The sequence below is a fragment of the Lynx canadensis genome, chromosome B2, assembly GCF_007474595.2.
Source record: "Lynx canadensis isolate LIC74 chromosome B2, mLynCan4.pri.v2, whole genome shotgun sequence".
Lineage (NCBI taxonomy): Eukaryota > Metazoa > Chordata > Mammalia > Carnivora > Felidae > Lynx > Lynx canadensis.
Window position 1 is genome coordinate 7249935 of NC_044307.1, and position 72089 is coordinate 7322023.

The window sequence follows — 72089 nt, forward strand, 5'->3', positions numbered from 1 at the left end:
ATTCCTTGTGCACACATGTAATTATACTACAGTTTAACTATCATAATAAAATAATTCTTTTACATACAACTCAAATCAAAGCACTCAGAGTGCCACAAGGGGCTGGGAATAACATTATATGTGAAGATCTCTCTTCATATGCATGTATAAAATTTTGTCAGCTCTATTAAGTAATCACCATTAGCCCCTTTTATTGTTCCATCAATTCATCCACTGCTAAATAATAATCCAAATTTTACAATAAAATTCTTTCCTACAGGGCTTACATCTCAAGGCAGGCCAAAAGCAGAGCGGTGGCCTACAAGAACGAACAAAACGTAGTACGTTTACCATGATGCACATCCATCTGTGTACAGAATTAATGAAGACATGCAAGGCTTAAAAGCAGATGGAACAGAAAGCGTGCTCGCTCACAGACGGATAGAGCACCTAGTCGGTTTCCCACGGCATCAAAGAAAGAGGGCTCCACCCCGTTTCCTTCTGTCTGCTGCGGAGTTTTCCACTTGCCTCCACGACCTCCTTTATTAACACGTCTCCCCGGAGATACTATAAAATTATAAAACAGATCCTGGGTTCCTGAACGAGACAAGGTGGCATACGTCTAAATTTGTGCCCATTCCCCGTCCTGGACACAACAAGAAGTCACTACAGGAGATTTCTAATCATTGGTAAGAACTGACGGGAACTGCTTTGGGACCTGAAAACTGGAGGAGGAACACAACCAGCACCCAACGCAGGGGGCGACCCAAGCTCGGCATTTCCGGAACCCCCGACCCGGCACCGGAAGGCAGCTGGGGAGGGCCACGCCCTCCCCGGGTGGAACCAGAATGAATACGAGGTGAGCCGGGCCCGAGCAGCAAGGTAGTTGGGTTGGAAGAAGCACTCTCCTTCTGGTGGAGATGCCGAGGCTGCCATGCGGGGCAAGCAAGAGACACCACACAAGCAGCCTGGTTCTGGAAGTCTCCTTGTCCCCACAGGCCTGTGACACCCCTCCAGAGGGCACCTGTAGTGGGATTCCAACACAAGAAGCAGCCCAGCCTGGGAAACACTCCAGGTCCTCCTCAGAGGAAAAGATCCCATCAGACAAGCACCTGGCCAGAGGAGGCTCTGCAAGCTTGAAACTCCCCTTCACGCTGGGGACACCAGGGGGATGGCAAGGACCATCAGGAGAGCTAACTACACACACAGTAGGGCATCGGAAGTCTGTCGCCGAGAGCCCAAAATTCCCGTCCTCTGCCCAGAGACAGGGGAGCATCTAGGGGGCACTTTAGGCGAGTCATGTGTTAGAAAGTTCTGGCTCGGGAAGCCTCGTTATTCCTATAGGCCCTGTGGCTGTGTTGTCGTACCTCAAGACAAGCAAAGATCCAGCCTGAAGGATCCCACTTTGCTTCCTCAGCCAGAACCATCAGGGGCCCCTCGGAACCCAAGAAGCATGAGATAAGTCAAAGAGATTAAAATAACATGGCGAAGACTTTGAAATTTAAGCCGTCAATGGAAACACAGCCACAAAGTAGACCTGGAACTGCAGGCTAAATAAAAACAGGTTGACTTTCCGCTAAAATAAACGATTTATATAGGATCCCAAAGTATTCTAACGAAAGAACAAGAATGTCCAAACAACAAATGAAAACGATTTGTCATGTCAAGAACCCAAATAAGTAAATAAATAAATAAATAAATAAACCCTTGCATGAGAAAAGACAACCAACCAATGCCGACACTGGAATTAATCAGATATAATTATCTGACAGAGGTTTTAAATCAACCATCATAAAAATACTTCAAGATAAATTACAAATTCTCTAGGAATATATGAAAAAAAAACATCAAAGTGGAAGTTATAAAAAAGAACCAAATGGAAATTATATAAATGAAAGCTACAAAAGCAAAGCAAAAAAAAAAAAAAAAAAAAACCTCACAGAGTAGAAATGACAGAAGATAAGAATCCGTGAACTTCAGGACAACTCGATGGAATTCATGCAATCTGAACAACAGAGAGAAAACAGACTGAGGGAAAAAAAAAAAAAACGAATAGAGCCCCGGGGACCTGTGGGATATCAATAAGAAATATACCGTTCATCTCAACATATTCAGAAAAAAAGAAACAGAATGGAGCAGAGAAACTAACCAAAGAAATAATGCTGAAAATGTCCTAAATGTGGAAGACAACAAAAATCTACACATTCATAACACTCAGCAACTCTGAAAAGGATAGACCCAAAGAAATCCACACCAAGACACATCATAATTAAATTTCAGGGAACGAAGGACAAAGAAAAAAGTCTAGAAAGTAACCAAGGAGAAATGATGCATTACCTATGGGGAAACACCAAGTGATAGGTCAGTGGATTTCGCTAATAAAACTATGAAAGATACAAGGAAATAAATCATACATGCAGAAAGAACCATCTATCACAAATTCTGTACTTGGTCAGCTATCATGCAGGAATGAACGGCAAACAAAAGCATGCTCAGATGAAGAAGAAAACTAAAAGAATTTGTCACTAGCACATGTACTTTTAAAGATTGGGTAAAGACATTCCACAAACAGAAAGAGAGCAATAAAAGAATCTTGGAGCATCAGAACAAAACAATGACCGAAGGAACTGAGGATGTACAACACATTGGCCTTGCCCTCGTGAGTTTTATAAATCATACTTATTGATTGAAACAAAAATTATAATACCATTTGATACTCACGAGAACGATATATAAAAGCGCGGAAGACTGGGGGCGACTGGGTGGCTCAGTCAGTTAAGTGTACAACTCCTGATTTCGGTTTGGGCCATGATCTCACAGTTTGCGGGATCAAGCCTTGCATCAGGCTCTGTGCTAAGAAGTGCAGAGTCTGCTTGGGATTCTCTCTCTCTCTCTCTCTCTCTCTGCCCCTCCCCCTCTCACTTGTGAGTACACGCTCTCTTTCTTAACATAAATAAACTAAAAAGAAACTTGGGAATATTGTAAATACTAATAGGCTGTAACGAGCTCATTCATTCATAGATGGAATAGATGATACATAGATCAACCCACAACATAAAGAGCCACTCAAAAGTACTAGAAATAAATTAACATGTAATCTTACAAAATGTTCAAATAACACAGAAAGTCAAGAAAAGGGAAAGAGAAATGAGAAGAAGAACTAAAGAAAGCAAATAATAAAATGGCAGACTTAAGAATTGACATATTATTAATTACCTGAAATATACATGGTCTACATACACCAATCAAAAGACAAGAGATTGGCAGAGTGAATTAAAAAACGTGAGACATTATATGTTGATTCAAAGAGAGTCGTTTCAAATGTAATACCATAAAGATGTTGAAAGTAAAAGGATGAAGAAAGATATAACATGCAACATTAATTTAAAAAAGAAGCAGGGGTGACTATATAAATGTCTGGTAAAAGAGACTTCAAACTAAAGAAAATTCCTGGAAACAAAGAAAAACATAAGGATGTTACATAAGGAAAGAGACCAATCCAGCAGGAAGACATAATAATCCCAAATATACCCACACCAAATAACACAGTCTAAAAGTACATGAAGCAGAAACTGATAAAGCAGAAGGAGAAATTAATAAATCCACAATTACAGTTAGGGACTTCAACAACTCCCTCTCAGAAACTGATAGAACTACAAGATGGAAAATCAGCAAGGCTACAGAAGATATGAACACCACAAAAAGGACCAGAATGACATATTTAGAACACTCAGTGATAACAAAATACGAATTTTTCTCAAGTGCCCCCTGGAACATTAAGACAGACCATATCTTGGTGTGCCTGGGTGGCTTAGTCGGTTAAGTGTCTGACTTCAGCTCGGGTCATGATCTTGAGATTCCTGAATTCAAGCCCCACGACGGGCTCTCTGCTGACAGCTCAGAGCCTGGAGCCTGCTTCGGATTCTGTGTCTCCCTCTCTCTCTGCCCCTCCCCTACTCACATTCATATTCACTCTCTCTCTCTCTCTCTCTCTCTCTCTCTCTCTCTCTCTCCACAATAAACATTACAAAAAAAAGATCATATCTTGAGTCATAAAACAAAGCTCAATATATTTAAAAGTATTGAAATCAGAGTGTATTCTCTAACTAAAATAAAAAAAAACCCAGAAATAACATAAAGACAAAAAAGAAAATCTCTAGGCATGTGTTAATTAAACAACACATTTCTAAATGATCCAGAAGTCAAACAGGAAATTTTAATAAAATTTTAAAAATAGAAAGAACTTAATATAAATGAAAGCACAGCATATCTAGGTATATGGAATGTATTTAAAACAGTGCTGGCAGTGAAATTTAGAGCACTGATGCTTATGTTAGAAATAAGGAGGGGACACTTGACTGGCTCAGTCACTAGAGCATTCAAGTCTTGAACTCAGGTTTGTGAATTTAAGCCCAATGTTGGGTGTAAAGATTATTTAAAAATTTTTTAAAAATCATAAAAAGAAACAAAGAAAAAAGGAATTATCTACCTTATACTAGAAAAAGAAGGATAAAGTAAACCTAAAACCAGCAATAGGAAGGAAATAATAAAAATAACAGTAAGAAGTAATGAAACCAAAAACAAGAAAACAGGAGAGGAAAAAAATATCAATGAAACAAAAAAGAGGTTCCTTGAAAAAAAAATCATAAAATACATAAATTTCTACCAATGCTGAAAAAAAAGAAACAAATCACCAATATTGGAGTGAAATAGATGTCACTACAGATATTACAGTTATTTTGAAAATTAACAAAAGAATACGACAAAACAATCTTACAATCATGAAGTTGAGAACATAGAAGAAATGATCAGTTTCTTAAAACACAAATTACCACAACTCAACCAAGAAGAATTAGATCATCTGAATAGTCATATAACGTTTAAGGACACGAAAATTGTAATGTGAAAGCCCTTGAACAAAAATAATGAAAATAAAAAAAATAAACCTCCTGAAAAAGAAATCTTCAACCCAGATTGTTTTAAAGAATTCTACCAAATAATTAGTCAATTTTGTACCACCTCTTTCAGAAAATACAAGAGGAAAAAACCTTCGCAACTCACTTGATGAGGCCAATATTGCCCTATACCAATGCCCTATACCAAAAACAAACAAAGGCAGTACAAAAAAAAAAAAAAGAAAGCAACAGATCAACATCGTTCATAAATTTATATTTAAAAATCCTCACGCTCACACACATAAATCAGCAAAATGAATCCAACAGTGTATAAAGACAGATCTTGAACTGTTTCTGGTCTCCTCCAAGGTCTGGTTGGCTCTTCAAATAGCAGGGATAAGGCAGTGATATGGTCAGTTTAGGTCCTAATTAGATGATCATCAATACAGCAATATGGTGACAAATAACCAAGTGTGTGTCAAACTATAAACTGACTCTTCCATTAAAGTTCATCTGGCCAATAGTCATTCTAAATGTCTATTAAAAACATATACGAGGTGCCTGGGTGGCTCAGTTGGTTCAGTTACTGACTTTTGATCTCGGCTCAGGTCAAGATCTCACGGTTTGTGAGATTGAGCCCTACATCGGGCTCAGGCTTGTGCTCTCCTCTTCTCTATCTCAGAAAAAAAAAATTCTCTCTCTCCCTACCTATCCTACAGTTATTTTTAAACAAAAGAATACTAAAAATAATTTTATAATCATGAAGCTGATAACATAGAAGAAATGATCAGTTACTTTAACAATTAAATAATTTAAAATAATTAAAATTAATTTAAATAATTAAAAATTTTAAGTAATGTAAACATTTTTTAGAAACACATACAACTACTTATTACAGGCGGAAGAAGATACTTCTACACTATCCAATAATGGATGTACTTGATACTCTCTCTTTGCCTCTCCTTTTTAAAAAATGCTTATTTATTTTGAGAGAGAGAGCATGAGCAGGGGAGGGGAAGAGAGAGAGGGAGAGAGAGAATCCCAAGAAGGCTCCACACTGTCAGTGTGGAGCCCGACTGCATGAACTATGAGGTCATGACCTGATCAAAATCCAGAATCAGAGGCTTAACTGACTGAGCCCCCACTCAGGCACCACTTTTGCCTCTCTAGACCATGCTTCATCCTTTGCTATCATGTTATGAACCTTTGGAGGCTGACCTGACCATACTGCATTCCTCTGATTCCCTTGGGTTCTTCTACTTGAGTTGGCCAATGATAGACACTAGCAAGACCTCAGTCAGTGGCAAAAGAGAGAAGCGGACCTCTCTCTGCCCCCCTTCCTGCTGGAAAGGGGCTAGGTTTCTTTGCTGAAGCCCAGAGGTCTAGTCAGAGGCCCCGCTACCTAAAGGACTCTCCACAGATTCCTAATTCCACTCTCTCCCTTTGTTCCCGCAGCCCTAAAAGTGCCAATGTCTCCCTGCTCCTGCCTGTCCTAAAGATTTTTGTCATTCCTTTCAGGTTAACCTTAACTCTGACTGCAACTTCCAACTAGTTCCTTAAACTCTAGCCAGCTCATTAAGTTCCCCTTACTGTCCTCATTTGAGTCTACAATCTTGTTTCCTGCTAATGATACAGATGACTACAGAGCCGCTAGATGACAACAGTCCCTCAAAGATCTATCACTAATGTGCCTAAGGTAGGAGGGTGACATCTTTTTTTTTCCCCTGACTCCAAGATCATAAATATAGAAACATCCACAGGTGCCACAAGAGCAGGTAAAAATAACTGTAAATGAAATCATCAACTATTGAATTCAGAAATCTGTTGCACTTCTATACACTAATAACGAAGTAGCAGAAAGAGAAATTAAGAAAAAAAATCTCTTTCACAACTGCATCAAAAAGAATAAAATACCTAGGAAGAAACTTAACCAAGGAGGGAAATGACCTGTACTCTGGAAACTATAAAACATTGATGAAAGAAAAGGAACATGACACAAACAAAGGAGAAGACATTCCATACTTATGAATTGGAAGAATCAATATTGTTCAAATATCCATACTGTGCAAAGGAGTCTACAGATGTAATGCAACGCCTATCAAAAGATACCAACACCATTTTTAACAGAACTAGAATAATCCTCAAATTTGTAGGGAACCACAAAGGATGACAAATACCCACAACAATCTTGAAAAAGAACAACGAAGCTGGAGGAATCACAATCCCAGACTTCAAGATATATTCCAAAGCTGGAGTAATCAAACAGTACGGTATTGGCACAAAAATAGACACATAGATCAATAGCACAGAGCAGAGAGCCCAAAAATAAACTCACACTTATGTGGCCAATTAGTCTACGACAAAGTAGTCAAGAACATACAATGAGGAAGAGGCAGTCTCTTCAATAAATGGTGCTGGGAAAATTGGACAGCTACATGCAAAAGAATGAAACTGGACTTTCTTATACCACACACAAAAATAAACTCGAAATGGATTAAAAACATAAAAATCCTGGAAGAAAACATAGGCAGTCATTTCTTTGACATTGGCTGCAGAAACATTCTTCTAGATATGTTTCCCAAGGCAAGGGAAACAAAAGCAAAATTAAACTATTGGGACCACACCGAAATAGAAAGCTTTTGCACAGAGAAGGAAACCATCAACAAAACAAAAAGGCAACTTACTGAGTGGGATAAGTGCAAAAAATGTATCCAATAAGGGATTAATATCCAAAATATATAAAGAACTTACACAACTCAACAACAGAACCCCCCACACAATCCCATTAGAAATGGGGAGAGGACCTGAGTAGACATTTTTCCAAAGAAGACATCCAGATGGCCAACAGACAGACACATGAACATGTGCTTAACATCACTCCTCAGCAGGGAAATGAAAATCAAAACCACAATGCTATCACCTTACCCTTGTCAGAATGGCTAGAATCAAAAAGACAAGAAATAACAAGTGTTGTCAAGGATGTAGAGAAAAAGGCAAACTTGTGTACTGTCGGTGGGCATGTAAATCAGTGCAGCCACTGCAGAAAACACTACATTTTTTAACTGAAAAAATTAAAAATAGAATTCGCATATGACTAATTCCACTACTAGATATTTACCCAAAGGAAAGTAAAACACTAATTAGAAAAGACATACACACTCCTGTTTATTGCAGAATTATTTACAACAGCCAAGATACGGAAGCAACGTACCTGTCCACCGATAGATGAATGGATTCATGTGTGGTTGTGTATGTGTGTGTATACACACACACATACACACACACACACACACACACACACACATAATGTGAAATTACTTACCATATCAAATGATGAGATCTTGCCATTTGCAACAACATGGATGAATTCAGCAGGTACAATACTAAGTGAAATCAGAGGAAAAGAGACAAATACCATATGACTACACTCATATGTTAGAACTTAACAAACACAAACAGAGAAAAAAGAAACAAAATGCAGACTCTTAAATATAGAGAACTGGTGGCTGCCAGAGGTGGGGGAGGGAAGGGGGGTGGGTGAAATAGGTGAGACTAAGAGAACACTCATGATGGGCACGGAGTAATAAACAGAATTGTTGAATCACTATGTTGTATATATACGTATATACGTATATATTGTATATATAAGATACAAAGAAGTCCTCACTATATGGTTATGTATAGCATTATGCATGGTGGGGTTATTAAATATTGAAAACATGCCAGATCTTTAATAGTAAATTCAACCAGTTTCCAATAAAAATAATGGCAGAACTTGAGAGGTCAGCAAATGGCTAAGACAAATCCTTAAATAATAATCAAAATGAAAAAGAAAACTATTCATGTACTTTTTCTTTACCTTTTATACAATTTTGTAGATATTTCAGCCAATAGCCTTGACATAAAAAAGGGGTTTGTATACTATTAATCGTCTGGCACGATTCACTGGATATATAGACAATGAAGGAATCTTGAAAATCAGCTAGACAATCCTCCCATTTTAGAGGTGCATAAATAAACCCAAGAATGATTATGACATTTATCTAAATTCATAAAATTAGATATCCAGAGTAGAAACAGACACTAAATTTTCTAATTCCGATCCAATGGGATTTCCCATAAACCATGATATCTCTTCAAAATTTGACCTTCTTTTTTTAATGTTTATTTTATTTATTTTTGAGAGACAGCATGAGTGGGAGAGGGCAGAGAGAGAGGGAGACTCGGAATACGAAGCAGGCTCTAGGCTCCGAGCTGTCAGCACAGTGCCCGACGCGGGGCTTGAACTCACGAGCCGTGAGGTCATGACCTGAGCCAAAGTCGGACGCTCAACCGACTGAGCCACCCAGGCGTCCCAAAACTTGACCTTTCAAGTAAACAGAGGTTTCAGCACGTACCTCTGTTCACTGTTGCAAATCTGTTTACACATGCTATAAACGTAAGCGGCACATGCTTTAGAGGTAACATTGTGATGAACGAGTAAATGTGATCCCCTCAGCAGCCTGGAAACAAGAATTCATCTGCACATATCGACAAAGGTCACATATTTGTCATGGCTACCTGGGGCCCGGCCGATAGCTTCTTTTGGAAATTACAAAAACAAAAACTGAATAATTCAGTTATTTTCAAAACGTTTCATTAATGTTGGTCAGAGCTTAAGTTACTTACGTTCCTTCACATTAATTATCAAATAAACTCTTCTACATGACCATTAAGTTTCCAGAGATCCCTAAATGTCTGTGTTTCTGACAAGCAGACTCTCCCTGGCTTATACAATTACCATCAGAGCTCCTCCAGACAGGCTCCTATATCATCCATGAACTCAGCCAAATATCACATACCATATGTCAATAATTCTGCTTATACGTCCTAAATGTATGTTTAAACAATTTTTATTTGGAGGCGAACGTGACTATCAGACAACATTTAGGAAATATCTCCCTTCCTTTGGGCTTTATGCCTCTGTTTATAGATGTCCCTCCATGATTGAACCTAGAGGGGGAAATGTACTTTTTATGGTAGTAATTTTTTTCTCTTTTCCCCCCATTTGTTCAGCTGAGAACAGGAAATGAAAAAACTTGAGCAATGGAATTGAACAAACTATAAACTACATCTGTTTCTGGAGGGCTGCAGGCCTACCCACCGTCCTCACAGTGCTGTGGGACAAATGCCCCGCTTACATCTGCTTTCTGCCTAGGCTGGGATTTCATGTAGTAGATTTCTCTAACATGACAGCCAAGTGCACAAAGACGATATAGAAAATAAAGCAGATGCCAACAGCGGGCCGAACCCAAGCTAATCGGATAATATTGCTATAATTTTTCAGCCTTTTTCTTTCTTTCTTCTTACAGGACTAAGCTTGCCCTGGTGATATCTCATAGATTTTCAAATCCCATATACCATCCCAAAGTGAGAAACCAGAACATTCCATGACCACGTGGGGCCCAGTCAGCTGCAGCTCTGACAGAATAGGGGGTGTTGTTAGGGAGCAAAGGGAGGCAACTCTGAGAAAATAAGTTATTGACACCGAAAAACAGGTACTTGAACGAAAGTCAAAAGATATCTTTCTGATGGGGTGGAATAGTGTTTGGCGACCTGAGAAATCACACATCCACATGGTGTACTCAGTTACCCACTTCGGGATTGTTGCAATAAGATAGAAAACCGAGAATAAGGGACATACGGCTTTCACTGGCGGAACAAAAAACGACGAAGACCTAGAAAGCAGACTGCCATGGGGAGGCAGGGGTACAGAAAGGGAGACAGCAGGCAGCAGAAGGGATACTTCACCTGCACCAGTTTCCTGTAATGGGCTGGATCTGGTTCCGAGCCCGGAGAAAAAGAAAAATGTCCCTCCTGCGTCTACTGCTTCTAAACCAAACGGGGCCAAAACTCAGGGGAGTGCCCGTTAAGTGCGGCCTTTCAGCTTTAAGAACAAAGAAAGAAACTTCTGTGAACTGGCATTTGAACTTAAACCCCACGCTAAACACCGCTTCTATGGCAAAGGAGTTCAAAATGGCTTACAAATGAACTTCTTGAACAAAACCTTTCCCAGGTAAGAGATTTCCTACAAAGTGGCAAAGAGGAAAACAACAAGAAAAAAAGAGATCATCCCAGGAACCAATTTTGCTATGCTTAGGAAAACCTAGAAAGTTGTAGAAAGAGACAGGTTAAAATTTAAAATTTCTTCAAGCCACCAAATCATACATTCCGTGTGAAATGATTTTGGTCCTAGATAGCGGTGGATTAGCAAAGTCTTTATGCCATGTATTAGTTTAAAGGCCCTCGCTCCGTTAATACCATGTGCGTAACTGCATTTGAATGTATGTAAGCTGTTCCTTTGTTTATAGGTAGGCAGTGAGGCCAGAGAACGGAGGTTTGAAAAAAATACTGTTTAAGTGAGTTAATCATTTAAAGTGTGATTAGCTCTTCCAATTTTAGTGATAACTTTCTTACTCATCAAAATGACAATCAAGTCACTGACCATCTGATTTCCCAATTTTAAATTACTTGGGGGACTGTCCTGAAATTACCTTGTTTTACTTCATTGTTTATTCAAGGGTTTATTATCTGCTTCCCCTGAGAAGAGTGTAAATTCCATGAGGGCAGGGACTCCACAAATTGTTTACCACTGTATCTCCAGTACCTAGAATAGTACAGGACACAGAGGGGTTGTTGAGGGAATGAATGAATCATATAATGAAATTTTTTCCTATACCCATCTTTTAAAAAAGTGTAAATGCTAAAGCTGCTAAAGGAATATTTGAAACGTTGGTTAATCCGTTAGGATAATCTCAAATTCTAATTACCTCCAAATATCTTTCCATTGTCAGTAAATCATTCGCTTGTAAATTTACTACCAATATGGTAACCATCTCAGTCTTCACAAAAGCATTCGGGCTCAATAATACTATTCTAAATATAATCCTAGAAGGTAAATATTAAGGAAAGCAATTCCAAGCCATTAGGTTAACTACAGGCCAACTCCATCCAACAGTAGAAAGTTCTTGGCTTGAGAATCAAGAAACAGAGATTCTAGTCTAAACATTTACTTACTACTTGTGGGAATTTGTGTAGGCCATTTGACCTCTCTGAGCTAAAGCCTCCTGTAAAATGTCAAGATTGGATGTAATTGCCAAGACCTTTGGTAGCTTCAAAAGCCTATCAGGGCAAGAAATTGAAATTGTTAGCAGAAGGAAAATTGTACGATGCATATATACGTACTAACAACAGAATACGCCCCAGTTTTTACCGAGGGCCAGACCTTCTTCCCAAGTACTTAACATCAGTTAACACACAAAATCTTCACAAAGAAGTCTTTGAGGTGGCTTTCCTCCTTTTCGTTTCAGAGAAAGGGAAATGGAGGCTGAGACACATCAGGGGACTTTCTCAAGGTTTGAACAGACAGACGTGCACGGCTCAAGACTCCAAGTGATCTGCCCTCTGCCGGCCTTCATCCTCCTGGCCCACCTCTTCTGGTGTCTCTGCACGCAAGCCCCCCTGGATTTCTCTCTGGACCCTGAGCGCACATACTCGTTCCTTTATACTACTCGTGCTCTTTCCTTGGAGGGTTCTTTCCATGGCTGGCTCCCTATCTTATGCGGGTCTCATATCAAAAACCATGGTCTTGCCCTGATCCCTCTAGCCAAAGTCATCATGACATGCACCAACTTCTTGTTCTTCCCCGGATCTATCACCATGTGAAACAATCTCATGTCATTGCTCAGTAGTTCATTCATTCATTATTTCCTCCTGTGACTAGAATGTAAGTTCCACAAAGGCAGGGATTTTAAACTGTCATCACTGTATCTCCAATAGCTGGAACAGTAGAGGGGACAAAGTATTTATTGACTACACGAAAAACAGATGAGAGCATCAACAATGACTTTCCTATATTCAACGTAACTACTCAAAAGTATGAACACAAAAGCTACGCCCTCGATACGCTGAATCCTCTGTTATGCCGTTTGAGTAAGATTCTCAGACAAGGGAGAATTGAGTTTACTGACAATATTTAGTACTCACATTTCTCAGAATTTCTGCTTTACTGTCAATTCCTATCAAAATAATTATGTAAACATTTTTTTTTTTCCGTTAAGCGAGTGCGTTCATTTCAGAGAGGAGTTCGGATCTTTTACTAAATCACCCAAGAAGCTGAGTGACAACACGACTCATCAAAAACATTAAGTTCGCAGAATCTAACGCTTGCAAGAACGCTTACATTTTGTATTAAAATGTATATGCTTAAAGAGCGGAGCACAGGTGATGGGCAGAGACAGATGGAACAGCAATCACGCTGCGTGTCCTCTCCGGAGAAGGTAGTAAAGCATTATTTTACCAGTACAGAAAAAGGTGACAGTAAGCGAGTCTTGAGTACAGTCTGATCTGGGGGGGTGACTGAAAGAACACAGGGAGCCCTAGACTGGAAGGGTATGGAAGAGTGGAAGGTCAGAGCTTTCGCCGTCCTCAAAATTCTCATGCTCGCTTCCATAAGTTACTTCAGGTAGCTTTAAAAATCCACACAATATACTAAGAAAAGATAAAAACAGGGTAAGAAATGTCATCAGGGGAAAACGACAATAGAAGAGACCCACTGAAGCCAGGGCTGAAGCGAGGACACAAGCTGCCGGTGGATACGGACTCTTGGATCCTTGCTGGATCACCTCCTGACCCAACCTCTTCTGGCATCCAGGGCGAGGAGAGCCTTGCGGGGCAGAGCCACCAAGTCTAGGGTTCCAGGGAAGCCCACTCAGGCGTATTAACCGTTGTGCGGATGGGGAATGGGGCCCACGACAGGCACTGCTTGGAAACCCAAGAGAATCTCCTCCCATGGGTCCTCATAAAGATGGCAGTAGGCGATGAAGCAAGCCCAACAGCATCCTACCCTAAGGGCAGCAATGTGTTTCCTCAGGCTGTTTTATATAGAATTACTCACTGTAGGCTGCGGCACTGCACTCAAGAAGCAATTCAATAAAAGCAGTTATTCGAGTGGCCGACGGCAGTAAGCAGTCAATTAATGCAGTTCCGGGCAGGACCACATATACTTTCCGTGGTGTGTGCACATGCACACACGTGTGTATAAGCACGCTTTCATTCAAGTGAGCTTTCCACAGCATTGGAGCCTCAGGGACCTCAAGGTGTACTCCTTACCACCTAGCTACCTGGAATGCAGCTACGCTGTGTCGTGCCTTCGTGCGGAGCAAGAGGCTATCCTGGGAGGGACTAACGTTTCTCAGTCACCAAGGGAAGAGGCAAGAAGTTCCTCGAGATGTAATTTTGGAAATACAGATCAAGGGACCAACAGGTCCCTGAAGTTCACCAGCAGAAGGTAGGCAGCTGAAAAAGATTAACCTGAAAATTATACATGCAGGCAAACCAATCATGCGTGCCTTTTGGCATTTTAAGTCTGGGGAAAGAACCTCTGAAATGGTTCATCTTGAAGAGCAGGTCGTTCTCTGTACAACAGAGGAGAACTGACTGAAAAATATATGCCTACAGAATTAAATAAGTTAACATACTGAATATGATCAAAAATTGTAAGGGACACCTGACTGGCTCAGGGAGTAGAGTGTATGACTCTTGACCTCAGGGCTGTTGAGTTTGAGCTCCAAGTTGGGTGTAGAGAGTACTTAAAACTAAAATCTTAAAGTATAAGCCAGTTGTATGTTACAGATAGTTTTCATAAAAAAAAAATAATAATAATGACTTTTGTTTCAGAGTTGTACCCCTGCCATGCACTTCAAAGAATTTAAGTGTACCTCTCTATTCTCTGCTTTAACACTCTAGAAAAACAGAATGTGTAGCTTAATATTTAATACTGATGTTTTATTTCTGTACTCAAATATCAGTTTACCTATCTTAATGCAAATATATTCTTTTTTTAAATGTTTTAAACATCTATTTATTTGTGAGAGACAGAGAGAGAGCAAGAACAGGGGAGGGGCAAAGAAAGAGAGAGGGAGACACGGAATCTGAAGCAGGCTCCAGGCTCTAAGCTATCAGCACAGAGCCCTAGGCGGGGTTCAAACTCACACACCATGAGATCATGACCTGAGCCGAAGTTGGAAGCTCAACCGACTGAGCCACCCAGGTGCCCCTAAATATATTAATTCAAATATTCAATATATAACTTTTTTCATAACAGACCCTCTGAACTCCTCTGTAGGAATCTCACAGAGAACACCATTCTTTACATCATTCGCTTCATGAGGAATCTTGCAAAACATCCCTGTCTAGGATTAGTACACAAAATATACAAATACAAATTAGTACACAGAATATACAAAAGGTACAAATTGTACCTCTTGAACAACTGGTTTATTTTTAAAAATTTTTTAACGTTTATTTATTTTTGAGAGACACAGAGAGACAGAGTGTGAGCAGGGGAGGGACAGAGAGAGAGGGAGACACAGAATCCGAAGAAAGCTCCAGGCTCCGAGCTGTCAGCACAGAGCCCGACGCGGGGCTCAAACTCACGAACTGTGCAATCATGACCTGAGCCAAAGGTGGACACTTAACTGACTGAGCCACCCAGGCACCCCTACAATTGGTCTATTTTTAAACACATAAACTCTGTGAACCATGGAATTGCCCAGGTTAAAATTCTTCAGTTAATTGGCAAAAAGCTTAGTGATGACTTTTTGGTGTATTTGTAGCAAGTGTATAATATACATTTAGTATTCTTGTCATTGTTTATCTTTTAAAGTTTAAGTTATTTTTTTAAATTTTATTTATTTTAGAAAGACCGTATGCACATGTGCATGCACACGTGAGGGGAGAGGGAGAGGGAGAGGGAGAGGGAGAGGGAGAGGGAGAGGGAGAGGGAGAGGGAGAGGGAGAGGGAGAGGGAGAGAGAATCCCAAGTAGGCTCCACACTCAGCCTGAAACCCCTGGAATCATGACCTGAGCAGATATCAAGAGTTAGAGGCTCAACCAACTAAGCTACCCAGGTGCCCCAAGTTTAAATTATTCATAATGTAATTTATTTTGAGTGATGTTTTGCTAGATTTTCTTGGTGTGTTTTAGGACTGCTTTATTTTTTTACTTTTTATTTTTTTAAAGCAGTTTCATTTTTTTTTAAGATTTTATTTCCATGCAATACCTACACCCGATGTGGGGCTCAAACTCACAACCCTGAGATTGAGAGTCTCACGGCCCACCAACTGAGCCAGCCAGGCGCCCCTCAAGTCTGCTTTAGATGTACAATAGAATTGACTTGCGAGTCTGTTTTCTCTTTACATATGGTATGGGATTAAGTAGTCTGCTTTATTTAAAAAATAAATAAAGATAACTAATCAGATAACTAATAATCTAATCAGTGGAAGACCTGGAGGACAAGGAAATATATATATTGTGTACTTATGTTTCTATTACTTTGAAATAGAATTGGAGAGTATAACTCTCAAATATCCTTAAAATTTTTAAAATAAAATTAAGTGGATTTCCGTTAAGGTGTTGGCTTTTTAGTATGTTGAGGGGAGAAGGGGTTGTTTGCTGTTTTTTCAAAAACTATCAGAGAAAGTCTAACTGTGAAATAAAATGAGATTCAAAATTTTAGTACACATTGAATGTAACTGAGCAGTCTATTCATTTGTTTAGAATTTGAATCTTTTGTGAAAGTATTTACTCTTAATATCTTAATGTTTTTGCCTTATATCATAAAGAAATCATTTTCTCCAATTATTATATCCCAAAATACCCCTCAAGAGATTTATCATAGTATTACTTTATGTTTTGGCAGCCTCTAGAACAGAGAATGAATTTAGCAGGGATATGAATATGGTGATATTTTTTAAGTCTTCTAATATTTGCTAACTCACAGTGCTCTGATTTACTCACCGTTTGAATCTAAGTATTTAAATAACCTTAATAGGAGCAAATTAAGTAAAAATATTCAAGGGACACCTGGGTGTCTCAGTAGGTTAAGTGTCCAACTTGGGCTCAGGTCATGATCTCATGGTTCCTGAGTTTGAGCCCCTCATCAATTTCTCTGCTGTCAGTGCAGAGCCCACGTTGGATCCTCTGTCCCCCACTCTCTCTCTCTCAAAAGTAAATAAACATAAAAAATATATATTCAAATAAATTTCTTAAACTCCCATCTCAAAATTTCTAATGTAGCAATTTTCTCAAAGTGTTTACTGTAACATCAATTTTCTATTACAATCTTTTTATTGAAAATATTCAATAACATTAATGATTTTGTCTCATTAGATGTACTCTAAGATATTTAAGATATCTTACTTCTTTTAAGATATTTCTTACTTCCACCAAAAGTTATTCTTTACTCCAATACGTTTTCCACCTATGTTGAAGGCCATATGTAGATATGCAGGTATTTCCAGTTCAGAAAATGACTTAAGGAAGAAGAAAATATTATTTGTGGAATTGTCCCTTCAAATTTACAGGACAAAAGAAACAGCCAAAGGCCCATGAGGCTCAGAGACAGAGTGGAGGGTCCATGCGGATTCACAGTTTTCTGTAATGAACACCATGTTGCTGAAATCTACTGAAGTATCCAGAGTCCGGACATCGTGCTCAACAATCATTACCCAAACAACGTGGACAAGAAGGAAACTGATAGAGAAGCAAAAGAAGCAAATGTGAACAAAAGGAAATTGAGGGAGATTAATCTGTTAAGCAAATATGCTCTAACTTCTCAGAAGTAACTGCAAAGCTTTTGTACACGATGTCTTCCAATGGCAGAGAGGTGGCCCAGAAATATTTTCTTCATTAGCCAAATCAAGCTTTAGGCAGCAAATGAGAGTATTCTTTGTACTTTTTATGGTGACAAGAACAGTCAGGATAGGAGTTTAAGATAATGTGACTAATTTCACAATCACATGGAAGAAACAATCTCATTGTCTTATAGTCACATTTCACTCAGGACACAAAAACCCAACTTGGGGCTGAGTTTCCATCTCTCACAGTTTCTTTGTGTTTCTGGTTGTTTGTTTCTTTGTTCTAAATTCTATCCACATATAAGAACAATATGGTTTAAAAAATCTAGAATTTATGGGGCAATCCTACATAATTAGAATGTATAGATTTTGTCTCTGTGGCTCCAGTAATCAGGAAAATGAACCTGTGGAAATGCATTCATCAGGCCTCAGCAAGTGAACTCATCAAGCAAACATATAAAGGAAGGGACACCAGAGCTCCTTAGGCAGCTTGGTTTGTCAGGCATCTGACTCTTGGCTTTGTCTCAGGTCATGATCTCGTGGTTCGTGGGTTCAAGCCTCACACTGGGCTCTGCACTGACAGTGAGGAGGCTGCTTGGGATTCTCTGCCCCTCTCTCTTCCCCCCCCCCCCCCCCCCCCAAACAAAGAAACACCAATAAATAAAGGGGGTTTCCTGGGTGGCTCAGTCGATTAAGTGTCCGACTTTGAATCAGGTCACGACCTCACGGTTTCTGAGTTCGAACCTGCATCGGGTTCTGTGCTGACAGCTCAGAGCCTGGAGCCTGCCTCGGATTCTGTGTCTTCCTCTCTCTCTGTCCCTCTGTTGTGCACGCTCTCTCTCTCTCTCTCTCCCTTAAAAATAATAAATGGTAAAAAAAAAAAAAAGTCCTATAAAAAAAATAAATGAAGGAAGGAGTGTTACCTGACATCCAGGCGCTCTGAGTATACAGCTTAAAACCACTTTATAAATACGGTAATCAATACCAGCAAAATTAGTAAGTGGTGATAAATTAATGGACTTGTCCAAGTGCAACTTTCACTATAAATAGTAATTGAATTTTTCCATCACCTGAGAAACCATGTACCTCTGCTTAGGACCTGAACTAATTACTTCAAAATAGTTGGATATGGTACATATTCGATTGACCTTTAGCAAAAAGCTACACACCAACATATGAACCAACTCTGAAATTAAGCATGAAGGATAAAAATGTATATTGAAAAGAATCTTCTTTCAAATGAGCACAAGAATAAAAACAAACTCCAGCTTCATTTTTGTTTCTACCAACTAAATCTCCATTGTTCCACTTATTTCTGGAGTTCCAAATTTACAACTAGATAGTTTTCTGATCTCACAAGACATCCTTAATATTTTTAGTTCTCTCTCATTTCCCTTGACTCTAGGAATCTCAAGAAGACAATTCTAGAGTTGGGGAAAAAATACTGGTTATCATAGTCTTGCCCACAGAGAAATGGTTGAGGCCTAGAAAACAGATATTCCCCTAAAAAGGACGAAAAGAGCAAATGTTCTAGAAACAGGCATTATAGAACACACACATTTAGAAGAGTGTAAAAGAAAAGTACCAAGATAAGGAGCAACCCAGATGAGAGAAGACAAATCAGAATCAATGCCATAAAAGCCAACTGTTTAGAGAAGCAGGGAATAGTCAAAAATATTGAAATCGACGGAGATGCTATGGAGAACGAACACTGAGCAAAGGCCGCTGCACATGGTTAAAACAATCTATTAATGATATTCTAGAGCAGAGTCTCAGTGAAAACATATAGAATGAATTCAGGTCATAAGGCTATGAAGTAGAGACATCAAAATAAGATGTTGACTATTGGAGAACTGTGGTAGTCAAAGAAATACGGCAATCTCCTCTTCTATGTTCCAAGAACCCCAGCAGATGCCTGAAACAACGGATAATACCAAACCCTACGTACACTTTTTTCTATATATACACACCTATGGTCAAGTTTACTTTCTAAGTTAGACACGATAATAATGGTGACTAATGAAATAGAACAATTACAACAATACGCCATAGTTAAGTGAACGTGATCTCTGTCCCAAAATATATTATACTGTACTCACCCTTCTTGTGATGATGGGAGATGATAAGATGTTTACATGACGCGATGAAATGAGGTGAATGACGTAGGCATTGTGGCACAGCGTCAGGCTGCTACTGATCTTCCGACGGTTTGCCAGGAGGATCATCTGTTTCCGGGTCTTGGTTGACCACCAGTAATTGAAACTGCAGAAAGTCAAAGTGCAGATAATGGGGGGACTCCTGTAAAATGCCACACTCAGATAAAAATATATCGTTATGAGACATTATTCACATCCCTCCTCGGTGTGGAAAGCTCTTATCTTTGGCCTAGATTTATCCACTATGTATTTATTTCAATGACTTCTTTCATTTCATTACTATTCTAAATATAATATTCTGTGCTTTTTAAAAATACACACTGGGGCTTGTTCACCTGGATATGGTATGAAGTCCCAAACTGTGACACGTTTCAGAAGATCACTTGAGTTATTTTCATTTAAAGACAACTGAACGATTATGACTCTCATATAGTAAATACCTAGCACGGGTTCATGCTCGCTCAATATTCTTCACAACTAATTATATGATGCTTTATAAACTATGGTGCTTTGCATTCTGTTTTTAAAATTTAACTCGAGAGTTACATATAACTCTATTGGATAACCATAATAAGTTCAAAATGAAATTGAAAAAGTACACCACAAATAAAATCCAAAAGATATTAAAATTCTGTTTAAAAAGCACTGTTCAACACCATAAGTAACATCCCTTTATGGTACACTTAGTAATAAAATTAATGAGGCAGAGTCCTAAAATATCTCTAACAACCCCTCCTGTGTACCTATTATGCAAACTCATGGTTTCTCATTTCTTGTAGGAATTTTAACTATAAAAGAGTCTAAAATTTGGGTGAGCGTCCATTCAATTACTTATAAAAAAATTATAGTCAGATTATTGCTGTAAGTGTACATCAATATGTAAGACTGTAAGACAAATATATTTTAGTCTATATTTTATTGTTATAGAGGGGTGGGGAGAAGAGAGTGACCTGGTGGCTAGGTAGAAAAGGGCACTGAAAAAGGTAAACTATCAGTTGCTACAGGGTAAAGTATAGTTCCCCATGACATTTGTTGCTAATTATAACAATCATCTTCCTAGACAACAGGAGGATAATGATACTCACAATCTGACTGAAAAAAAAAAAAATGACAAAGGGAGAGACAAGAAGGAGTCTATTCAAAGTAGGAAGATACACATGAAGAAAAAAAGCAAGATAGACATCTAAAAACAATACACTGTCATAAATTAAATATGATAACAGCATACTTAGGAGTTGACTTCTATGCTGTGTTGAATAATTCTCAAGGCCTAATACACAGAAGAATGTCTAACCTTTGTCTTGAGCCTAAAATATGTCTGAAGCCACGAATCTCAATGCTAACCCTTAAATGGAAAAACACACCTGAAAACATAATTATCGAAGACTAGACAAATATCATTCTAAATAACATCGTCCCCAATTTTCCGGTACAATTTTCACGTACTTTGATATGTATGTGAAGTACGTACTTAATTCTCATGTGTTTTCTATACTAAAGGCAATTCTTTAAGTATATGAGCAAATATAAATTAACCAGATGTTTTCATAAAGCTTGAAATACTATATTGTTTAATACCATAAATGTATAACCAGGGGAAAATTGTGTGCTCTGATTTTGGGTTGATGAAATATAGACCTCAACCACATCAAGAGATACACAGCAAATGCTGACCAGAGGTTCTCACTGTTGAGTGAGGACAAAGACCAAGTACGTTTAAATTGCAGTAGGTATAATTCTGAGCAAACAAAAAGAAATCTTTGATGTGTCTCTACAAAAGGTGGTTAATGGATTTAGTTTGATCTGTGATTCAAAGAGAAAGCCATTCATTATCATCACTGCTATTATGGTCAACATGGCCAGCCCTGACACCATCATCATCATCAATATTTATATTCAAAATCTCTACATAGTCTCTAATATCATGAACAATACCACGCACTGGGTAATTCACTTGCTAGGACATGACCAAGTAAAACAAGATTCGGAGGCAAGGACGGACACAGTTCATGTGAGACTAGAAGCTCATACATTTCGGGGTTCCTACTTTAAGAGAAAAATACAAAATGGTGGATATAAAATTAGGTATAAACATAAACCGTTGAAACAAAACCAGTAAAATGCAACAGATTTCAAAATGTAAAAGCTGACCAATACCACAAACATAATAAACTCAAGGAAAACAAACATGTGTATTAATAACCTGTCAGACTCTGTGGTAACCGCAGTAAGTTTTGCCTACATTTTTTTTGGTCCCAACGTCTTTGATTCCCTGTGGTAAAGATGCTAGATAGCTAATTTAGTCTCTACTTGAACATGGTTAATAAAATGTTATTTTCTATTAATAGTTCAGAAAGGACCCTTTTTGCTTTTTGATGCATTATCAGTAATTTAGAGTTTTGCTAGTAACTTGGGAAAACCTGTATCAGGTCCTTGCACACATGAATATGGAATTTAGAACAATTTTGTGTAGACAAGGTCCTGGATCTCTACATTTATATATTGTAAACCGTATTTTTCCTCCAGTAGCCACATAGGTCCAGGCTTACTGCCACAGTACACGTTCACATGGCTTTGATACTTCCCACTGAGAAGCAGGTGACAACAGGTACACAGAAGTAATCCCAGAAGTCATTCCTAAAGCAAGGTGACCAGCACTGACTTAACTATACAAGAAAGGGAATCACGTAAACCGATACGACGAACCCAAACTAAACATACCACTGGCCCAGCTTCTCTGTGATCCCTGAATTTGACATTAAGAAATGTTTGGGGCCGGGGGCACCTGGATGGCTCAGTTAAGTGCCAACTCTTGTTGCGGCTCAGGTCACGATCTCACAGTTTGTGGGTTCAAGCCCTGTGTTGGGCTCTGCACTGCCTGTGTGGAGCCTGCTTGGGATTCTCTCTTTCCCTCTCTCTCTGCCCCCTCCCTTGTTCTCTCCCCCCTTCAAAATAAATACACAAAACTTAAAAAAATACATTTATTGTATGTCAGTTACAATTTTGTTTTTATAAGTCAAATATCGGTCCAAATCTAATCAGGGCACAGAAAACACACAGTCGAACAGAGAAGTTCTGATATAAATAATAATTAATGACTGAGTTTTGTGAGCTCTTCTCCCTATGGCCCTGCAGGGTCACTGTACTTTATATGAATGAATGGCATGGGACAACTAATTTAAGAGTCTTTCATAAATAAAAGCTGCCTAACTCTAAAAAGGAATATAATGAAAGGCAATGAGAAAGATGTAAGGAAAACTCTACGAAAACAAAAGTAAGTTGGAGGAAGAGTATTCAAGGAGGAATAAACTTGGAAACCATGCCTTCTTCAAGCCTGAATACAGACCTTATTGGAAAGTCGTTCTTGGGGCGCCTGGGTGGCTCGGTCAGTTAAGCGTCCGACTTGGGCTCAGGTCATGATCTAGCGGTCTGTGAGTTCGAGCCCCGTATCAGGCTCTGTGCTGACAGCTCAGAGCCTAGAGCCTGTTTCAGATTCTGTGTCTCCCTCTCTCTCTCTGATCCTCCCCCGTTCATGCTCTGTCTCTGTCTCAAAAACAAATAAACGTTTAAAAAAATTTTTTTAAAACAAGGAAAGTCGGTCTTACCCACCACCCCATGACAGAGAAGATAACTGGGTTACCTAAGCCAGAGATGCTAAGGAGAAGGAAGGAAGGAGGGAGGGAATGACCAACCACAGTCTCACAGTTGCAGGTGAAACAATGCTGGTGAATGAGAGTACAAAAGGAGTCAAGGTGTTGGGGGTGCACACACCGAAGGCGTGGGGTGCTAAACTAAGTGGAGTTTATCCCAGAATATCAGTCTGGTTCAACATTAAAAATCAAAGTCAAGGGCGCCTGGGCGGCTCAGTTGGTTGAACCTCTCTCTGGCTCTTGATTTCCGCTCAGGTCATGATCTCATGGCTCAGGAGTTCAAGCCCTGCATGGGGCTTTGCGCTGACAGTGCTGATTTTCGCTCTCCCCCTCTTTGCCCCTCTCCCACTTGTACTTTCTCTCAAAATAAACTTTAAAAAAAAGATCAAGGTCATTCACGTATTAACTGATGAACACACACACACACACACACACACACACAATTTCAATAGATGCAGAAAAAAAAAAAAAAAAAAGCTGGGATACGCAGTGTCTATGTCAGGAAGGCTGTGGAGAATGACCCCGCGGAATACACACGGGAAGAGGCTGGGGGGGAGCTTGTGCAGAGGAGGTTGGAGCGCTGGGACCCCGTGGATCAAAAAGGCTGAGTGACACCCGGAGCATATGGTGCCCGTGTCAGCAGCACCACGGTGAGTGCGCACAGCGGCGGGGGCGACGCGAGGCTGACAACCGCGCAGCAGGGGCACAGACGCAGCACAGCACGCCGGAACTGTGACGTCTGCAACTGCAAGCGAGCTGAAATGTTACCAGACCTGCAGGCTGACGAGCCAGCCTGCCACAGATGTCTCCGTATGTGTACGTGCGCGTATACACAAGCACGTGGGGGGGGGGGGGCGTGCACGTGTGAGCATGGGAAGTGTCTTCTTCGCGGGATAGACCTTTTACATACAGAACGGGGCGTCCCTTCCTCGTGCCTCCGTTCCCCCTCACGGCGATGCAGCGGAGCATCCCGTGCTCTATTTCCACATGTGCAAAGTGTCCCAGATGTCCAAAGGAAGATGCACCGCGATGCCCCGTACACACGCACCCTGTGCACAAAAAGGGGCTTTGCCCCACAAGAGAAGAACTCGAAAATGAACAAACTCGAAGCGTACACGGGGCTGCCGGCAGACGAGCCATCCTCCCCTTTAGAAAGACCTTTGCCCCAGAATATAAACAAATCCTCTCTGGAGATCCCCTCCTCTCTCCCTTCTATATAACCACCTGGAGTATAAACAAATGTAAACAAATAGCTCTCCGGAGATAAATCGCTATCTCTCCCCGGATATCTCTATCTTTATAGTTCTATTCAATCATCCCTTAACTCAGGTGCCAGAATTCTTTGCTCAAAAGCCCTCACTGCAAAAATGGGAAAATATACATGGAGCATGGTCTCCCAACAGGAACCAGGAAGAAACTTCACTCCTCCCTAATGCCCTCCAGTGCCTTCTTTCGACAAAGCTTATTATCACAATTGCTGCAAAGGAGAAATGTTTAAAGCTCACAGAGCAGGTAAAGAAGAGTAGATTTTAAGCTGAGAGGTAATGAACTGATAGCTGGAACGCCTAATAAAAATATTATAAACTTTATGCCTATAAGTTTGAGAACTAGATGAAATGGACAAATGCCTTAAGACGCAAGCTACTCAAGGTCACAGAAGAAGAAACAGCCTGTACAGCACTGTAACTATTAAGAAATTAAATTTGTTAACTTCAAATCTTCCCACAAAGAAAACTCCATCCACATGGATTTTTAGTAGTCAGTTCTTTCAAACACTGAGGGAAGAAATAAAACATACGTCTCAACTGATTTTGTGATAACAGCATCACTCTGGATCCAAAATCAAATACACTACAAGAATAAAAAAACCTCAGACCAGTATCCCAAGAGAATACAAATGCAAAAAGTGTTTAACCCTATAGCAAATCAAATCCAACTGTCTGTCTGTCTATCTATCTATCTATCTATATCTATTTTTTAAGATAATGCATTATAACTAAGTGGAGTTTATCCCAGCATATGTCTGGTTTAACATTAAAAAAAAATCAATGTCATTCACCACATTAACTGATGAACACACACACATTGCAATAGATGCAGAAAAAAACATTGACAAAACTCAAATCCATTCCTGGTTTAAAAAACCAAACAAACAAACAAACACCTCTCAGGAAAGTTGCACCAGAAGAAAACTTCAACATGATAATAGCTACAAAAAATGTGCAGTTGACATCCTACTTAGTGGCGAAATACTTAGTGCTCTTCACCTAAAATATTAACAAAGAAATGACATCTGCTGTCACCACATGAACTCATCATTTTACTGGAGGTTTAAGCCAGTGCAATAAGATAAGAAAAAATAAATAAAAGTCATCCAGATCGGAAAGGTAGAAGTTAAACTACCACTAATTCCAGATGACATGACCATCTATATAGAAAATCCTATGAAATCTACCCACAAAAATCTAGGACTAAAAATCGGGTTTAACAAGATCATGAGATCCAAGTTCAATACTAAAACAAAAACAAAAACAAACTATTGTAATTTTATAGACTGGTAATAAATACTCAGAAAGTGAAACTGAAAGAGGCAATACTATTTATATAAGTGTCAAAAATAGGAAAGATTTAAATACAAATATGACAAAAGATATACAAAACCTGCATGCTGAGAAATCCAGAACTTTGCAGAGAGAAATTAAAGAACACCTAAATAAATGGGAGAGATGCACTGTGTTCACAGATCAGGAAACTCAATATCATCAGGTTACCACATGTCCCCAAACTGATTTAGACATTCGGTGCACTTCCAATAAAAGTCTCAGCAGGCTTCCCTCTAGACATTAACAAGCTGACTCTAACATTTCTATGAAAATTCAAAAGATCTAAAATATCCAAAACTACTTTAGGATAAATAAAAGAACAAATGTGAAGGGCTTATACTAACTTCAACACATATTATAAAACTATAGGAATCAAGACAAAGTGGAATTAACATACAGGGGCACAACCATATCAATGAAACACAGTTGTTTACTTCAGAAATAAACCCCACACAGGGAATCAAATGCTTTTTAACCAAGTTTTAAGGGACAGGAAGAACAACGTTTTAACAAATAGTGCTGGAAAAATTGGATATCCACATTGCAAAGAACAAAAAATAACTCTGAACCAAACTTCATGCTACGTACGAGCTTGCAGAGGAATTACAACGGGAAACAAGACATTGTTTTTTGGGGTAGTGTAATGATTACTAATTTGGTTTTGGTGGGGGATTATGTGTATATCCAAGTATCAAACTTACCAAATTATATACTCAAAATATATGCAGTTTGTTAAATATCAATTGTACTTCAATAAAGTTACTTTAGGGGCGCCTGGGTGGCGCAGTCGGTTGAGCGTCCGACTTCAGCCAGGTCACGATCTCGCGGTCCATGAGTTCGAGCCCCGCGTCGGGCTCTGGGCTGATGGCTCAGAGCCTGGAGCCTGTTTCCGATTCTGTGTCTCCCTCTCTCTCTGCCCCTCCCCCGTTCATGCTCTGTCTCTCTCTGTCCCAAAAATAAATAAACGTTGAAAAAAAAAAAAATTTAAAGTTACTTTAAAAACAAATACATTAATCTAGGCTTAACAATTAACTATCTTTTCAATACATGCATTCATATATACAAGTGCACATCAGATATATTTAACAGATACTTGTATTCATAAAAGAGAACAGCTCTTGTCATCATTTGTTGGCCCTCATCACAAATTTATACTAGCATTTTATAAAAGATGAAATATTTCCACATGTGTACATAGCATTCTAAGTGAAAAAGCACTGTTTGGTGGAAATTAAGAAGAGATTTTGTGTGCTTTGCTTGGCTTCATTTAGTTGGAGAGAATAACAGAGCTGACTGGCCACCAAAGCATTCCTATCATCACCAGAGATGCCTACATAGTTATTTTCACCGAGGATCAGCAAGGACATTGACCCAACTTTCAGAAATGAAACTCCCACAATTTGATGTGTGCTACGAGAACATGGGACACAGTAGGGTTAATCAGAGTCTCAACCGTAAGAGATTTTAGACAGCATCTCATCAAACCCTTCATGTACTATGAGTGAAGGAACCGAGGTCAAGGGAGATTAAATGATGGGTCCAAGTCTTCATAATGGCAGAGTCAAATCTAGAATCCCATGTTTCCGGTGGCCAAATTCTGAACCTTTTTCTTACTACCCTAACATTATCCTTCAAGAATCCCCCCCCCAAATACCCATTTATCATATCCACACAGAAAAGCACCTTCTTACATTCTGCTTTATTTAAGTGCATTTTTGTTTAATTATAATGAAAAATATCCCTGCAATCTTTTCTATTGTCAAACCCATCTGCAGACTCCAGATTTGACCTTTTGGAAAATTAGCTATTTAATTTATACACACTTGGGACAATGTCCCCTGATTTTGTTCCTGTCTCTTTGTAACTCATTTTTCATTATCCATGGTGAAGACAATAGTCTCTGTCCTTCATCTGGAATAATTGTTTTGAAACCCTCTTCTAAAACAAAAGCACCAGGTTAAGAGTAGTTTCTGTAACAATAGACTCTTTAAATATAAGAAAAATATGCAAATCCCAGGAACCTCTTAATCATATTAGTGCAATCCAGGTAGAATTAAATTAATTTTATATTTAAATACTCCTTTTTTTTTCTTTCTGATTTCAAAGGCATTTCATGCTCACTAAAGAAACTGCAGAAAACAGAGAGAAGATTTAGAAAGATAAAAATCACCCGTAAACTACTCAACCAGGTAGAGCCATTATTAACATCTGGCATTTACTCAATTGTGTAATTAGATCAATACACATATAACAAAAGATATTTAACTAAAAAGCTATAGATATAATTATCAAGATAGAAATCTTCTCACATCTAAGTTTTGTACCTTTTTTCAATTAACACAGAATCCTTTTCCCACCACTAAAATTATTTGAATTATTTGTAATATCATTCTTAAGAAATGCACATTGTTCAACCACACTGCTATAGTATTATTTCATCTTTCTGTCATTGCTGGACATATAGGTACTTTTTAAGCTTTTAAATGAGGCCAACGAGATCCATATCAATCTTTATTAATAAGCATTTCTGATTTTTTTTCATAGGATATATTTCTGGACACTCTTTTAAAAGTTTAAAATTTGCCAATAATGGATGATCATATAAGCTCATTCAAGCCTACGTAAAGTTCTTCTTTAGGAAGAATGTGTGACAAGTGGGCTTGGAAAGTAAGAATGGAATGCATATAAAATGTCTTTTCCACGCATAAGTAACTAGCAGGAATAGAAGCTAATTTTAAACATTTTGCTTTATTTCCCTTTATAGTAATAGCGGAATAATATTTGCACACAAATCCCCAGTATCTGGACATTAGGGTGGATTTGAAACCGAAAAACTGTCATTGCCTAAAAGACGAGTTCCTAGAAGATCTATTTAAGATAAATTTTTGATAAAGGCATAAGCACATGGTGTCACCATGGTGATAAAAGGAAGCTGGGAATACCATCTGACGGAATATAGGTTGAATAAAAAATAGGTTGGTGATAGAGTTGAAGAGGTTCAGCTGAAGAAAGGATCACAAGCAAAAGCAGAGGGGTTCTCCAATGAAGGGAAAAAATTTAAAAAAAATCAGAGGTACTAGTTTCCAATTAAATCATGTAAATGCCACATGTAATTTTCTTTCTCAGTTTGTGTGTACTTATTGAACCTTGGGCCAGCTAAGCAGTCTATATTCATATTCCTAGCACTCCGTGGGCAAATCTCAAACACAAGAGACAAAACGATCTTTTCCAAGGATGCCTCTTACAATGTACCGTGTGGCTTTGTTGTCACTGATAGCTAATTCCATCAGGGCACAGGGATGGAAATGGGGAGTTCTGCTCTTCACCGCAAGCTGTTGGCTACCCTCAGAAATTCTCAAGGTATAATGAGACCCCTGCCGCAGAAGATAGAACAAAAGAGAGCCTTAAAGAAAAATAATGATTCTTCCCCCCTGCTCGTTCCTGGGGCTGAGAATCTGTGTGGATGTTGTATAGGCATAATTAGCTGGAAAAAAATGTTCATTATGGTTTCTTCTCCCCTTCGAAGGCGAAGTGGAATAGGAAGATGGCCAAGAACGTGAGCCTGGATACTGGGCCTTTCACTTTGGAGAAATCTGTGATCGGGACAAAGGTACTTAATTTCTCGAAGTCTTAGATTCTTCATCTGTCGAATTAGGCGAATGCCTCACAGAGTTGTCATCAGGATCAAAGTACGTAGCAGAGCACTTAGTACATAATGTATACCTGATAAATTACAGTATTCATTATCATTAGCGTTCCATATGGATTAGCTTGGGAGATACAGAAATATTTCCCAAGTATCATTCATTTATAATCATGTGGTAGAAAGTGGATCAAAATCTAAGACGGTCTGATAATTACTGGAGAGGAGGACTTTTTAGTCAACGCCCTTTCATTTTTCTTAAGTATTTCGATTGCACTTGCTTTAAGTACATTTGCCAATATATACATCACCTTGCAGACTGAGGAATCTGCTACAGTGACATTTCAACCTCTGGAACTGTGCTGTCTCAGCCTAAGAAGTGAATACGCCCAAATTTACTGAGCATAATCAGTACTTTCCACACAATAATGTTCGTATGAAATCACCTGGGAAATCTGACTAAAAACACAGATTCCGATTCAGGGGCTCTTGAGATTATAGGTGATGGTGACAGGCTATCCTGGTCACCACACATTGAGTCAAGGACGAAACCAGGGGGTGCTTGGGGGGCCCCGACGCACATCTGGCAATGCCTGGAGACACTGTGCGTTGTCACAACTGGGGGAGGTGCCACTGGCATCTGGTGGGTAGAGGCCAGGGTGCTGTTAGACATTCCACCATGCACAGGACAGTCTCAACCACCAAGAATCACTGTCCCAAATGTAAAGTCCAAAATCTCAGTAGGGCCACACTTGAAAAACTCGGGACTAAACCAATCTGAGGACCTTTTCCATTTAACAAAAATATATCGTAGGAGGAATAAAATCTATTGTGTTTTATTCATATCTACGTTCGTCCAACAAAACCCAAAAAACAAAAACCAAGCAAAGAAAAAACTGATGGTGGGGGTGAGGGTGGAAAGAGTAAAAATGTGTGTTCATACCTAAATAATGAGCCACAATGGAAGCCACAGAGCCCACAGTGGGTCATTGCAACCTAATACACCACTCAGGGTTGGGGCTATAGTTCCGGCATCTGCACTGATGGTTTTGAAGCCACAGATCCTGGGCACAAATGAGGAGCAGGCAGGCACGAGGTCCACATTAACAGTCTGCCCTGAGTAGACACAGATAGCTGCCCGGATATAACAGGAACACAGCACCTACTGATCTCAGGCATGGGACCTATGTTCCCTCTGACTGTAGAGACGAAGGCCAAACCCCATGAAAATGGATCCACAATCTAGGCATAAACACACTGTCTCAAATCGCCCTTTTCTAAACTGATATTCTCTCCTACTGACATTTGACAAATTATTATTTGATAAACTAAGTTTTGATAGAATAAAACCGACCAACATGTTTATCAACAGTCTTCTTTTTCCTGAATTTTCTTTTAAATTCATCAAGGAGTTTACTTTTATAAGTTGCCTTGAAGATTTCACATCGATATTTTCATTAGGAAAATCATAATCAACACCAACTGTATTAAGAACTTAATTGACCCACTTGGGCAATCATTTCATGTAACAAAATAATTTATCTTAGGGCAAGAGAAAGATAAAAGACAGAGGTTGGAGTTTAAACAGCAGACAAATCAAAACTACAGAGAGGGTTTATCATTTGTAAATGGTATGGCGAACGTTCCTTGGAAAGAAGAAAAAAGGCGCTGGTATTCTGAACGCAAAACTGATCTCAGTGGAAATCTGAATGCTGACTTACATAGAGGGCCACTTACCTGTTATCATGAGACTTCCAGTCTACAGCCATACCACCCTGAATGTGCCCGATCTTGTCTGATATCATGACACCTCCAAGGCAATCAACCACGGCAGCCTACAATGTGGTAACAAGTGACCTGTCTCCGTTTCTCCAGCAGAAATATAAGGTACATTTCCCACATTTGATGTATTCAGAGGAATAAAAATGAACTTATTCACAAAAGCCCAATAGATACTGGACGGTAACAACTATTGAACTTCGTAAGAAGTTATACTTTTTGGTTGTTTACATAAGATCAAAGTATTTTTAAAACAGCCTCAGACAAAAAGGAGAATATCAATGGAATTCAGAAATCAGGAGGCTAATAAGTATGTGTGTGTGTGTGTGTGTGTGTGTAATCAAAAAATTTGAAGATTGTATCTATATGGAGTAACTTCAATAAGGTCCGAAAAATATGAAAATGTTATCTCCTTTAAATACTCTGACCTTTCTCCAATTTCCAAGTCAGTTAATCAGTACTATTAAGCACATGTTATGTTGGACAGGACCAGGTCTGTAACCAAATGCTATGATGGAAAAAGGCCTAAATTCCTTTTAAATGACATGGAGTGAAGGTCCTGGGAGTGAATCATCCGTGAAGATTTCTTTTTTCTAATCTACTGAGCCAAAGGGAGTAGAAAGACCTCAGAAAAGACCTTCTTCACTTTGTCTTGTGTTGCTTAACGGAAATGGAGAAAGAGCCTTATTTTAAAATGTTTTATGAGCTTACCGCCACTGGCTAATAACAGCTGTGGGCGGTCTCTGAAATTTGTCCAAACTTCATAACAGCGGAAACGATGAGGTCCCCATGCTAATTAAAGTTAAATGTGCCTCCCTGTCACATAACACTGATTTATCCTTGAAGAACTGGTCAACTTCAAGTCCAAGGAAGCCCCCAACAGAAACACTTCCTTGAAGAGGGAGATCCACCAGTGCCCTATTAAATCTGTCTTTATACCCACCCATCCATACCTAGCTCTCCCATAATTAAATCAAGAGACTTAGGAATCAGCCTAACCGCTATCTACAACTTCTAAATGAATTCCTTAAGTGGTCTTTGCAGGAAAAGGTGGGGCTTTTGAAAACGAACAGTTAGAGTGAAGCGGCCTCACCTTAGTTATAAGCCGGGGAGCAAAAGCGGGTTTAGGCTGTGTGTCAACACCAACCGTTGTTTCTATTAGGGTACAATTTTCACGATATTTTTGAAGAATGTAAAAGAAGGTGAGTTGGAACATGCAATTCTAATTCCTTTTAGGGCTTATCACTCTTCAAACATTCAACAGCCACCCTTAATACCATTACCTCTGGGACAACATTTGAGTAGGCCCCCTCAATCTAACAACAAGAGACGGCGAGAGAAAGACTGCAGTTTAAAAGCCTGGTTAAAGATTAACACAAACAGTAATAAGAAGGTTCTTTAGGAAAGGATCAGAACAGCTGCAGCTGAATCCCGCTACCTGCTGAGGGTTGCTAAGCAACTTGGGCCTACCACTGCCCCAAGGGTATTTTACTTTACAATTAGGATTTTTGAAGGGGGAAGTGGGGGAGGAGGGGGGCGATTCCTAGTGAAACTGATGTAGAAGAGCCATATATACAGATACATGTTGTTGTGTTATTTTTTTTAATAGGAAAATGGTGTCACTCCATTCTTTCAAAGGTAGAATACTCCAGATAAAAGCAGATTTTCTTTTTTTGTATGTAACTGACAAAAATCTAGCAATAACACGGAGTTTTAAAAGTGACATTTTGACTCTAAGGGAGGAATTATTTGCAATTTGTTTTGAACAGAAGCTTAGTTCATGTCAGATGTGAACCTCCAGACAATCATTAGTTTAAACTGCCTGCTATGTGTTTAAAAATTTCAGTCAATTTAGAAGCTGATCTGAATTGCAAATGTGATGGTAATAAGCCATTAGGGAACTGCATATCTATTTTTTTTTTTTGCACTTACAACCCCCTGCTTTAAGGAGCTCCAACTACACTGAAATATGAAAATATCATTTTAATCATGCACACTGTCGACAAACATGGAAAGGCCAGAGACTCAGAAGTGGGAAAGTGGCATTGGAGGCTGAAAACAAGAAACTGGACAAGAAAGAAGAAACAGATATAACCTTTACTTTAAATTATAGACAGTAGTAAGATTTTCCAGAAAACAAATAATTCGGTTTTGTTGGTAATGCAACACACGTCCCCAAGCCCAGCATCTGGATAAAATTTATTTTCTTTGGATTTTGGAGTTACAGAACGTTAGCCCAAACCTTTATGAGGTCGCTTGGGAAATCAAGAGAAGAGCTTCTATGGTCGGATTTCAGCTTGCGGTATAAATAATGAATTTTAAAGGGTGTTTATCAATAAAAATTCTTCTTTCAACAGCCTATTTCAGTTTTCTAAAACACGATGGGTTTCGGCAGTCCCCAAGCCACCAATGCCAAGAGGTATTTGATTCGCACAAAGATGTTCCGGTTCAGAAGCTTACATGTTAGCACAAAAATGGGATGATGAAAAATTTCAGTCCACGCTTAGATCTTCCCACTGGCAGCTACATATTTAATTGAACAGAGACTGGAATTGGGGGAAAAAAGAGGTGAGCTCCCCATATTTTCAGTGAATAAGACCCATTTTCTTCATTCTTAATTGCCTGTTTTAAAAACCATTTGATTCCCAAGCTAAGAAGACCATTGCAACGGGAAGGCTGATAACTGATCAACCAGCCATGTGAAATCACTTAGCATATTTCCGCTAGCCTCTACACAAACCCACTTCTACCCCTCTGAATTCACTAAAATTTGGCACTTGGCTTCAGCTCAACTGTATTAATAGGACCCCAGAAGTTTCATCTCTGCCACTTGCCAAAATCTTTGGGAAATATGGAAACTTATGAGTAATGCATTCATGACATGTTTTCCCTCCACAAAAGTTAAATATTGGCTAAGATAAAGATAAAGTGTAACATCATTGGTAAATATAGCACAACATGATAGAATTTGAGACCCAGGGGAAAGATCTTGGTTAGAATTTAACCCCAGTGAGCCTTCATCATCCGGAAGGTCAGGGCTCTGGCCAATCCCAGTGTTTGTTTATACCCTGGAGAATGAGGGATAAGAGCAGGAACTCTGTGAGGTCAGTTACACTGGGGAAAAAGGAACCCTCCCCCCCAAGTGTCAGCTTTCAGGCCACGTCTGGACTCCACAAAAATAAAGATTTTTAGCAAGAAAAAAAAAAAAGTCTCAAAAATAGCAGCCCTTCTTTTCCATACGGCATCACTTCGGTTGGTTTTACATTATGCCTCTCTGAAGCATCATTAGAACAGGGAGAGGCTCCAGCTATGCGTAAGCCAGAAATGTGAAATAGAAATGAAGCCAATCATGCATATGAATGAGGAAGGTGAACCTGAGTCAGAGAAGGGGTTTTCCTGAGTGCCACGCATCTCTTGTTTCTTCACTCACACATTCCCTCACTCAACAAGCATTTCCCGAGCCTCCTTGGTGGGAGCAGAATCGTGCTACGCGCGCCAGGGAAATAGGGATGAATTTAGGTGACGGGTCCTGCACACCTGGAATTGGCCAAGAGCAACACAGCCGGCAGGTGAATAAATACGCTAAAAGATGGAGGTGACAAGTGTCCGGAGACGAGGTGCTAGGAGGGAGGCATAGGTGGGCCCGTGTCGCAACAGCGTCAGTAGTAACCGTGGCTGCAGAATCCGAAAGCCTGAAGGCGCAGACGTTCTCTGCATCTGAGACAGACTGGGCAACTTCGTCTTCTCCACAAGGCTGTGTTAAATGTCCCCAACTCTCTGAAACCTCCACTTCACCACGCTTCCCCTCCGTGGCAACAAATGAGCTCAATTCCCACCCCGCAGAGAACGCGGAATCCATCAGCTGGAAACCCACTCCGCTTCCCGCCACCAGCCTACACACCCGACAGCATCCAAAGCCATCAACACTCCCGTCCCCTCTTCCCTCCCACGGCCCCTGGTCCCGAGCATTCCAAAAAGCCAAGGCATACGTCTCGGCTTTAGATCCCATCAACCGACGACCTTTCTCCTCAAGAGACCATATTGATTCCTTCCCTGATCCTGTCCTGCAACTTCAAATGCTCCTCTTTGCTGCCTAATACTCACCAGTATTTAAAAGTACCCAAGTCTCGGGGCGCCTGGGTGGCTCAGTGAAGCAGGCATCGGACTTCAGCTCGGGTCAGGATCTCACGACTCGTGGGTTCGAGCCCCGCACCAGGCTCTGTGCTGACAGCTGGAAGCCTTGAGCCTGCTTCGGATTCTGTGTCTGCCTCTCTCTCTGCTCCTCCCCCACTCGCCCTCTGTCTCTCTCTCTCTCCTCCGAAAATAAATAAACGTTAAAAAAAAAAAAAAAGTGCACAAGTCTCTACTATCTTAACAGCAACAGAAACAAAAACTCCCTCAAAAAATCTCTTTCTCTTCCTACAGATCCCGTACTCTTCGCCCTCTCTTCCATGATCACCCTTCGTCGCATGTATTTTTTTCAATCAAGTCAATTAAACTTAAATAAAACTTAAAGCTCCATTCCTCAGTGGCACTAGCCACATCTCAAGCGGCTGCGACCGTACAGAGGAGACTGTGAAGGTAGAACCTCTCCACCGTCGTGTAAGTTCCACAGCCAGAGTTTGCCTTCTTTCCATCCACCCCGTCCTTCTTGAGCCAAACTACACTGGCCACTTTCTCAGCGCTGACATGACACTCTTACCCCGTCTCTACTCAACTCACAGCAACATGACCCGTCCCCGCTCCTGCACCGAGGCTGCCGTTGCCAATGTCCTTCACCCCTCGTGCGACTCAAAACCAGACATGTCCTAGATCTTCGCTGCCCTGACCAATCAGTAGCTATCAGATACCAAGGACAGCTATTTACAATCGTCTCATTTCTCATTGGACCCCACACTCTGGCTTTTCTCTCACCTCTTTGCCTACCCTTTCCCGGTCTTCGTTCATGGACTTTGCTTGCTCTGCACAACACGGAAATGCCTTTGCTCGTCGCTGCTGCCTCAGGGGCTCTACTCTCTTACCCTTCCAGTTATTCCTCACCCCCTTCCAGCTCCTTCAGTGACCGTCCACACCCTCATTACTTCCACACGGAGACTCTCCTGCCCCTCTCTGTCTCTTCTCTGGCAAGCTCAAACAACACCTAACTACCCCTTAATGTTCCATGGGCTCTGTATGGTGGGCACTCTCCCTCAGCTTGGGTCCTTGACTGGAGTACCATCACCACACCCAACCGCTTAACCTTGCTTACCCTCAAGATGTCATTTCTGATGTTATTTTTCTGAGGAAGGCTTCCCGATCCTCTAAGTCTAGGTTAGGGGCCCTACCGTTCTGATCTCTTTTGTTGAACAGTAGCAACACCTCAAACGTAACGGCTTACACCCTCCATCTGTTTGGCCCAGGCCTTTGTGGGCCAAGAATTCAAGAAGGGCTCAGCTGGACAGTGCCCACTCAGGAACTTTTCCATGGTTGCAGTCAGAAAGTGGCTGTTGCTAGAATATCAGCGGGGATGCAACCATTAGGGAGGGAGTGGCCAGGTATCTCTTATGCTCTCCAAAAAGTCTCAAGAGCTCTCCCTGTGGTGTCTCTGCCTGAGCTAGTTTGAGTTTCCTCACAGCACAGAGGCCTCGGGACAAATGGACTGCTTACACAAAGACTAAAGACCTCAAGGGGAGAAGTTCCAGCAAGCAAGGTGGAATCCACGATGCCCTTCCTGGCCTCACCTCAGGACTCACACAACATCACCTCCCCACATTCTACTGGCTACAGCAAGTCATAAGCCAGCCCAGACTCAAGGGGGGAGAAGCACAGATGTCTGACCCTTAATGCAGAGAGTATTAAGGTCACAGAGTAGATGAGCAAGCGAGATGGGAGGACACTGTTGCTGCTTTTGAAAATGTAATCTGCCACACTTGTGTACATTTCTTCTGCAACGCTCAGAATTCTTACCAGAGTATTAAACACATGCTGCTGTAATTGTCTACGTGTATTTCTAGTCAGTACTATTATGCACCATCATTTGAGACTTGAGGACACTGAGGCTCAGAAGAATGAGGTAAACTGGCAGAGATCACCTACCCAGTAAGTGAAATCGCGGAGTCTGGACTGGAGCTCAAGACTTCGGGAGCATTCTGTCCGAGTTACACTCTTCTCTACACATCTCGATCCACTTCTCAACCTTTGGAATGTAACACCTACGTTCACACTCCACCTCTAATAGAATCAGACGATCATTAAATTCGAGGGGCACGGTTTTACTGAGCTGGGTACCCGGAGGCTCCCTGCTGTTTGGGAGGATGTATAGTGTGGTCACAGCGAACCAAAGGCCATACGTCGGCCAAAGCTGCCATACTCGGGAATAGGCTCGTCTAAGACATCCACTTCTGGATGAATCCACACACGGAGTGCATTAATAGACAGAACTATCTTGTACACGTTTGTCTATCTCCATTTCTACCGTAACATCACATTTGTAAGTGCCTGGAGTCTGGGAGCTCTCTGAGCCTCCACTTGCCCAGAGGAACATGAGGGCTTCTCATCCTTTGTCTAGTACACCTCCTGCTACAATTTTAGGATTCCTAGGGTCACAGAAACGGATTTTCTTGGAGGCCTGCTTGTTGCCCTACCCGGAGCTGGTAGCAGCTCAGACGCATCTCTCAACCCAATCTCAGAAACCACAGATGTCAGGAAAGTGGGCTCACTGCCTTGAGCTCTCCGGCAGGGTCTCACTGCAACTTACGTAGCAAACTCTCCGTCACAGCCACCCTGTCACCTCCCTACCAGGGGGGCCACTCGGATGCTCATCTCTAGAACTCCAAAGTTCCACAACGTAGAACCAAAAGAAATATCTTCTTGATTAAATTAAGATGAGAGTTATAGCCATAGCTTGGGTTAGTACAGCCAGGAAAAGGTAATTTATCTCTTCCCGAAGGGATTTATTTCCTCCTTCCGCCCCTTCCTCCTTAGATTTTTTTTAACTCACTACTGAAGTGTAGGTGATACACAACGTTATGTGAGTTTCAAGCGCACAACACAGTGTGCAACACAATTCTCCAAGTTTACCACGACAAGTGTAGTCACCACACAATGTTATTACGGTGTTACTCACTGTATTCCCTGTGCTGTAGTTTTCGTCAACGTGACCTACTTGCTTAATAACTGGCAGTCTGTACCTCTTAACCTCCTGCACCTATTTCACCCATCCCCCACCCCCACCAACCTCCCCTCTGGCAATCATTAGTTGGATCTCTGTATGTAAGAGTCTACTCTGTTTATTTTATTCCACATACAAGTGAAATCACATACAGTAAAACCTTGGATTGAGAGCATCTTGTTCCGTGAGTGTTCTGCAAGATGAGCAAGCATTTCTGATACGCTTTAACTTGATAAACGAGCGATGTCTGGCACTACGAGTCTTACGTGATGCTGAAAGTCACACAATCACACCTGAGCCACTGATTATCCTCTCTCTCTCTCTCTCTCTCTCCCTCTCTCTCTCTGCGGGATTGTGGGTGATCATCTCCCATGCTCGGATGCTCGGTCTCAGGCCGAGGTGTTTGGCAGAAATCACTGATTTTTCAGGACGTTGGAAGGTGCCCCAACTGGCACTAGTGTAGTTTTTGTTACTTTCAAGCACCTGTGGACAGTCCTTTGCTTTTCCAGAAAGAGTGAGCTTAGGAACCCTTTGCTTCCTTCTAGGTCAGGCTGCCTGCAGATAGAGACCCTTTCCTCTGCTGCCTCATTGCCAGTTACATTAAATACAGTATATGACGAGAGTTTATTAATACTGCACTGTAGTCAACATCCATGTGAGCATATAAAATGGCCCTCATGCAGAAGAAGATTCCATTGAGCCAAGGGGCAGCAGTGATTCTGTTAGTGATAACGAAAGTCGTCCTACACAATAACCCTCCTCTCTCGTCTCCCTCACACTAGTCACAAAGGTTTTCAAAGGTAAGGGCAAGTTAGTTGGTTGATTTTTCTTTATATTTTGTATATTCTTTATTATTTTGTGTTACATTACAGTACTGTAATCATTTATATATATATACTTTTTTGGGTTGTGGAATGAATCAACTGAGTTTCCAGTATTTCTTACGGGGAAATATGCTTCGATATATAAGTGCCTTGGATTAGAAGCATGTTTTCAGAACGAATTATGCTCACAAACCAAGGTTTTACTGCACTTGTCTTTCTCCGACTTACTTCACTCACCCCATGCCTTAGAATTCTTAGCCTCTTCCACTCCAGACACATATCTATTGTTGAAGAATCTCCTCTCCCTAGTCCTAATGCCTAACTTATCTACCCTCCCAGGATTAATCACTGCCCAGGAATTTGGACAATGCGAAGTATAAACCATAGTCCAAAGAGACAATCACATGCATAATAATGCAAACTCGCTATTTAAAAATATATATTTACCCACATCACTCCCATTATGTTGGCTACTATAAAACAAAACAAAATAACAAATACTGATGAGGACATGGAGAAATTGGAACCCTTGAGTGCTGTTGGTGCTGATGCAAAATGGCTCAGCCACTATGGAGAAGAAAGCATGAAAATGCCTCAACTATTTAGAAATAGAATTAGCATCTCATCCAGCAGTTCTACTTCTGAATATATACCCCAAAGAACTGAAAGCCAGGGCTCAAAGATATTTTTGTACTCCTATTCATAGCAACTTGTTCACGATAGGTAGAAACAACCAAGCTCCATCGACGGACGGAAAACACAATGTGATATGTACACACCACATGAATAGACCTTGAGGACACTATGGAGATAGATGGTGGTGAAGTTGTCAAACGTTGTACATATATTTAATACCACTGAGCGGTGCACTTAAAAATAGTTATGATGGAAAAAATAGTTAAGACAGTAAATTTTTATGTTGTGTGCATATTGCCACAATTTACACACACACACACACACACACACACACACACACACACACCCAAATACAGAGAGAGTTCTGGGCTTAGAACTGGGCTAAGCATTTTGATTGAGTTGCTTCCTATAATCCTCACAACAACCCCAAGATTCATTACTATTATCACCGTTTCACAGATGTGGAAAGTGAAGCTTTAAGTGATTACGCAAATACGAAGTAGATGCCCAGGATGCAAACCCAGGTCCCCTAGAGCGAAACCCCACAATACCACCATTACGTTCTATCACTTCGTGACCCAGACTGGTGTTACCTAATGTCATTTTGTTATACTGGGCACACCAAGACCTTAGCCATTCAAATTGGCAAGGTCACTCTGTAACCTTGGACGAGTAGCAGGGCATTTAGAATTATCTGTCGTTTCTGTCTCTCAATGAGTATAGTTTTTGTGAATCATGGTGATTCAAACCCACAATATATTTTTGGATATGATGAGTGTTCATAATTTTTATTGAGGACATACCACATTTTAGGGTTGCCTCAGATATTCTACACATTTATTACAACATTGCTATATGGTGATATCCTTATTTTCATTCATAAGATAATGGAACTAAAACTTTGTACAGTTAAGCAACTAAGTAAGTCACGTAAGTAGTAAAAACGTGAGTTGAATTTTATTTTTTTAATTCAAATTGTTTCCCACTAAGTCATAGTTGCCTGACAATCAATGCACACATAAGCACCTTACTTTCCTATTCTGAAATCCGGCCTTGGCCTCGAGTAACCTTTCGTATATTAATACAGTCTTGTTATCTTTAATGTGATATTGTAGGTTTTGAAAAACACCCTTCAAAGAAAATATTTTCATCTGTTATCTTACCAGTGGATTTAGCAAGCTGGACTAACGAACTCTTGGTTTTGACATTTTTTAAATCTCTAATTCTATTCTGCAACTGCATTGAGAGGGCCCGTCAGAAAGATCGAGAAAGAGATTGGACATAATTAATAGTCTAATTCAGAGAGGCAAGAAGTTTCCTTATAACTTCAATGTCCCACTACAGCCCCATCGGTCTTGCCTTAGAAATCCAGCCTCTTAAATCTCACTTTTCACATAACATACTCATGACAGCATTTATTATTAATGATCATCTGTGAGTTATGAAGGATAAAGTCATGTGAATGGAATCCAAACGTCAAACAACAGCCTCTCAGAAGCAAGTGAACCTCATCCAACTGTAGCAGAGCTTTGGGAATGAGCTAACAAGTTAGTGCTGGGGAAAACACTCTGCTTCAGCTAGTGATTTCGTCTCCAAGAATCGCCATCAACAACATAAACGGAAGAGAGAAGGAAACAAACGGTCACGGTATTAAGAAGCCGCCACGGTCAGTCTCGCAATAGGTCACCTGGATGTAGAACCCTGAACTTCTAATCAGAGGAGTTCTGCAGGCTTGGAAGCAGGCACATTTCTCCATCTGACATTTTGTGGCTCCTTGGTGTTGGCAAAGCCAGTCGGGTTTGTGAGGGGTCAACTGTGTTGCCCTCCTGTCAGACTTTCCAGGGTGGGTAAAAGTCAATAATTTTAATCTTAATCCTGAGGGCACAGTGTGTTCAAGTTGGAAATCTACTCCATATGTTCGTGATATTATTTCACAGGAGTCCTTAAAAGGTTTCTTCAGGGGAGCTCTGTGAGATTTCCAAACTCCCTGGCTGTAGGGGTTTGTTTGAACTATTAAAATTATAAATGAGAATATCGGTTAAAACACACACACACAGAGCGACCCTTATTGGGAATATAGTATATACCAGACGCTTCCACAGGCAGTATCGCATTTAAATTCTCACCACCAGCCAGTGAGTTGGATGGCACGGTCCCCATTTTTCAGACACCGAGACACAGATGGATAAATGACTTCCTCAAATGTGTCCAGCTGGTATATGACCTCAGTTGGACAGATCTGACTCCAAAACTCATATCCTTTTACTACATCACATTGCTCCCAAACCAAGTTTCTTTTTAGATCTGTGAAATGATAGGTATTCTGTTCAAAATATGGAACATGCCCTTGTTTAGAAGGAAATGAAGCCGGGCAACATGTTTTCTGTTACCTAGCCAATGTCTCAGCTGACCTCGCCAGCTGCAGTGATATCATAACATTAGTACCCTCTGCAGAAAGAGCTCTTTATGGGGGCCCTTTAAAACTGTACATCGGTCATTCTGAGAAAGTTGAGCAGCTTGAATTCATGCCTGTCAGGGTTTGGGGTTGGTTTTTTTTTTTTTTTTTTTTTTTTTTTTTTTTGGCCCATCACTTATGCCCCTTTCTTTTTTGTTTTTTTTTTTTTTAATTTTTTTTAATGTTTATTTTTGAGACAGAGACAGAGCATGAACGGGGGAGGGCCAGAGAGAGAGGGAGGCACAGAATCCGAAACAGGCTCCAGGCTCTGAGCTGTCAGCACAGAGCCTGACGCGGGGCTCGAACTCACGGACCGCGAGATCATGACCTGAGCCAAAGTCGGACGCTTAACCGACTTAACCCAGGCGCCCCGCGCCCCTTTCTTTTTGAACTAAACTTGTCAAATCATTTTTGCAAGTATTCAGTATGTTGCCACCCATTGAGTCCTTTCTAGAATGTAAATTTGCCACGAAACTAGAACATGCTCATTTTAATAACATTCAGTCGATTTAAAATTAAAATAAAAAGATGACGCTAAATGATCAAAATGGCAAGACAAAAATCACCAGAGCTGAGAGGACGTCCTCTGACCCGCCAGCTCCACAGCTGTTTGCTTACTGAAGTTTCTCTGTTGGTCTGTTCTCTTAAGAAAGTGCAAATTTGACTCACTTTTTTAAAAGTTTATTTATTTGTTGCACACGTGCACGCACACGCCAGCAGGGGAGGGGCAGAGAAAGAGAGAATCTCAAGCAGGTTCCGTGCTGTCAGTGCAGAGCCTGACTCGGGGCTCAAACTCATGAACGGTAAGATAACAACCTGAGCTGAAATCAAGAGTCAGACGCTTAACTGACTGAGCCACCCAGGCGCCCCTTGAAGATACAAAGTCCGTCGCAAACCTCTGTGTAATCAAACACAGTGTTACCCATGAATTCTCAAAGAAGAATAAAAAATAGGGAAATGAAAACACTAAAAAGAAGCAAAACATTGTGTTTCTGTTCGTACTCTGTGCCAACTCTGTCAGGTGTTCTCGTGGAGCATCTCTTTCCTGCTACAATCTTAATAAAGTGGATGTTATTCTCAGTTTATAGACGAAGCATCTGAGGCCTGCACAAGGTCATATATCTTGCCCAAGGTTACATCAGGAGTCAATGGAAAACACAGACTCAGAAGTAAGCTCTAACTCCCAAACCCACTCCTTTTCCATTTTATTAAACTGCCACCTTTCATTTTAAAATACACATGGAAGTAGTCACTTAACTATATTTCCATCTCCGGATAACTATTGTGGAGAATTCTTACAGAGTCACTCATACAGCAGAACTTGCCGAGTAAACACGTTTTTAATGATGATGACCGAAGCCTGCTCATGCAGTCATTTACACAGGTGAGGTGATCATTAGAGTCCTCCCCTGTTTAAACAAGGTTTCCATTCATTTAAGGAATAGAACATGGCAGGATGCATGTTAGGAAGAGATAAGACATGCCCGGAGCCAACATCCGACGGGGTGAGGCAGAGGCCCAGGTTGTGAGGGGGAAGACAGTATGCAAAATGTATTTTATCTCAAAGAAGCATATGCCTTGAGGTTCTTTCATTGAAAGCATGAAAGTTCAAGGAAAAAAAAAATTACAGAGCCCTGCCCTTATTTTCCTCATCAACACATAGTGATTTATCTTCCTACCCTTATACCCTAAATAGAAAAACATTAATAAAATAACTGCAAATAACTCTTCCAAATAAGTTAGTAAAATATCATCCATTTAACCACCATGGTGTCATTAATATTAAATAACGTCACACAGATCATTTCAATCGGTGATCATAGAAGTAAAATACACTGGCACACTATATGACTTTGCATTTTCCTTTTATAAGCAAGCAGCACCCATTAAAACACACACACACACACACACACACACACACACACACACACACACACAAACAGAAGGACATAAAACTGACATTTAAAAAAAAACAGGTGGTCCCAGATTCCGTGAAACCTCTCACACTCCTGGCACCATTCCCTCTCCTGTCCATTTGGATTCCAATGGTCAGGAAGGTTAGGAAGGTAAATCCTTTCCCCCAAAGATGCCACAATCTGGCTTTCTACGCAAACTGAACCCAAATCCATTGCCACAGGGTGGCAGTCAGTGGGGAAAGGCTTTGTGCCTCCTAATTCTTGATTTTCTCACTCCCTTGGAATGTGCTCCTTCCACGAAGCAGGACAAGTGAAATCCTATCCAAGACCATCATCCTTGCCTCGCACGGGGTTCGCCTCCCCTCTCTGACACGAACTGGGAGAGCAGATTAGCTCAAGCTGGTCTCCCCCAGGAAGGAGACTCAAAGCCCTAGCTCCTTCTCAGGGGCCATGCTTTTCTTCTTGTCCGCCCACGCCTAAGACAATTGGTTCATTCCTCTTACTCCTAAGTCTCTACCGTAAGCAGCTCTGGCTGCCTCGAAGGTCATTCTGCTGTTCAGCTGGATTGGGGTCAGTGCATTCACCATGGTGTGCGGTGGGGGTTGTCCCGGCCCCTGCCAGCAGAGTAGTGTTGCAAGAAGCATTAATTTACCATCTGGCAGGGAGCAACAGTCCGACTGCGACATGGAAACTCATATCATTTGATTTAATGAGGAGATTTTCTAAGTAGCACTGTTATCACCGCCTGGAAAACTCAGGACTAAGGTGTCTGGGATTGCTGTTCCACAGACACCTTAACTTCATGCTCTCTCCCTGGGTGTCTCACAGAACATCCGAAAGTCCTTTGCACGGATTTAATTTGGTTTTTGTTTTTGTTGGTTTTTTAAAATGTTTTAATGTTTTATTTTTGAGAGAGTGAAAGCAAGGAGGGACAGAAAGAGGGGTGAACAGAAGATGAGAAGCAGCCTCTGAGCTGACAGCACAGAGCCGGAGGCAGGGCTCGAACTCACAAACCATGAGATCATGATCCGAGCCGATGTCGGACACTCAACCGAGCCACCCAGGCGCCCCTGCATGGATTTAATTTGAAACAATGACAAATGATATTTATTTCTCCAAATATGCTTTCAATGCCATGTGTCAACTTAGAGCATGCAAATCCATGCACCTAAAAGATTATTGGGAAGAAAAATGTTGAAGGACATTGTATCATTCTACCAGTCTATACAAGAGTTTCTTAGCATTGGATATATATATATAAGCATCCTCTGTGAATCTTTAAAAAAATTACAGCTGTGCTGGTCCTAGGTTGCCTCTGCCACCCGCCCCCTCCCCGCCCCTTCGATCAGGCTGCTACGCAAGATTTTTCCATGATTCTGCTGCAACAGTATTATAAGGGTTACCTCTGAGGCTTTAATAGGAATATGGATAATAAAAAAGATAACCTTCACCATCTCTATGGTTTGAGTAACTTAAAGGGGTATAATCTTAAAGGAATTTTACAGCATCTGTGAAATTGGTCCATATTCTAACTAAGTATGCCTTACCTACTGGAGCCCAGTCTAAGAATTCCAGGAGGTAACTGGATGGGATAAACATCCATGTAAATACGAAGATTGCTATTAGGACCTGCCCTGATCCTAACCTTTCTATGACCCTGTGATTAAATAATTTGCCTTTTTGATAAGAGTGCTATTCCCTCAGAGATTATTGCTTTAGTTAGGCTGGAATCTGCCAGGTTGTAAAAATCAGACAGGCTTAAGCTTTCTCAAATGATGGATATGTATTGTGAGGCCCTACGAGACAGCAAAGAAATGCCAAAAACGACCTAGGCAATGCACACCAAAGGTTACAAACAGAATGCTATTCGTGTTAAAGGGTGGAATAGGTGTTGTCTTGACGACTCTTGAACTCATCGCCTTAGAAAAGGATGGAACTGTGGTCCAGTCAGGAAACCAGAAATTACTTCAGGTATTTCAAGTATGAGGAATTTAATAGAAGAACTGGTTTCACAAATGATGAAAGAGGTGAGAAGCCCGTGAGGGATGGTTGTGCTCATTAAAAACAGCTAAAATCTGCTCTCATCCTGCGGGCCGGAGAGACAAAGGGAGAAGACAGCATTACTAGACTCCACAGAGGGCAGCCACCTGAAGGAAAATGGAACCATGGAAGGAAAGTCTGACTATCAAAGAAGGTGCTCTCAGGCAGAGCTAGAATCATGAAGATGATATAGTCTCTGCCTGAGACACCAGCTGGGACAGGAGGAGAGGGAAAAATACTGTGGCTGTCCCCTTCTACCTGAAATCAAATTTCTTAGCAGTGCCTTCCATTGGCTTAAGCCAACCAGTAACTAGTGACACACATCGATGCAGAGGAAGCCCAGGCAACAAAGAGGCTGATTTCAACACAGAGGCATCTGTGGCTGCCATGCCCATCACCCCACCATTCCTAGGATTCAGCATCTCTCTGTCTCTGCTTTACCTCCTGTTTCTATCTTCTCTTTGTATGCTATGGATTCAAAGCCACCAAGACAAAAAGTATGTGTGGTTGATTCTCTCTGCTCAAATGCAAGCAGCATTGTTAGAGAGAGTTCTCATAGGAGGCCAGCCCTCTTCGCAATCATCTCTGAGTCAGCCGCCGATCCAATCAGCTGTAGCTTTCTTAGCAAAGTCACTTGGCACAAAGCAAACCAACGAATACAAAAGGAAACATCTGCAGCCAATTTTCTCAGGAGAGGAACACATCACGTGTACAAAGTACTCGGAGGTTATGTTTCAGAAACGGCCAGTGTTACGGGCTGAATGGTGTCCCACTCCAAAATTCGTACGTTGGAGTCCTAACCACCATTAACCTCAGAATGGGACTATATTTAGAGACAGGGTCTTTAAAGAGGTAATTAACCTCAAATGAGGTCATTAGGGTAGGCCATAATCCAATATGAGTGGTGTCCTCCTAAGGACACGCAGAAGACACAGAGAGAAGACACCGTCCACAAGCCCAGGAGAGAGGCCGCAGGAGAAACCAATCCTGCCCAAAACCTTGATATTCAACTGCTACTCTCTGAATTGTGAGAAAATCAATTTCTGCTGTGAAAGCCACCCAATCTGTGGTGCTTTGGAATGGCAGCTCGAGGAAACTAATACAGTTAATGTATCAGGTTGAACTACATGTATAGATTCGCTATATTCTAAAGCCCAATGGTGCATTCAAAGTACTTAGTGATGACGGTTTCAGTCACTGGTTCTCTTTAACATTGGCTTCATGTTGCTTACCTAGGACTTTTCCTCTGTGTGCACATCTCTGACGTCTCTCCCTCTTCTCAAGACACCTGACATATTGGATTCAGGCCAACCTATGAGCTCATTTGACCTTCATTACCTCTCTAAAAGCCCTGCCTCCGAGAACAGTCACAAGGACGGTTAGGACTTCAACACCTGACTTGTACAAGGACACGATTCAATCGGTACAGTCTTTAAACATTGAACCTAGTCTTTTAGTTGTCACAGCTGAAAACGCTCTGTTCCCATTTGGGCAGTAAAGAGCTACTCAGACCCCCCCTCCTGAGTGCCGTGAAGCTGATCACAAATACTGTGATTATCGGTTTTCTCTAAAATCCAAATCCTTATCTTACCAGGTTATTATGGAAATGTAGTTATATTGTCGGTAAGCATATTTTATGAAGAGTGTTCCTGCCAACATCTTCCTCCTCATCAGTGTACTTCTTGATTCTTACCTGTGTCAGAACCCTATCTGGAGAGTCATCCTCCAGACAAACACCAGGTCTAGCCACTTTTGCCCACAGACATATCGCCTGAATTGCATTCTCCACGGTGCCTGGGTTTTGCTTTCCCTCGCTTCCTATTGTCATTTCCAGGGTCATGATCATTCATAGTTTCCTTACCTGTAAAATGGGGATAATACTACCACCTACCCTCGCAGGAGCGTCGTAAGGATTAACTGAGTCTATAGCTATGATGCTTTCAAAATGATGTCTCACATGTATTAAAGACTGTATAACCGTTTGCTGTTATTAACAGCCCTATCATTATTATTAGAAATACAGGTAATTATTTTTCCTACACGAGAAGCTGTTGCTTCGCTGATCCCCCTTTGCTCGGCTACTGGAGGGGTTGGCTACGAAAGTTTCATGCCTGCCACTTTCTCCAGAAGAGTGTCCTTGGCTGACAGGAGTTGCTGTCTCTACTGAAGACATGTGGGGTGTTGTGCCTCCTTTGCCTGGAGGCAACCCATAGCCAGTGACTAATGCGACAGGTAAAACAGCCTCGTCCCCTTTTCTCTGTGAAGGACAAACTCCGCCGTACGATCCACTCTCCAGGGTTCTGTGATGAGAACGATCCCAGGCCAGATGTTTTCTAAAACCACCCTTCTGTCTGGCTTCTTCCCGTTCTGTCTGGTTTCTCTCACTCCCTTGAAGGGTTTTCTGATAAGATGACCTCAATTACTCACTTGCAGGAGAATTCCTTGAACACAGAACCTATGGAACCAACCTAAGTCACTCACCTTAGCAGAGGGAGTCTTTTTAGACTGAGGCTGTGTCTCATGTCTTTGCTTTTCTCTGCCATAATATCTAACTTAATACCAGTCTCCTCCGAGGTGTTTAAACTCATGTTTTCTAGTTGATTGGTGGAAATATCTGCAACCAAACACGTGCAGGAGCAAAGCCTACTGATTTCAGTTTGCACGACTGGGAGCTTAAGAATGTAGATGCAAAGTACAGAAAGTGTGCAATGGATAGAGCAGTTCACCTGTCTCAGCCACGGATGGAAATCACAGCAGAGAGCGGTGATTCGTATTTAAAGTGGCAAAATGATTGGATCAAGTGTGTCGTTTGGAAACTGCCTATCTACCCGGAGAGCCTGTGAGGAATATTGTCATTGAACACTGTCATATGCTTTGTGGATAGATTGTGTCATGCTCGTGACAGCGAATCCTGCAGAAAAGGCCTCTGAGGAAGTTGGAGGACAGGTCTTTATCTTTTCAGTCCTCCTGAGGTTACAGGAACAGGTTTCAATTAAAGGCAATAAAAGAATGGGAGCATCTTGCACTGCTCTGAACAACCAGAAGTTTCTACCTTGTTTCACCTGATCATGTTTCATATCATAATACAAGAAAAACTCAGTAGGATCCACAGATGCAGAGAGCCGTGTGCACCTATGGCAGAATCCGCTCTACCCGCCTCGCCGCGAGGACCACGCGAAGTAACGTAGGAAAGCACGTGGCAAGCAGCAGTGTGTGACATGATTATGTGGTGCTAAAGGATCAGCGTCGACGCTGTGTGATTAAAAAGATACATTTCTCCTAGATACACTTAAGGGTTGCAGGTGTATTAAGTCAGGATTCCTTTGGGAGTGAGTGGTAGAATCCTAACGTAAAACCAGCCTTTGCAAAAAGGGACTCAACCACTGGGCGGGTAGGACCTGGACAGCCCTGCACAAGGCCGAGATGCACTTGTTGGTACCAGCAGTGGCGCTGAATGGGAACAGCATACCAGGAGGGAAAGTACTGGTGACACGACATATTCATGTATTTGACAGGGGCTAGGACTTTGCAACTAAGAGGCGATGTGCCCCAATGGCTACTAGGGGACACTGACAACACCGTGGCTCTGACCTCACCATGAATCAAAATGACGTTTGGTAAAACACAGATTTCTGGGCCCTGATACAATCTTTCTAATTTGGAAGGTCCGAGGAGGTGCCAAAGAATTTACGTGTTTGACAAGATCCAAGGTGAGGCTGATGTTTCTGGTCGTGGGAACTTTGAAACTGTTCTTCCGGACAAAGTTAATGAAAAGGTACAGGTGAGAAATGAAAACGAAAGGCAGAAAACCTCTCTGGTCCCTCACAGGGAGGCTGCATTTCCTACAACATAAGGAAAAGCAAGTCAATACAACAATTAGTGGATTTGACTCTGGCTTAATAGTCAGAATGATCAGACTCCAGAGAGGGAAAATAACCAAGGCAAGCTGTCACATGAGGCTCAAGACCTGGTCGGGGCACTTTCATTGGGAGGGGATCACCAGGGCAGCGGCCCCTCAAAGTTTTGAACCCCAGAGCATTCTGCATCTTTGGAACCCGTAGAAGGAGCCCACGCACCCCTACGAAGAGCTGGAGCTCTTCCCTTCACTGAAGACAATGCCAAGACTCCTCCCCTGCAAGACAACATGTACAACCCACTTCCCAGTGTATGATCCATGGGCACCGATCCCTAAAACTGCCCAGAATGCCAAACCCCATCTCAGCATCCGCTACCGAAGAACACGGCTGTGGCGGTGGGCCTTGAGCTGGTGACGAGTGGGACCAGAAGCTCCACAGCATGGAGACTCTTTCCAAACGTTTTGTCTCTTCTGCCAATCAACTTAATTCTCTCCCACTAAGGATGCAGTTTTTCAATCCTGTGTGTGGACGACACAGCCATGGACATATCAGACCAATATGATAGTACTTCTATGGTCCAAGAGTCTAAGAGGCATGTCTTCTGGTCTAATTCGAAAACATCCAAAGAAAGGCACTCGTTGGTACGGCTTGGGCTATATGCTCGCATCTTGAACTAATCACCGTGCCATAAAAAAAAAGAAAAAAAAAGTAATTATGGCATCTTGAGTCAAAGCCTCATTCCTGGGGCCAGGGACTATTACCAGAAGAAGAGAGAAAAGGCATAGAATGGACAAGAACAATAGTAAGCCATTTTCGAAGGATTGATACTAATTTACAGCAGAAGCCTTCCATATGTCCTCAATTATTTTGACAGCTTAAAAAGGTGTGTGGGAGGTTAGAGAAAAGAAAGAACAAAGACTATTTCTTCCACCACAAATTTCCACAACAGACTGGCTATGAAATTCAAAGTCAGTAATTAATCTTGGTTGCAAAAGACAGAAACCTAAACTCTAACTTAAGCAAAAAGCAGAATTCTTGGAAGGCTCTTTTAACTGTAGGAAGCAGAGTAATTCAGCTGGCCGAGTTCAAATAATATGTAAGGCCCTCACTCTCGTCCCTTCCCTTGGCTTCTCATTGCATCACACTGTGCTCTAAGACCAACTTTCTCTACAGAGCAGGGGACAAGAGAACGTGAAGCCACCTGCTTCCTGTTTCCCAATTTCATCACATGTGAGGAAAAGCCTTTTTGCCTTCACCTCTAGCTTAACAAGTCTAGGAAAAATGTTGATGCCCCAGTTTGGTCACATGTCTGACTCTGCAACCAATCACGCATGAGCAGGAGAAAAGTCATCTAGGGTTGGAGCAGTTGGATTTCATCATCATTTTGAAGGAGGAAATGAATTATTCAAGACTACTGAAGAATCAAGAGAATTACATGGTTAGGGAAGGAGAATGAGCAATTTGCAAAAGGGAGGATTGTACTTCCCTGTAAAGTGAGAAGGGCACTAGACAGAGAACACATGGACTCCACTTCAGGGAACATAAAGACAGGATTTGCTTTCACCATAAGTAGAGGAACTCCTAAGCCCAAGCCTGCAAAATTTATAACACGCACAAAAAAGAAAGGCACAAATTCCCTTTCAATCTCTTCAATTTTCTTGAAGATACAGGAAAAAACAACAACAGAAGAAAACTCGTCAATCAGATATAAGTCCCCAAATGGACTCTTACAAACCACTGAGTTCACCCTCATTATTTTTCAGGTAAGGCAGCTAGTACCCACAGAGAAGTAATTCGTCGAAAGCCACTATTCGGTGATAGGTACCATGATTTCTAGTCCAGAGCTCTTCCCATTACGCCCGTTTACAAGAGCCCCATTCAAACGTGGTTACTACAAATATCACCACGGTTCTGGACAACTATTGACCATACTTTGTGATTTTCAAGGCTGTTACAATTTTGAATGATTTTTCTCTGTTCACACAAGTTTTTCCATGAGAAGCCAGTAAACAAAGTTTAATATACCATTGCAGAGTAGGATCTAATGTAAAAGGATTAAAATTTATATTTAAGAAACCCAGTTTTAAACCTCATGTCCTGTACGCAGCCTTAATTACTTAAATAGCAACTTAATTACTTAACTAATCTGTCTCCACACTACTGACTCATGTATTTTGCACTCTTTGCATACATTCCCCTAGAGCTGTGAGGAAAGTTTGGCAAAAAAGACAAAGAGACCCCTATCTACACTCAGACAGAGAAATGAATAGTTAGCATATAAAGTACTGCCAGAAAAAGTTAACTTGATCTTACTCTCTTATGGAAGAAATGAAACAAATTCACCAAAGTTCAATCTTAACGCTTCTGGAATTAATTGTGAGTATAATTGGCTTCTCCTCATCTGTCAGAATATTCAAATGACTTAAAAACTTAAATGGAATTGGTAAAATATTTTAAGGATTCACTTTCTAGCTTAGATGATAAAAGTTGTCTTCCTGCATGTGAGGGTATGAAATCAAAATCAAATATAAAATCCAACAGTACGTGGTGCTCTTTACATTGAGTTTTTCCATAATAGTGCACCTTGTCTGGAGTTTAAATACCATGTCTGGAGGGGAGATAGGTATTAAAACCACAGAATCAAAAGAGACGAGGGAGTCAGGGAAGGTAAAAGAAGATAAAAGGCGTGGAAACTGAGCCCCATGTCATGCCAAGACGATGAGAAAAGAGGAGGAGAAGGAAATGACAGTGAGGTAGAAGGAACTGAGAGAATGAGGTCTTGGAATCAAGGGAAGACATCATTTCAGTGTGGATGAGTCGACCAACTATGTCAAATGATAAAGTAAGATGCAAATGAAGATTGGATCTTGTACTTGGTAATGTGGAGGCTGGAGGAGATCTTGAAAAGAACGAATTCATTAGAATGATCTGTATAAAATATTAACGGGACGGAGTTCAGGATGAAATGGGAAGAGGAGACATGTAGACTACCCGTCAGGAGCTGAGCTATCAAGGGCAGCAGAGAAGTGGTAAAGGAGCTGCAGGAACATATATGGTTAATGAGGTTTTTCAGTCCTTCTTTTATGCTAAATGATATCAGAGCATGTTTTTATGCTGATGGGATGACTAAGTAAAGAAGGGGAAATTTTTAATCAAGAGAAAACAGAGAGGATTACAAATGAATAATCCAGCCGAAGCATAAAGAAAGGGACCCAGTGAGCAACGAATGGGATTGGCTTTAGGAACAAGGACAGTTCACCTGAGGCAGCAGTTGGAATAGCAGAAGAGGTGGACGAAGCAAGTGGATCGGTAGATTTGGTAGTGAAGGTGCGTAAAATCGCTTTTCAGATTGCTCACATCTTCTCAATAAGAGGCAAACTCATCAGCTGAGAATGACAAGGGGGAAAAAAGTGATGGGAAATTGAATAGAGAAGAAGATGAACTGTCCATCTTAGATAATGTGAGAGTGAACACACATGAAAAATATAATAGGAATAATGAAACAGAAATTAGAATCTGACCAGAGAATTGCATGTTTTCCCCCCAGCTTTGGCCATTTGCTGGTACATAAAAAAGACGTGTGTTTCAAGAAAGGCAGAGTTAGACTTCTGAGGCAGATGATGGAGTAGGAAGATCCCAGGTGCCCCTTAGCCCATGGATACAACCAGATAACACCCATATCAGCCTTAATAACCCAGAAAATGGCCCAAAGACTGGCAAAACAGACTCTCTACAGCTGAATGTAGAGAAGAGGCCACGTCGAAAAGGTAGAAGGGACAGAGATCTGGTCTACAGCAAAATGCACCCACACAACGGTCTGCGGGAGGTAGGGATGCCGTGGGCACGGAGAGGAGAAACAAACCCTCACACCAGTAAACCCAGGCACTGGGAACCTGCACGGGGAAGATGAATCCCCATAATATTTGGCTTTGAAAACCAGAGGGGCCTAATTCCTCGAGTTCTTACCATCAGCGGGACTTAACACCTGCAACTTTAAAAATCAGGGGTCTTTATTCTGAGCTGCACAGTGATAGGAAGCTGAGTCCCCACCCGTAAAGGCTCAGCACAACAAACAGCCCCGCTGAGAACTACATGGAAGAAGCTGAAAAACACCTAGGTTACAGGGAGATTTACTTACTAGTCTCAGGGTGGGTGTGAAAGGGGCAGGGATCTCTAGAAGACATCTCCAGGACCCACAGAGCCAGCGGGCACCATCACCCCTCACCACCACTGCCACTCCCATCCCCCAGCCACCCTATAGCCTAGACACATGGATGCCTGCCAGAACCAATGCAGTGCCAACACCTTCCAACTAGCTTCCTAACATCCTGTCCCACCTCCACAGTCTCCTGTGGGCCTGCGCCCTCCAGCCAGGCTTCAGCTCCGGGATACATCCAGCAGTGGAACAGCACAGACCTTGCTGGCACCAAATGCGCTGCCCCCATGTTCTCCCGTAGAACTTCCCCATCCAATACGCCATCGTCCAGAGCCCTTCCAAAGCACTGGCACAAGGACAGCATTGGGAAAACAGCCCCAAAGGGGAAAACACCACTCCAAAGAGAATCCTGCCTCAGGGAAATGGGAAGATAACCCCCGCATACCCAGTACGCCTTCAGCCCCAGCAGTTGGCTGGGGGCAGACATGTGGTCCGACTGCAGCCTACCCACCAATGAAAGCATCTCAGGGGAAAACACAGAGGAAGCACCCCGCTGCAATCAGGCGGGATTTACTCCTGAGATGCGGGAGTGGTTCAATATCTGCAAATCAATGAAATACCTCACATCAACAAGAGAAAAGGCGAAAACCATCTGATCCTATCAATAGACGCAGAACAAGCACAAGACAAAGTACAATATCCATTCATGATAAAAACACTCAAAAAAGTAAGTTTAGAGGGAACATGCCTCAACATAATAAAGGCCATATATGAAAAATCCACAGCTAACATCATGCTCAATGGTGAAAAACTGAGAATTTTTTCTGTAAGTCAGGAACAAAACAAGGATATCCACTTTCACCACTTCTATTTAACATAGCACTGGAAGTCCTAGCCACAGCAATCAGACAAGCAAAAGAAATAAAAATCATCCAGATCGGTAAGGAAGAGGTAAAACTTGCACTATTTGCAGATTACGTGATACTTTATATAACAAACTTAAGACGCCAAAAAGAAACTACTAGAACCGATAAATGAATTCAGTAAATTCACAAAAGCAGTATACAGAAATCCTTTGCATTTCTATACACTAATAATGAAATAGCAGAAAAAGAAATTAAGAATCCCAATTACAATTGCACCAAAAGGAGTAAAATACCTGTGGAAAGAAATGCTGTGATCGTGGACTGAAGAACAATTTTTTTTTCAATTTTTTTTAATGTTTATTCTTTTCTGAGACAGAGAGAGAGACAGCATGAGTGGGGGAGGGGCAGAGAGAGAGACACACAGAATCAGAAGCAGGCTCCAGGCTCTGAGCTGTCAGCACAGAGCCCGACGTGGGGCTCGAACTCACAAGCCATGAGATCATGACCTGAGCCAAAGTCGGCCGCTCAACGACTGAGCCACCAAGGCGACCCAAGAACAATTTTTTCAAGTTCGTTTATTCATTTTGATAAAGGGAGAAGAAACACTGAAGGGGCAGAGAGAGAGAGGATCCTAAGCAGGCCCAGCACCATCAGCTCAGAGACCACCCCCCTGCCCGCTCCCCCACCACACACAATGCAGGGCTTGCACTCACAGTGACATCACGACCTAAGCCAAAATTAGGAGTTGGATGCTCACCTGACTGAGGCACCCAGGTGCCCCTGGAGGAACAAATAGTTTTAAAATGTCCATACTATCCAAAGGAATCTAAAGACTTAACGCAATCCCTATCAAAACACCAACACCATTTTTCATGGAACAAGAACAAATAATCCTAAAATTTGTATGGACCCCAAATAGCTAAAGCCACCTAGAAAAACAATAATGCTAGGTGTATCACAATCCCAGATTTCAAGATATACTACAAAGCTGAAATAATCAAAACAGTATGGTACTGGCTCAAAAACAGACATAAAGATTAATGGAACAGAATAGAGAGCCCAGAAATGAAACCAATATTATATGGTCAATTGACCTTCAACAAAGCAGCAAAGAACATCCAAGACGTTCTTGTCTCTTCAACAAATGGTATTGGTAAAATTGGACAGCTACATGTAAAAGAATGAAACTAGAATGAAACTTTCTTACACTTGAGTTACCATACAGTAAACTCAAAATGGATTAAGGACCTAAATGTGAGACCTAAACTATAAAAAGCTTAGAAAGGAACACAGGCAGTAAAATTCTCTGACATTGGCTAGAAAAACATTTTTCTAGCTGTGTCTCCTGAGGCAAGGAAAACAAAAAGCAAAAGCAAAAACAAAAACAAAAACAAACCAACAAACAACTCTTTGAACTACATCAAAATAAAAAGCTTCTGTACCATGAAGGAAACATTCAACAAAACTAAAAGACAACATACTGAATGGGAAAACATATTTGCAAACGACATATCCAATAAAGAGTAGTATACAAAATGTATAACAACTTATACAACTCAACAGTAAAACAAATAATCCAATTAAAAATGTGCAGAAGACACGAACATTTCTCCCAAGACAACACACAGATGGCCAACAGACACTTGAAAAGATGTTCAACATCACTTATCATCAGGGAAAGGCAAGTCAAAACTATAATGAGAGATCACCTCACACCTGCCAGAATGGCTCAAGTAAAAAACAAAAGAAGCAAGTGTTGGTGAGGATGTGGAGACTAAGGAAACTGTGGGCACTGTTGGTGGGAATGCAAACTGGTACAGCCATTGTGGAACAGTGTGGAAGTTCCATAGAAAATTGAAAATGGAATTACCATATGATCCCATAATTCCACCCCTGAGTATTTACCCAATAAATATGAAAACACTAATTCCAAAACATATATGCACCCCTATGTTTAGTGCAGCATTATTTACAATAGCCAAATTATGGAAGCAGCCTTTGTGTCCTTTGATAGATGAATGAATAAAGAATTGGTGTAAGAAAAAAAACGCGATAGACTATCACTGAGCCATAAAAAAAAGCAATCTTGGCATTTGCAACAACATGGATGGATCCACAGAGGATAATATCAAGTTAAGGAAGTCAGAAACCTAAGTACTGTACGATTTCATGCATAAGTGGAATTTAAGACACAAAACAATCGAACAAAGGAAAAAAGAGACCCACCAAAAAACAGACCAACTACAGAGAAAAAGCTGATGGTTATTAGAGGGGAGGTTGGTGAGGGGATGGGTGAAATAGGTGAAGGGGATTAAGAGTATACTTATCGGGATGAACACTGAGTAACGTACAGAATTGTTGAATCATTATACTGTACACCGGAATCTAATATAAGACTATATGTTAACTACACTGGAGTTAATTTTTTGTCGTTTTTAAAATTTATTTTGAAAGAGTGGGTGTGTGAGCAGGGGAGGGGCAGAGAGAGAGAGAGAATCCCAAGCGGGCTTCACGTTGAGAGCACACAGCCCGACGTGGGGCTCAATCTCAGGAACATGAGATCATGACCCGAACTGAAATCAAGAGTCAGATGCTTCACTGACTGAGCCACCCAGGCACCACTGGAAATTTTAAGTCACGATGAACCTAGGCTGAGGTTATGCCATGAAGCGGGAGAGACAGAGAGAAAGTAGTTGTAGTTATGTGCACAGGAATTGTCCTAGTGGTAGACTAAACAATATAAGCTGGGCAAGGAAGGAAATGAGGGTATAGAGTGGGTTAGGGCATAACAGAAACTAAGGTTGGGACGAGTTCATGGAGTTGAGACATCAGCACAAGATGGAAGGACAGGGGATAGTGTTTGAAGAGCAGGATACTCAAGATTTAATCTTTGCAAAACGTTTAGTTTCTGGTGACAACCAGGACACGTGCAAGGAAATGGATGGATGAGGGGAGACCAGTGTTCTCGTTCTAAGGATTGCCTACATGCCCAGCTAATGCTACACCACAGTGACAAATAACCCCGCTGTTTCAGTGGAATCAAACATATTCCCAAATTGCCCATCACGCAAAGTTGGATTCAAAAGTCTACAACTCTGCTCTCTTTCCGTCGAGTGACTCAGAGCGTCAGACAGCTTTCCAGCGTGGGCTCTGTCTGCATCTCAACATGTGGCATCTTTAGTCACTGAAAGGATTCTCTTTTTCCTGACGGAGGAGAAGCAAGAAAATGGAGATGGTACGTTGGCCCTTAGGCACATCGGCTCAGAAATGATACTCATGCTTTCTACTCACCTTTTCCTCCGCCATACAGCCCCACTACCTGCACCAAGTGTAAGGTAACACAGGGGATCTGGAGTGAGCACCTCCGGCTGCCACAATATGGACATTTCATTATTAAGAATCATCAGGGAGGTAACCTATGAATGTCAATGACGGAAACAAAAGAACCAGCAGGTAGTTGAGACTGTTGGCATGAACCACCGAGGAGCTGAGGGCTCATGTGCAAGAGATTATCTTCCCACCATACTAACCTCTGTCTGAAATCTGCATATGGGATGTCAAATGTCCCAACGTGGAAGGAGATATTCAATCATCGAGATCTTTCCGAAGGCAGTAAATCTGAAGCTATTCAAAATGGACAGTTGATGAAGCTGATTACTACAGAGCTAACCATATTTCCTATGTGGATTACCAGGTTTCAAAGACTAAAAAATATGGGAACAATAAAATTTTAGTGAACATAATTTATTCTTTCCTTGATGATTTAGAAGGCACCTTTAGCTCCTGGAGTGACTTAGGGACAGGCCTGTGAACATCAATTATAATTGGACTGCGGATATGCATGGCTATAACTCACATGGGCTCTCTGCACATTGGGAGCACACGCAGGGCAGCAGGAAGAGTAATGACAGCAGGGGATGGAAGGGTCTAGAGCTGGGGAAATGAACCAGGTGGCAGGACTTTCCCCCAAAGGATAAAACCAGCAGTTGAAATAATAAAGTTCGAGGATATGGGGGACCCTGTATTTCAGTCAGGGCTGATACTTCTCTCCAGGAGGCATCGTCCAAGTGTGGGAATAAGACCACAGATATATGTACTAACCACGCAGGCAGATCATGTATCTCCGTCTAGTAGGTTCATTTGTTAGAGGCAGACATGGTGTACCCAACTATTGGGCTTTTTGATACATGGCCCATCAACCTGAGGCTGGGGCTTTAGAGATAAAGTGCTAATGATTTTAAGGTCGGGGACAGGGCTGCAGTTGGGAGGAAATAGAAAGGCAAACCGGGAAACTAAAAAGGTAAGCAGAGGCTGAAGGATTTGGGCATAGAGCCATATCAAGAACAAGAGAACATGTCGATTCCAGAACACAAGCACCTGGTGATGAGAGGGATTCCTATTAATCTTCTTGAAAAAGCCATACAAAGGCATGGAGGAAACTGTCACGTATAATACTAAGTGAAGGAAGCCAATCTGAAAAGGCTACCTACATACTGTTTGGCCCCAACCATTCGACACTTTGGAAAAGGCAATATATGGAGACAAATATCGAAGGGGTTGGCAGGGGTCGGATGAGGGAGGAATCCGTACGTAAGCACAGAGAATTTTTAGATGGGTGAAATTATTCTGTATGATACTATCATGGTAGATACATGTAATTATACAGTTGTCCAAACCCAAGAATGTATACCACCATCAATGAACCATAATGTAAACTAAGGACATCGGATGATTATGTCGTCAGAGTAGGTTCACCAGTTGTAACAAACGGACCACAGTGGGATAGAGGGAAAATTACTTACCTCCTCACATTTGCTATGAACCCAAAACTGCCCTAAGAAAATTAAGTAAACAAAACAAAAGGCTTAGTTCATAGTCAACAATATATTGTACACTTAAAATTTTATTAAGAAGGTACATCTCATGTGAAGGGTTCTTACCACGGTAAGATTCAAGCAAACACACAAAACAGGCTTCGTCAAGAGATCATCATCTTGATGGGGAGAGACAGATTGGACAAATACTGGAAACGATATGCAGAAATAAAATGTAAATAAAAATTGCCATTTACTCTATTACAATGCCGGACAAGAGTGTTCTATCTAGAAGCTCCAGGACTGCATTCCCCACCCCCTTTATTTTCCAGGTTCTATAATTCTGCTCCCCTATTTGGAAGCTAGGTCGATATCAAGCTAGGACGGGAATTATATTTGTAATACAACTTGATTCACAGAGAAGAGTCAAAGAATATTTTTAGCTTGATAAAGGACTTAAATTCTTATTGTCCCGTAGAGGTTTTGCCTTCCTTAATCTCATTCTCTACTCCCCATGGATCTAAATCCCCTGCTATTTCCAAACCAAAAAACCAGATGTAACCGAAGCTGACCAAAGGACAGAGGACTAAAGAAAGTAGGCTAGTGCCTGGGGTGTGATGGGAGTAAGGAGGAAGAGTAGAGTTTCAAAGACAGAGGGGTCTTTGGGAAAATAAGAGGACAGGGGGTAGGGAGAAAGGGAAACAGGGAGTTCACCTGGGAAGGCCTCCAGACAGACCAGTAGGGGGCGACTGTGTAAAAAGCCTCAGAAATCTATTACAAAGGACCACCCAAGCAGGAGAGCACTGGGCGCATGGAGTTTTGGAGAAAGTACTCTCAAGATGTCCACCCGAGGCTGAACAATGAGGCAAAGAGATGCCATGGCAATGCAGAAGGAATTAGGCATTTTCAAAGACATATGCCAGTTGGGAGAATTGCCAAAGGTGTCAAAGTAATTTTACCCAAGGCTCCCTATTTACATAAAAAGAGCAATTTAGACTTATTTGTGTTTTAATTTTATTTTTGCTTATTAAAGTTAAAAAAAAAACTTGAAACATACTTTGCTCTAAATTCAACTTGCAAATCTTCTCATCTATTTATAAACATAATAAATGGTAGACAAAATAGACCAACTTTTGGAGGAAACTTTGATTAGCGTTTGATAAACTCGAGTTACGAAAACTAAATTCCTCCTAAAATAACCAGCCTCATTTAAAAACTTAATTAAATCCCCTTAAAATTTCCAAACTGCACTTATAAATTAAAATGCCTGACTTTCATATGCCTGATTGAGTACATTTATGATTTTTCACAAGCAAATTCTTTCCAGGTTCTGAGAGAAGGTGTCCAAGGACTTGGATGGGGACGTTCAACGCCGAGCACAGGCAGGTGCCAGTCTACATTTTGCAGCAGCTGGTGCAGTTCAAGACAAGGATTACAAATGCAAAAATACAATTCAAATGTAGTTCTACTGGACAAAGGCCAAGAAGCTGAACACTGACACACCAAAGCAGACCCAAATTCTCTCCGTTTTCTGTACTGTCCAAACTGTGTTCCCACAGAGGCGTGCCACACCTACCCGTGTTAGGTTTGAGCCCAAAAAGAATTCCTTACAAATCAAACCCATACTTCCCTGGAATTCTTGCACTGCTGGAGGCAGAACTTCCTGCGCATGCTCAGCTGTTCTATTTTTGTAACAAACTACAATTCCCACAACTCTTATGGCTTGAGCTCCGTGGGAGGCTTCTGCTGTGTGATTGCTAGATCAAAATAATTCTGTGCAGCAATTAACTCAGAAGGAACATTTTCTCTTTCAAGGTCCTGAGTGAAATTATGGAGTAGGTGTCCCTACAATATCCACTAGATAAGCCAGATCCTTCTTAATGTCTGGGTTTTTTTTTCCCCCCTTTGGGCTGGATTGGACAGATTTATCAGAGTCCGTTTGAAACCAAAGTCATGTCTGTAACAGACAAATTTGTTTTAATTTCAATAATCGACATGCTTTTGAAAATCACTGCAAGGATGAACTAGGAATGTTGAGGATATAGAAGTGAATTAAACAGTGATGATTGTAGTCAATTAATCATTTTTCTACATCATGCTATGCATGCGAATTGTTTCAAGCAAACATCTAGGTTGACTTAAATTTCAAATATCATTGTTGCTGAATGTAAAATAATTCCCAGGGGTGCAAAGGAAGAAACCATGGGCTAAAAAGGGATAATTTCAAACAATTTATACCAATTGGATTGTTTTATAGTCTGTTGCCAAAAAAGGTGTGATTGTATTTCCTCATGAAGGCTGATTGGTGGCAGAGGGTGAGGCCAGGGGAAGGGAGGAGGCAGTTAAGACGGAAGAAAGTCAGTTCCTTCTTGCGTTTAGTACTACTGGAAACGTTTCCTCTATATATTCGCAGACTGCACATTTTTTAAATAATCAGTCTATCGTTAGGATTACACTACAAGGGGCTATGGCATATATAACAGACTTTTCTTTAGCTTAAACACTTTCAACCCGCCAAGGTTGTTTTATTCCCAGGCCATTGTGCACTGCAGCAGTGGGCTTCTTACCGAAGCAAATGCATGACTCAGAGAAGAATTATTGCTTCCTTTTAATTTATGGCTTAGAGAATGTTGTGGAGATCAAGCTCAAAAATTAATTTCAGATTGGTCCCAGAGGGATTGCTTTTAATGGTTCTGTTAATTCACTTTGAGAGAAACCCTATTAAAGTTGATGAAAATGGCAAAGACCCACTAGCCCATTTCTAATCTAGATTTTGTTTGCAACAGACCTCATCCTTCTAATTAGAGTTGTTAGAACCCACTTTAATTTTATTAATAATAATTAACATTTATAATACTTCAGTTTACAAAGCACTTTCTCATTATCAATTAAGTTTTTAAATCATCCCAGTAATCTACTAAAGTAGCGTATTAGTTTCCTATTGCTTCCTTAACAAACTACAGTAAATGTAATGGCTTAGAGGAACACAAGTTTATTATACCTTTTGGAGGTCAGGGGTGCAAAACAGGTCTTACGTGGCTAAAATCAAGGTATTGGTAACATTAGATGTCAAGTATGCTTCATCTAAAAACACAACTACAGACACAAAAGAGTTGTCAGCAGGACTTCATTGCTTGTGGAAGCTCCAGAGGAGAATCTGTTTCTCTGATTTTCCAGGCTTCTGGAGGCTGCCTGTGTCCTTTGGCTCCGGTTCCGTCCATCTTCAAATCCAGCAACCGATGCACAGATAAGTCTTTCTCATGCAGCATAATTCTGATTGCTTCTGTTAACACATCACCTGACTCCCTCTTGAGCTCATAAGGATTCTTGTGATCATATTGCCCCGCCCCCAGCTAATTCAGGATAATCTTCCTCACTTCAAATTCTTAACTGACTCTCATGTGCAAAGGTCCTTCGCCATGTGAGTTCACACACACACAGGTTCTCGGATTAGGAGGAGGAATCTTCAGGGAACTGTAATTCTGCCTAGCACAAGTTCTGCCTAGCAACATTTTAAATGTTTTAGCATTAGTGATGGTGAGAGTAAGAGCAGAATTATTTCACAGATGAGGAAAACAAGACCAAAGGATCGACAATCACTCAACCTGAGACAAAACTATAGTTTAAAATTGGTATTCAGATGTTTATCTACTAGTTGTTCAACTCCATCATGGCATATTAAAGTGCAAAACAAAAGTTCCTATTAGGCATTTTTATTACACTAGGAATGATATACTCAGCAATTTTTTAGACCATTTTCCAAAATTTTGCTTCAGGGCTTCTTGTAAATAATATCCACCATACTTTCCACCAATTAATTAACATTAAGGAGGATAAAATCTAATAGTGATGACTTTGATAAAGTACATATCTACAAATTCCCTTAAAAAAGAAAAAAAAATACTTTCAGGCCCCTTAACATAATGGAAACTGCTTAAATTCCACTATTTTTCACATACTGTGAAATAACTACATAGATCGGTAAGGAGGACAAATAAAACCATCCATAGCCCACAACTAAACCACACCAGAGAAGGGGAGATTTGCCTCTGTAGGACTTGGAGAACGAAGGAAACCGTCAGAAAAATAGTGAATCACTATTCCTAGGTATACTATTGCCGTGAGTCATAAAGTCGTATGTCTGGGACCCAGGGACACAGGTGAAATCACAGGCTATCTTGTTCGCCTGTAGGAAGGGTAGAATCTCAGACCTTTGTCAACGCCTGGCAGTTCAAAGGGTAAAGATAACAGTAAAAGTTGGAATAAATCTAAGCATTAAGTACAAACAAGATTATTATCACTGGGGCTGGCTCAGTCAATGGAGCGTGCAACTCATGATCTCAGGGTCATGGGTTCGAGGCCCACATCGGGTGTAGAAATTACTTAAAAATTAAAAAAAATCTTTTTTTTAAAGAACAATATTACTAATAAAGACTAACTTATAAGAGGTATTTATTTTTCATAAGAGGTATTTAAATATAAAAAAAGAGTAGATAATAGACTGAAATTACCAAAAAGAAGGTAGTTTGGAGTTACAGTGTCTTAAGATCACTAAGCAAAAGAAGTCAGTCAGAGAAAGACAAATAGCATATGATTTCACTTATATGTGGAATTTAAGAAACAAAACAGATGAACATGAACATAGGGGAAGGAGGAAAAATGAAGCAAACCATAAGAGATTCTGAAATGACAGAGAACAAACAGGGTTGCTAGAGGGGAGGTGGGTGGGGGATGGTCTACATGGGTGATGGATACTATGGAGGGTACTTGTTATGATGAGCACTGGGTGTTGTATGTAAGTAATGAACTCCTGAAAACTAATATGAAACTATATGTTAACTACAATTGAAATAAAAATTTGAAATAAAAATGATCCTTATATGGATCAAAATTTATATTAAGTAAATATGTTGTCAGGCATGTATATTTAAGATGCCCATTATAAGAAATTAAAGGGAATGAATAACTTCTAAAATTTTTTAAATGTTTATTTATTTTTTAGAGAGAGAGAGACACACAGACAGGCAGACAGAGTGCAAGCAGGGGAGGGGCAGAGAGACACAGGGAGACACATAATCTGAAGCAGGCTCCAGGCCCCAAGCTGTCAGCACAGAGCTCAATGCAGGGCTCACACCCACAAACCATGAAATCGTGACCTGAGCCAACATCAGATGTTTAATCGACTGAGCCACCCAGGCACCCCAAGAATGAATAACTTCTAAACTGGTAAAATGGAAAACAAAAAGTATTAAAAAACAAAAACAAAAAACCTCCATTTTTCAGTAACAGGCAGGCAAAAAGGAATGTCAGAAGAGAGCAAAAAACAGAAAACCCACAAAGTAGAAGGTAAGTAGAAACACAGTAAGAAGGGAGAAGAAAGATCAAATCTAGCAGTAATCACAGTAAAGTATAAAACTTGCTTATGGAAAGGGACGGATTTTCTAACCAGATTTTTAAAAAGTTACTCTATTCCATTTCAAAAGTGACACAATCCCTCTCTCTGTCTCTCTGTCTCTCTGTCTCTCTCTCTCTCTCTCTCTCTCTCTCTCACACACACACACACATACACACACACACAGAAAATAAAAGAAAAATATTAGTACGAAGTCCTAACAAAGTGAAGCTTGCATAATAAGATCAGACACTTAAAATTTAAGGAATGTATCAATAAATATCCAGCACTCAAGTGAACTAATGGTTCCCTGAATTAAGGGGTCACAACACTATATATTGCTTTTAAGATTATTATTTACAAATACAGGTGTCAAACTGTTAATGTAGCTAATGAGTTATTAACCTTAACTCAGATCCCTGCATCTGTTTCCTTTTAGGAAATGCCCTAAAATGCCTCCTTTACTCAGAAAAATTTATTTTTGAAACACGAATCACTCCTGTGATTCTGAAGATTCTGAATAAACCTATGCTCAAATGGCATTGCCCCATCCGTCTTGTAGAAGAATGATATACAGAAACACAGAAATTTCAAAATACATTCTTAAAGACTAACGAAGGACTTCACCTGCTTTGTTCCCCATATGCCAAATTGAGTAACTTTAACCCTGGTACCGCTCTCACTACGAACCTAATTGTTTCTGGGATTTATTTTGTTTGCTTGATACTGAATCAGTGTTCTGACTTAGAGACGGAAACATTCGGAGAAGCACAATAATCAGTAGGTTATGAATCCTACTGTCAGGGACCTGGAGGAACCCTTAATCCCTCAAGGGGATGGATCCATTTAAATGTTCTTGGGTGCCTGGCTGGCTCAGCCATTACAGCATCTAACTCTTGATCTCAGTGTTGAGAGTCTAAGCCCCACACTGGGCATAGAGATTACTGAAAAGTAAAATATGAAAAAAAAAAAAAGTGTGTTCTCTCTCTCTCTCTCTCTCTCTCTCTCTCTCTCTCTCTCTCTATATATATATATATATATATATAGTCCCCTGACTATACGAGCATCAGCATCACCTGAGAACTGACTTGAAATGCAAAGTCATGGACTCCAACCCAGCTCTTCTGAACCGGAAATTCAGAGTGGGGCCCAGCAAGCTGGGCCAGGTAAGTTTACCAAGACTTCCAGGTAAGTTTTATTATTTGAAGTCCCTTTTATTCTCTAAAGATGTTTAAGATGGGCTCCCCAAATCCAACAATGAAATACGCAAGTTAGTATGGCAGAATAAAGTATTGGATTCTCCAGTCTTTGTTTCCCTTACGCAAGACTGAGATGAACACTTCACTAGAATCTCTAGAAGTCTCAGGAAATACGCAGGATAACTTCCATTTTCCCAACATGACTAACACATTTACAGCATGTAACTCTTCATCAATACAGTCATGGTGGACGGTCTGCATCCCGACCTAACTGTTCCCTCGAACAAGACAAATAAGCTTTTCAAGATGGCAAAGTCTTTAACTTACATTATGATCACTAGGAAGAGACCTATCAAATGGTAAGACAGGAATTTAACATTCACTTCCAAGCTCAGGGTTTTGAAGTAAGAGGATCTTCTAATAACTCCAGGAGTAAAATAATAAGGGAGCTGACTTTTTAAAGTACAACGGGAGTGACTATATTTGCTGTGTGTGATATCTAGAGGAAAAGCAGAGAAGTTGGTTTATTTAGGGTTCGCACCAGCTTTGGGATTTGACAAATACGAGTGTCAGATACAAACATGCAATTATTTGTTTTGACCCAAGAGGTTAAATTGAAACAATTAACGTTCTATGCGAGCACAAAACTTTGCCAAAGCAACCCAGAGGAACCCATCATTCACCTTTAATCCTTAAGTCTTTGCGATGACACAGGAGATCTCAGGCCATGATTCTGCAGAAGTGTCAGTGATGGGCACCGATTTCACAGTAAAAACAGCAGAAGTGGTCCTTCCTCAGAATAGAGCCATTCGTTATAATAAGAATTCAGACCAGACAAAGAGGCAGGAGCCAGATTTTCTGAAATACCAAGTACTACTCTTGTATGTTCTGAGATATTTCAGTTGAATAGAAGGCTTGAGAATGTAACATGAGCGTTCACATGTGTTATATTGACACCAGTTCTTACTCCGCCACACTATAAAGGGTTTGACAGTCTAAGAGAAAGGTAACAAAGACGGTAAAAATCTGTAATCTGGGTCATATAAGGAATGGCTGAAGAAACTACTTTTAGAATGGAAAAGAAAAGACTTAAAAGATGTCTCTACTACTTAAGAGTCATTGGTTTATTTCCTACATGGTTAGCCCCAAAAGTTGGAAATGAGGACCAACTGGAATATTAGGAGTAACTGATTAAAGAGCAGGTAATTTTTTTTTTCTAGCACTGTGAGCTATTCTAAATTAAAATAGACTACTTTAGGAAGTGGTGAGTTGCCAATTTCCAAATAGAGGGCGGATGATCATTTGCCAGAATTTCTGTATTACAGGCGACAAATTACAGTGGGTAAGAGCAGGGATCTATGACTTTGGAAAAATTAACTATTATGTCTTTTAATATTCCCATCTATAAATTTGAAGAGAAATCGTTACATCTCAGGGCTCTTTTTAGGTTTAAATAGATAATGTCAGGAAAGGTGTCATCACTGTGCCTGGTACATGGTAAGTGCTTAATATAAAATGTACGTATAACTAACACAATGGTAATGACCTAGTAATGCACATCATAACAACTGCTCTACAGTTTACTGAAGAAGGCTTTGCGACATACCTCTTTTCGTTTTAACTAAGATTCTGGTCTCCTATTTAGTCTGGAAATATGGGCATACGGGCATCTCGGGGCATTAGTAAATTATTCCACCAAACTTGTCAAGGTTCTTAGACCCAACTGGCCTTGGTGTCCTTGCTATATTACTGTCCTTTATTATTTGCTCCATTCTTCATTACAAAAGTATATCACACCCCCGTCCATTGCCACACAAATCGCAGTGCCCTATAAATGCTTTATGCTTCCCCATAACATCGTAAGACTTCTCGATGTGACTGGCTGTGGCCAAAGGCACAAGAGATGACAAAATGTCAGCCATGTCTAAGCAGAAGGTTGAAGACACATCGGTTGTTTCAGAAAGCCCTGTCATTTTTTCCCCTCCATCATAAGAAGCATCAAAACAACTTATATGATAGAGTGAAGATATGGACGGAAAACACACAGGCTGTTCCATGTGCGTGTCAGAACGTGAATACATGTGGAGCAGAGTAGCAACTACTGATCTGCTAGCTGACAGAATGTAAGCAGAGCAAGAAACAAATGTTAGTGTAAATTAACGGGATTACACGGTCATTGCGAATGAAGCGAAAACGAAAAATATAAAAATCTGGACCAGGAGAAATTGGTACCAGAAGTAGGGTGAAGACTTAATGCATAAATATGAGGACCTGGCTATGGAGCCAGGTAGGTAGGTGGCGAAGAAACAATTATTCGAGTCGAGAAAAAGGATGTATACAACAGTGCGGTACCGAATTTGACGGTCCTCTGTGATAGCATAATCAACGTATTGAACATGCGGCTTCAGGCAAGAAGACTGCAAAGCAAGGCTTTGCTAGGGTGCCTGGATTGTTATTATTAGCTGACTTGGACAAGGTATCAATGCGAAAAAGAGCCCAAGAGTAGTAGGATGAAAATATGCAGAGAAAATCCAGAGACTCCAGTTCTAGCAGAGTTGAAGTCTGTAGTTATTTTTTTTTTCTCATCCATAGCCAGTAAAAGAAAATAATGACAAACACTTGAGCAATTATACATTCTAGATCTCAAGGTAAAGACCAAATCTTGAGTATGATCATCACCTCCTTGGTTAAACACGGTGAAAGGTTTAAGATTGTTCATAGAAAATCTTTCAGTTAGGGGGGAGATGCTCAGAATACAGAGAATGTGTGTGTGTGGCTCACCCAGGAAGCCAGTCAACTCAAAATAAGTATTTAAAGAGATCCATCTCAAAAAAAAAAAAAAAAAAAAAAAAATCTGGGTATAGATATCGGCACATGGAGCTGTTTGGAAGCCGGTAAAAGTTTGACAGATTGTACTGACAAAGGTAGCACCAAACAGGATTAAGAAAAGACTAGCACAACTCAAAACCTAAAACAATTTTTGTGGCCCTAAATTTCTACCATAAGATATTATACTGATAAATCTGCTCAGGACCCAAGAGGACATATTCTCTAATGTCCCCTGCCAATCTGCCCAAAGGAGGTGGGAGAGAAGGAAGAATATCCCAGAAGATAAAGCCAAGGGTTTTGAAAATCATGAACTGACAGCTGAACTGGGGTCTAACAAGGAATTTGTTTTTTGTTATTGCACCAACACGGACTGTTAACTCGGTCTACTTATGGAAAAATGAAAAGGTAGCTAAAAAATGAAATACTTATGTGCATTTAATAATTAGCTCGAACAAATCTATAAAAAAGAAAGCACTGATTTCACTTAAGTCACAGAAACCTTATTAGAGTTAAAAGTATAACAGGGGGCCTGGGTGGCTCAGTCAAGCATGTGACTCTTGATTTCAGCTCAGGTCGTGATCTCAAGGTTCGCAAGATTGAGCCCTGCGTTGGGCTCTGCAAAGACAGGGCAAAGCCTGCTTGATATTCTCTCTCAAAATAAACAAACTTAAATAATTTTTTCTTTCAAAAAAGCCTAAGAACTGTATTTAACATGATCAGATTTATACCCACAGAATGAGTGATTTCTTTTTAGAAACCAAAGCACATTATTTAAGACAGCCTCAAGGCTTTAAACACTAAAATCAGACTCAAATAAGCTATTTGCATTGGCCTTCATACAAGTATTAAATTTTTCAAGTACAGAGCATATAATCAAGTTTTATTCTTTTATCCTGGTCTGATAATTTTGTCAAGTCAATGGAGAATTTAATTCAGTTACTTTTAATTGCTAATTTGGTTTAAATCTACAATTTTTGTCATTTGTTTACATTTGTCTGTTATTTGTTTTGTTATTTGCCCTTCTTGGCTTCTTTTGAATTGAGGATTTTTATTATTTATATCATTTGTTATTCCATTAGTTGATGACTTACTTTTCTTTCTGTATCCTTTCCTCCTGGGATCAACATCCTACTTCATAAAAATTTCAGAATTTTTATGATGCATTTGGGATGGTGAAAAATTTGCAACTTTCGGTTCAGTGTAAGAGTTTGCATTTTGCTCTCCTGTTTGAAGAATAGCTTAAGTATTGAGTTCATAGTTGGTATGTAATTTCTGTACATAATTTAAGGATCTGTGCTCATCTGACTCCCATAATTGATGTTGAAAAGTGATCCATCAGTATTATTGTTGCTCCTTTTAATGTTATTTTTTACTCCACTGTTTTTCCTTTTGTCTTTTTAATTTTTTGCAATCTTTTATCGATTTGATCACAATGCACCTCAGGGTAGTATTTGCTAGGTAAACATACTCCCGTGTGGAATTCGTGAAGTATCGTGAAACTGTGCTTTGGAAGATTTTTGTTAGTTTTGAAAATTCTTATTCAGAATTTATTTGAATACGACTTCAGTTGCATATGGCTCTTCACATTTGTTCCCTATTTTCCATTTTTCTTCTCTTTGCTTCAGTATTTTATTTTATATTGTCGTGTCTTCTTGTTCATTAATCCTGTTTTGCTTTGTCTAGTCAATGGAAACAATCTACCAAATTCTACATTTCAGATTTAGTTTGATCCTTTCTCCTTTATAGATTAAAAGTTTCTGCTTAAATTCTCCATTTCCCTGCCATTTTCCCAACATATTATTCCCAATTATTTTAACAACACTATCTGACAACCCTCTTCTTATCTGAATCCCATTGGGGTCAGTTTCCAGTGTCATTTTTTTCCCTTGGTTTTTAGTCATTTGGTGGTCATGTTATTTGCTATGCCTCAATTTTTAAATTATTACTAGATCCTGTGAATAACTTCTGAATGACCCCTTCATCCAAAGAGACACAAAATCGCCTTTGGCGGGCAGAGACAATACAGGTGTACCACCTTGACTGTGTGAGAGGTCTGTTTGATGCTTTCTTAGGGCTGGTCTCTATTCCAGGTTTTCCCTCGTCCTTTGGTATGACTCTTGCTCTTAGAAGTGGACTTTTCTTAAGTCTCAATAAAAAGTTTGGGTACCAGAGTTCATCCACCTTACCACATTCTGAACTCCAGTTTTTATCCCCCCATCATTCATAAATGCTGAAATCTCTGATTTCAGCATGGTGTTTGGAATTTCACTCTGTGCACCTACAACTCAGATGTCAGTTAAGAACTCCTGTACAAAGTTTTCAACTCATTTCCCTACCTTTGTTCCCTAAGATTTTGACCTTCACTTCCTAACATGTTAGGCGGCCCCAAGCTATAGCCGCCATCTTCCCAGGCCAGTGGGATTATTGCTTCCCCACTGAGACACTCTTTCCTCATTGCTATCACCTGGCAAATGCCCTGGAGGAAAAAGTCAGTGTGACTTTGCAGCTCTTCTTTTTTTTAATGTTTATTTACTTTTGAGTGAGAGAGACACAGAGTGTGAGTGGGGGAGGGT